This window comes from Natrix helvetica (genome assembly GCF_964273705.1).
Source record: "Natrix helvetica genome assembly, chromosome: 2".
NCBI classification, from domain to species: domain Eukaryota; kingdom Metazoa; phylum Chordata; class Lepidosauria; order Squamata; family Natricidae; genus Natrix; species Natrix helvetica.
In genome coordinates, this window is record NC_138552.1 from 110,833,144 (window position 1) to 110,905,232 (window position 72,089).

The 72,089-nt window shown below is 39.9% G+C and overlaps 2 protein-coding genes across 2 annotated transcripts; one reads left to right on the forward strand and one right to left on the reverse strand.

Moving 5' to 3' along the window:
• Window positions 1-9,077: 9,077 nt before the first annotated feature.
• MAN1A2 (mannosidase alpha class 1A member 2) lies at window positions 9,078-51,931 on the forward strand. The gene is made up of 13 exons (XM_081940230.1): window positions 9,078-9,981; window positions 20,640-20,895; window positions 22,570-22,666; window positions 33,411-33,529; window positions 34,203-34,283; window positions 37,848-37,942; window positions 38,236-38,359; window positions 38,637-38,730; window positions 41,053-41,168; window positions 45,209-45,428; window positions 48,457-48,629; window positions 50,181-50,296; window positions 51,313-51,931. The coding sequence occupies exons 1-13, from the start codon at window positions 9,671-9,673 to the stop codon at window positions 51,443-51,445; spliced, it is 1,935 nt and encodes a 644-aa protein (XP_081796356.1). The 5' UTR covers window positions 9,078-9,670; the 3' UTR covers window positions 51,446-51,931.
• LOC309385725 (signal peptide peptidase-like 2B) lies at window positions 26,362-28,197 on the reverse strand (the record flags this gene model as incomplete). The annotated part of the gene is made up of 1 exon (XM_081940431.1): window positions 26,362-28,197. One exon carries the CDS (start codon window positions 28,195-28,197, stop codon window positions 26,362-26,364), a length of 1,836 nt encoding a protein of 611 aa, XP_081796557.1.
• Window positions 51,932-72,089: the final 20,158 nt, after the last annotated feature.

Here is a 72,089-nt window from a genome sequence, read left to right on the forward strand (position 1 = left end):
ATTCTGCAGCACTGGTTTGAAGGCACATGAGTTGGGCTAGGATACCATGCAAGCTTAAAATGTGTGGCTTAGTTTCTAATGCGAATCCGTTCCAGTGTGGTTAGCCTGTGGATGAGTGTCTTGACACAAACCTCAAACAATTGATTTAATCCTGTGTAAATCAAAGCCAAGAGGACCACAAACATCACTGCTGAAGCGCATGTTCTCCATTACCGTACTTGACCCAAAAACAGGTTCAGGGGTCTTCCCCAGGGGAAGGAACAAAGCATTCCTCCTCCTTACCAGATTGCCAGATTGTCCCTCCTGCACTTTCGCTGTGCTCCACTCCACCATGCGCGCACCATTGCTGAGGCAGGTGGGAGGGAGAAAGGCGTGAGGGGGGCTCCTTCCCTCAGCGGTTCATTTTCTTACCTTTAGGCAGCTACACTGATTTTGGCGGTGCCATTTGGAGCTCCTTTCATGGAGGTAGGGTTTATAAAGCAGGTAGGGAGCAGGAAGGGCTATTGCGAGCTATTGGAAAGGCACGGCTCCGTGCCTTTTGATCTTTCTTGGGCGCAGAGAAAAGTGACCCAGTGAAGAGATCGAGCCTGCTGCTGAACGTGGAAGCTGAGACAGTTCTTTTCCACCCAGCCGCTGGCAGCAGGGTGCCGAAAAGTCCTCTGGTTGCTGCCGCCATCTTCGCGCATGCACACCTTTCTTCTCACCAGCTGGAGGACATTTCAGCACTCTGTGGCCAGCAGCTGGGTGGAAAAGAAGCCTTTCAGCTGCCTCTTTGAGAGCCAGAGGATCGGAGGCTTCTTTTGCACCCAGCTGCTGGCCGCAGGGCACCGAAAAGTCCTCCAGCCGGTGAGAAGAAAACTGTGCATGTGCAAAGATGGCAACAGCCACTTTCGGTGTCCTGCGGCCAGCGGCTGGGTGTAAAAAAAGCATCCGATCCTCCAGCACTCAAAGAGGCGGCTGAGAGGGTTCTTTGCCAGACAGTCGCTTCCCAGCTCTGGTCAGCTTGCTGTCCAACAGATGCGTCAGCTGGGCGAGCGAGCAGCGACCAGGGGACTAGTTCAGGGGCATGGCCAGCCTGCTGTCCCTACCGATTTGGCAACCCAGGCCCAATTACCACTACCAGTTCGCCCGAACCGGTGCAAACCGGTAGGCACCCACCTCTGAACCAGACAGATCCCAATCTCTGCGTGTCAGCAATCATATTATTGATGAAATGTGCTAAATCATATCCACGGTCAGTTTTAGTTCAAAGAAGAAGAAAAATACTAATTCAAAACTGGAACAGCTAGAGACAACTTCAATCTATTTTGGCTGTCGGTGGAAGATGGTGGCAGAGAGGTAGCATTGAAAAGGATTTATTAGGGCACATTATTGTTGGCTAAGGGTACTTGAGGATAGAAGTCTTGCTTTGGGGAGGATGTGTATGTAAGGTTGAAAACTCAAAAATAGAAGTAAGCTGGCAAATCAGTAATAAAAGCCCAATTCAACATTCATTACTTTCAGGACGCTGCATTAAAAAATCCCGGGGCAGTTACATCTTAAGGTAGATATAAATTATGATAGTGAAAATCATGTATTTGATTCTGCATTTGACAATAAAGCACTATGGAAATAACTGTAATGCTCTCCAATGATTTAATGTCAGTAAATTTAATTCCTTCCTATGCTAAACATTAATATGATCAATGTGGGCATTCTTTTTTTTTTTTGCCTGCAATAGCCATGTCGGTGAGGATAAATGATTCATTCTGCATTAAAAAAGAATCAGGGCTGTTGTGTAATGGGTAGGTTAGGATTTAAATTTGCTCAGCTATAAAGCTCAATGAATGACCTTGGGGCATCCACTTTACCTCAGCTTCTTATTGACTGAGGGCTGATGTGAAGATAAGCAAGATGGGGGGAAAGGGTGTAAAAGAATAAACAAGAACACTTTAAAGCCATGGGTGTTAATAGTGCTCCTACTATCAAGTCAACATCTCCCTCTGCTGACTTTTAGAAGTCTTCAACAGCTATGATTTATTAACCCCCCTCCCCTTATTCAGAATGCTTTATTTCATTTTGGAACATTCACCTTACAAGGTCATATCAGTTACACTCTGTCATAAAATTAAGGCCAGCATTCTAAACAGATGTATAAGTGAGCACACTTTATTAACTAAAAAAGGACTTACTGGTATGTCCGAATAAACATGTTTCTAAGTGAGCTGAAATGAATTTGGTGATGAAGTTCACAGAATGACACTGGACCATTCATTTTCTTTCAGCATTTTAGGGATAATGTGAGGATAAACTGAAAGAATCCGATGGGTTTCTCTAGAAGCTTTCCTTGAAGATGAAATAGGCTATAAAAATGTAGTGGTAAAGATAGTGGGCACATTTATTTTTGCCCCTCAGTTATGATTCTTTTTTTCATGATCATTGAAACTGAACATGTTCTGATGATTTTTCCAGGGTTTTTATGTGGTGTTTATATAATCAAAATGTGAATATAACAGCATGAGAGGCAACAGCTGATTTCTTGACTTGCAACTTTTCATCTTGGTACTTTCAGTAGTTTATTGCAATGATTATATTTTTTATGGGTTAAAACTGTTTGTGGGGGCAAGCTTTAGTAATTTAGAAAGGAATATCAGTCAGAAATGGCTGAGTAACTGAGCTCTTGAATTTCATTGACAAGCTCACCTGCTCAATGTTTATTTTTAAAAACTCACTCTTGATTTTTAAAAACTGAGGTTAATTGTTCAATTCTGCTGAAGTTAATTCAGTCTTGTTATCCTATGCATCAAATATGCTCAGTTCAGTAGCTCAGTTTCAATGTAATGTCAGCAGCTGAGAGCTAGCAGAAACTGACATCTGAGACAAGTACAATAATTTCAAGGGCTGACAGAATTATATTATCTGACTGACTGCTGGTAAAAAGAGAAAAGAATAGGAAAATAAGAAGATATGCTGACGTTTAGTGCTGGCTCACTCCAAAGCCAGCATAACTAATATTTGGCACTCATCTATCTAGTTAACAGCAGAAGGCAATGGCAAATTGATTTCATATGGTTGCCAAGAAAACAAAATGTTTACACTACATCCATGTAAGGTCTGCACTGAATTCAACTCAAGGGCAACATTACTTTTTGGCCACCTAATTAATTTGTGTTTTGTTTTTTTAGCAGCATTACAAACTGGAATCAATAATATCCGATTAGTGAAAGGACATCAGAAGTGAGCCCAGACAGTGGTGGGTGGAGCTATCATGCTTCTTAAACATAGCAAGTGCTGTGGTAACATAGAGAGGAAGCAGTGCACAACTGATTACGTGGCATTGGCAGCATGCTGTCTTCTGGAGCCTGAGAACTGACTCACCAAATTCTTTCCCTGAATGCATAAAGGGCTAGACTTGCAGGGGACTAATCCAATTTCTTCCTCAATGCAGGAATTGCGAAGATGTCATAATAACATCGCTGACAGATGGTTGTCAAAATCCTGATAAAACACTTCCTAGGAAATACATACCACTAAGCAGTTTATATTTGTATAACATTTTTCCTAATATTTACTCAGCATTTGCCTTATACTGTCTATCTGTCCCTGCTAAGGCAAAAGAATCTGCTGTTACATTCTCTCTCTAATCTTCTCTTCTCTAGGCTAAGCAAAGCTTCATCCCCTGAACTGTTCCACTCAGTCTGTTCCTCCTTGATATTCTGTTCACTCATCTCTGAATCTGTTCCATTTTTCAGCATCCTTCTTAAATTGTACTATCCAGACCTTGACACAATATCTCAAATACAGCTCAACTACAAGAGAAAATGAAAAAAAAACTTACTTCATCTGTTTGTAACATATGCATTTACTAGTGCAACAACCTAAAATTGCATTACTGTAGCTTGTTACTGATAATTCTGAATGTTCTCAGAATAGTTGACTTCTCTCTATGATTCAATATCTAAATATTTTGATGAAATATTTTAATGATTAACATACATATATTGCTCTTCACCCAAGTGCCTATAAAATAAATCTTGACAGCTATCCAGAACAAACACAAACCCCCTAAACACATCCTGGACCTGACCAGCCACTACCTAACCAACACATACTTCATCCATAATGGACAAAGATACAAACAGATAGAAGGAGCACCCATGGGATTACCCCTCTCACCCGTCATCTCAAACGTATACATGGAACATTTTGAAACTAACGCCTTAGATAAATCTGAACACAAACCCAAACTCTGGCTTAGATATGTTGATAACACTTTCGTGATTTGGCCACACAGGAAAAAAAACTGGACAACTTCCTCACACATCTCAACAGCCTACACCCCAAAATACAATTCACTATGGAAATAGAAGCTAACAACCAACTTCCCTTTCTGGATGTAGTAATCTACAAAAAACCCAATGGCTCCCTAGGACACACCATCTACCGGAAAAAAACACACAACAACCGCTACTTAAACGCACAATCCCATCACCACCCTGCACAGATCAACTCTGTAGCCAAGACCCTCATCTCCAGAACCAAACCCCTAGCCGACAAAGACCACCTGAAAACTGAATTACACACACTCACAAACGTATCAATCTCCAACAGATTCCAAAGAAAAACAATTACCAACCTAATCCAAAGGGAGACTCCCCCCAAAAACCGAGACACAGAACAGGGCAACGGCATCGCCCTCCTCCCTTACATCAAAGGCATCACAGATAAAATCAGCAAAATTCTCCACAAACACAATATCAAGACAGCCTTCAACACTAACCAAAAAATAGAACACAAGAATGCAGTAAGAAAAAAAGAAAAAAACTTCCTCCCTTTTCCAGCACCTTAAAGCTACAGGACATGAAATTAATTTTGAAGGAACCAGGTTAATCTCCAAAACTGAACACTTCAACAAGAGAATAATTATGGAAGCTATCGAAATAGAGAAACACCCCCACAACATGAATGAACGTGACAATACTCCCGCCTACCAGACATCTGGAAACCAGCCCTAGTCAACAAACAAGCCCCATCTACCACCCAGGCTGTTACAACACAAAACAACAACGGACACACAGCCAGCACCAATTAGCACCAATCTACCAATTGTGGTACAGCCACGCATCCAATCAATCCACTTGCTGAAATGGGGCCAGCACTCCACCCCTCCCCAAGGTTTAGAGGGACGGCAGCTCCGATCACGCTTTAAGCCCAAAAACACCAGCCTGAAGTTGGCGAGTGAGACCTCACCGAAATGTCGCCAAGACAATCTCAATCTTACACGGGAAAAGACCCAAATACAACAAGACCAGCATACCTACACCCGTGAAAATCTGCTATATATATTTGCCCAGTGTACCAGCTTTGAAGATAATTTTGAATCTTTTTTCTTGCATGATGTTAGCTGCCTGGTAGCACCTATGTGACTGAGCATGAAAAATAAAGAAAGGTCAGACGTAATTAGAACCTGGATGGAAAATAAGAGGCTTACTGGAAAATAATCCAGAAGAAAACAGTGGCAAATTATTTATATATTGTTACCAAGATCATTCCATGGATATGTCCATCAAATCACTAGGAGTCAAGCTCATCTCAAGGGAGTTTTTACCTTTTCCTACCACTCTTCTGATACAAAGTTGAACATGCAACAATTGAAAGAAGCTGTGTTTGACAGGGTAGCATGGAGAACACTTACTTCTAAAGTTGGTCACAACTAAATGGTTAAAAATAAACAAATAAACCTCTCTTCTGTATCACAAGTAGATTAGATAATCAAATCCTGTGTATTTTATTTAGTGCAGGGGTGTCCAAACTTGGGAACTTTAAGACTTGTGGACTTCAACTCCCAGAATTCCCCAGCCAGCCATGTTGTACCATGCTGGCTTGTACCATGCTGGCTGGGGAATTCTGGGAGTTGAAGTCCACAAGTCTTAAAGTTCCCAAGTTTGGACACCCCTGATTTAGTGTAAAGATGTTCCCCATGCATTATTTTCTGAAGCCCAGGTATATTTTGAAGAGTTCTTAGACAACAAACATGAGATAAAACATTAAAATTTTATAGAATGTGTCCTATATCATCTCTGAAAAGTATTCTGTTGGTCTTGAACAATAGAAATGCGATATTAATTTGAATTTCTATCAGAAAATATCTTTCTATAAAATTACAATAGCAAAACTTAAATGTTGAAGTTCTCAGACTGTCAGTTTAAGTCTAGTATTCATCCATATATAAATCACTGGAATTTATTAAATTGTACAGAGACACTGAATTTAAAGTGCTAAAAAAAGGCTTTCAAGGAAATTCAAAATTTTAAAAGTAAGAACTTCTGTCTTCACCATCTTTTGTTTTCCTCTGTGTTATAGATAGGTTGGATGGAGGGAGGAAATCTGTTGCCTACATGTGTCTCGGTAAATCTTGGTTTAATTCTTAATTCCTATTTATCACCAAAGTTTCAATTATTTTAATAAGCACTCTCAGAATAAATTTGGAGCTACTGATATTATCTATTCCCATGACTAGGGACTACTTTCATCAAGATTTTAGGGTTTTTTTGCTCCTTCTTCCAATACTTGATAATTTATGACAGCAATATGCTAGAGAACATTTACTAAAAAGGAACCAACTTCAAGTCAAAATCTTTTGCCATATATGCAGTGATTTTGGGATAAGCCTCCTGAATTAAATCATGAACTGACATAGCTCATACATTCATATCTTAGAAGCATATTTCTAAAGAGGAGACATCGCAATATCATAACATAACAGAGCTGGAAGGGACCTTGGAGGTCTTCTAGTCCAATCCCATGCTCAAGTAGGATCCTAAACCATTTCAGACAAATGGTTATCTACTCTCTTCTTAAAAACTTCTAGCAATGAAGCACCCACTTCCAGAGGCAAGCTGTTCCACTTTCTTGTAACATTATACATTACAGTATGTTCCACGGGTCCTTGTAAATTGTACCATTGCATTTCAGTATTAGGAAACACATTGCCCATGCAATGTGTGTTAATTTGAATGATTTGTGAATGATTGTTGAGTAACACCTGGATAATTGCAACTCATTCAACCAGCATTAGAAAAAAATTATTCTGGGAAGTCTTAGAACTCAAAATTCCTTGCATATTATAGGAGGGGAAAGAATTATGTCATGAGAAGCAATTTACCTCTTATGTCTATATAAATAAATATTTCTACATAGACTAGCTATTATTAGTAAGATCTCTATTCAAGTGACAGTGCCTTGAATTCAACAAAGTGTTAGATCAAATGGTACAATGTTTTTCAAAGAACATACAAGAACAACAAGGAAATAATTGTTGTGGATCTTGAGGGGGAATTTTCTCCAAAGCAAGATGCAATAAAATCTAAAGCTTACTTTGAGATATATACTTAGTTCCACATTAAAAGTGCTTATTTGGCACAAGTGGAGATTAGGAACTGGGAACTCCTTAGACATTCAGTTATTTTTTAACGGAAAGGTCTTATTTCTGTCTTGAAGTTTGAATGAAACTGTAGTAAATACAGTATTGTCTATTTTGTAATCTTGATTTTGAATCACTCCATAGTAAGAAATAAGATGGGGTGAAGTAAACCTTATAAGTTTAGTACACATCTGAGTTTACATTGGAGAGCCTATTTTTAAAAGCCCTTCATGTTGATATGAAAATGGCCTTTTTACCAATGAACAGAGAATGTGCGTAGGTTTCTTTACTGGCAGTTAGATATGCTTTCTGGAGCAAAATAGCCAAGATTAGCCAATAAGAGTTCACTCTGTTTTTTTCCAGATTAAATCTTTTTCAGTTTTTGTTCTATCTTGGATAAATTCCAAAATAAAAAATAGCTAGTACTACAAATTGAGACATCAATACCAACCATTATTTTAATGTTCCATAATATGAGGGGCTGAATAGTTCTACAGCACCATAAAGTGCTGATATTGTGGGCTTGATTCCAAGTTGAAAACAGTAGGCTGAAACTGGTTTGGATTTTCAGCGAAAACTCCTTCCTACAGAACACACCTCAAATTGCAATAAACATTTTACAGCCTTAATCCAGAATGCAGCGGTTGCCACGGAATTTTCACATGCCTCTGATCTGCATGTAGTCATGTTGCTGGTGCGGGCAAATGTCTAAAAAAGCTACATTATATCCCTGGGTTTATCTGTTGCAGTGCTTCCTAAACATTTCCCTTCATTACTCATAACCGTTTATCCAAAAGTACTTACCGTATTGAAATATCCCTATTGTGACTGAGTAATGGTTTGTATGTTCTTACCCAAATGGGGAGGGAAGGGGGGGAACACCTTTATTCAATTTTGAATAATTTACCAAGGTTTGGAAAACGTTGATATATTACTTTTGCTTATAAATGCTCATTCTCTTGCACGAGGAAAAAAAAAAACTAAAATAGGGGGAAAAAGTGGGGAAAAAGTTTTACAAAACAACTGTAATGGAGAAATGGCTATGTAGGCATCTCAAGCTCTGGACTTGAAACGTTGGAAACGGTAGACTTGCTCATGCAGTTATGAGCAAACTCCTCACGCTGAGTACTACTTTTACTAGATAAAGTAGAAAAATGTGGGTTGGAAGCATCACCACCAGGTGGATTCGTAATTGGCTGACCAACCACACTCAAAGTGTAGTCCTCAATGGAATTGCATCTACAGGGAGGGAAGTATGCAGTGGAGTACCCCAAGGCTCTGTATTAGGCCCAGTACTCTTCAACATCTTCATCAATGATTTGGATGAGGCAATAAATGGAGAACTCATCAAATTTGCAGATGACACCAGGGTTTCCTGCCTAGGCAGGGGGTTGGACTAGAAGACCTCCAAGGTCCCTTCCAACTCTGCTATTGTATTTTATTGAGTCTTAGAACAGGATGAGACGTTTTCAATATATCGTTCAATGAAAGAGAGAATATTTTAGTGTGCAAGCGTCCCGGCAGAGCTTCGGCTAGGACGGTCTCCTTCGGCCGCTAAGGACGGCAGCTCCGCCTTTCGCGTGAGGAGGGCGCGCGAGAGCGAGAGAACCCGCCGCCGCGTTCTACATTGCAACTCCACGGACGTGGGCGTGAGCGAGGAAGCATCTTCCGTTTTCCGGTCGCGCGCAGCCGCAAAGGCGGGTTGACTCTCGCGCAGGATGCCAGAGCGAGTCGTCGCCCGGCCGAGGGTTTAAGCCGCGGCGTGGAAGGTCTTGTCTGCCGCCGTTGCCTGGCGGGTGGGAGGAGGCTCCGGAGCTCGTGCCGAATTCGGGACGCGGCTACTCCCCGCCGCGACACCGGCTGACCCGGCAGCCGTGTCTTGCCGGGCAGAAGGGCATGAGACGGAATCGGTCCCTGGGCCAGTTGGGCAGGCGGCGGCGGTGATTGAATGAGTCTCTTCCCCTCCCACCGCCGCCACCTCCGCGCCGCTCTGGGCCTCCCTGAAGCCCCAGTTCCTAGCCAGTGTCTCCATTCGCTGCCGCCCGCGCCGCCTCTGCTGGCTCCGAATGAGCGCGGCCGGGCCGGATCGATCCCAGGCCTCTGGGATTTGGGGGTCTGCCGGCCTGGCGGGAGCCGCTGCGATGCCGGCTTCCCCGCGTGGCTCCGGGCTGCCTTGTTGAGGACCGGTAGCCGCTCCCGGGTGTGAGCCAGCAGTGTCGTCTTCCCTGCTGCTGCTGCTGCTGCCGCCCCTCCCGCCTTCTCGGCGCGATGACGACCCCGACTCTGCTGCCTCTTTCTGGGCGCCGGATCCCGCCTCGCAACTTGGGTCCGTCCTCCTCCTTCCCCCATCACAGGGCTACCTTGAGACTGTCCGAGAAGTTCATCCTGCTGCTGATTCTCAGTGCCTTCATCACGCTGTGTTTTGGGGCGTTCTTCTTTTTGCCGGACTCCTCGAAACACAAACGGTTCGACTTGGGCTTGGAAGACGTCTTGATTCCTCACGTGGATACCAGCGACGGTGGGAAAAACCCGGGTGGCTTCTTGTTCCACGGGCAGGGCCACGACCAGCATAGACACAGGTAACCCTGTTGCCTTCAGTTCGTGGGATGCCATATGTTTCTGGGAAATAGCAGTGCCTGTCTGTATTGAAATGCAGTGTTTTCCTGAAGATTGTGGTATGCTGATGGGTTTCTGATTTGGCCAGAAGGGTTGCCTAGGGTTGTCCAGAAGAAGCACCCCCGCTATGTGTTGTCATAGACTTGATGTTTGAAATATTGCAGTTTTATCCCATTTTCTCTAGCAGTGACTCTTCTCTTTCAAGGTAAGTAACATATGTGGCATTTTACAAACTGAACACTGCCATTCAAGGACTGCAATACAGGAAAAATCCACAAAAGAGAAGACAAATGCCTTTTTTCTGGAACATGTCTGAGGTCCAGGAGTATAAAAGCTTTAGATAGCGGTACAGTAGTCTGTTGTCCCTGCTAATTTGATATGTGGTGATAAAGTATTAGCGAAATTGTGTTGCAGGGTTGGGTTCCTGCCAGTTCTAACCTCTTCTATAGAAGAATTTCCACAAATCTACAGTGCCATTAGCTCCCTACCCCGCCTGTCCGCACATCATCAAGATGAAGAGCAAGAGGAGGAATTCTGGGAGTTGAAGTCCACAAGTCTTAAAGCTGTCAAGTTGAACACCCCTGGGTTTTTCTTTTCTAAAGGGTTAGGGGTGCAAGGGTCTTGTAACTTGACAGCTTTAAGACTTGCGTGCTTCAAATGCCAGAGTTTCGGAGCCAACATTTTGTTTGCTAAGCAAGAGCATTATTAAGTGAGTTTCACCACATTTTACAAGTTGACCACATCCACCCAGTCACATGGCCAGCAAGCCACTCCCACCTGGTTACATGGCCGGCAAGCCACTCCCACAAAGCAGGCCACACCTACAGAAGAGGTTCTAAATTTTTTTGAAACCCACTACTGTATATCTGGAATGTAGTCAGTTTCACAAAGAGTTGAGTCAGTTCTAAAATAAGTAATAAAGATATCAACAGATATGTTGGCAGTATGTAAATATTTAACCTGCCTTTCATATAAATTCAAAACCAGTTATAAGCAGACTTGTAACATTAAGAATCGTAGCAAATGGAATCTGGAAGTTTTTAAATGCCCAAAGTTTTTAAATGCAATAGGATGAAAAACTGACAAAAACTAAAAAGCAATATTATCAATGAGATAATAAACTCTGAATTTTGTTTATATATAATTTATCGGTTTTTCTTTTTAAAGATATATGAAATAGTAAAAACAATTAATTTCAAGAAAAAAGTAAGATACCAGACCTAATTGGGATATTATTGAATTTATACAGTTCAGTTACTTACTTAATTATATAATTATAACAAAATTTAAAAGAATCACACTCAGTTTTATTTAACATTAAAGTCCAATGACTTTAAATTAGAGACTGACTTTACAAATCTAACTTTAGATAATAAAGAGTATTATTATGTATTAAGTATTACATGTAAAGTACCCAAACTCTCAAAAAGTGAATGTACTTTTTGTAGTTGCTTCCTCCTCTTGTCAAAGAGCTCAAGGAGGCATATGTACCATTCCCTCCTCAGTTTTTTTCAACAGCAACCTCTCTATGGAGGAATTTGGGCTTATAGAAAATGATTGGCCCAAAATAAGCTTCTGAAGCCGAGGATGAATTTGAATCTGGCCCAAGCCCAAAACATATACCGTTATATTACATTGACTCTATTGGAACCTTAATACTAGAAGAACTGGTGGAGATGCTCAGCAAGACAGATGATGGGCAGTAATTCACTTTCTCTGCCTTTCTCCACTTATTCTGCTCTGAAAAGATGAGGAGTCACTTCCGGTTTGCTTGGAGGGTGGTTTTAAGCGTTCCGAAGGCTTCAGGGAAGCCTCCCCAGGCTCCTATAAAGCCTCTGGAGCCTGGGGAGGGCGAAAAAAGCATGTAAAAATGGGGGGGGGGGTTCGCGCGTTGTGCACGCATGTGCACTGGGGGGGTTGCACGTTGCATTATGGGTGCGGCACGCCTGCACACGACCCCCCTGCGCTCCCCCCACTTGTGGCACGCGAGCCAAAAAAGGTTCGCCATCGGTGTCCTATTTGATTGTTCCTTAGGCAGCATTTCTTCCAAGGCTTTCCTATGTACCATTACATTAGGTCACTCTTGGTTTGTCAGTTGTGTTGCCCTTTTAAATTTTAAAATTGTAGCAAGTTAGTTCCTTTTGTAGATCTAGTGAAACATCCTTTTTCTAAGTCAGTCTCTTGGCCTGTCAATTGTAAATCCACTTTTGGTACCATCTCTACATTGTCAGATATACTATGTTCTTCACTAACATCTTTTGAATATAATCTGTCCATAGAAACAAACCTACTGACATTGTTGGTATTGTAGTTACTATGTTCAGATCTGTTCTTCAAAAGACTCCTTCAGTATTTTTGTTGTTACAATGTTTTCCATCTTGCAGCCTTTCTCTATCTAACATCTATCTTTGTCCTCTCTAGTGTCCACTTTTTAAAATCATTAAATTATTTGTTTCTTTTAAAAACCAAAACAGGATCCATTTCCCATGAGAAGTTGGTTGCATTTTATAATTAATTCCAAAATCTGGACCCTTAATCCATTTATAATTTTCTAAGATCAAAATCTCATATGGTTTTTTGCTACTTATTCTTTAAATTCTGAAGCTTATGGTTACAAATTTCTTTCATTCAGCACTGAAGACAGACTTGCTTCAGTTTTAAAATAACCATTCCAAAGTTTTCTAATGGCTTACAAGTAGTTAATGGTGTTTTTCGAAAGTGAGTAGAAAATGAGGTTTGCACTTTTAAAAGTCTCTGGCCGTTGCAAGCAAGATGGCTAATTCTATTGTCTCCTGGTGCTGAAACTCATGGAAAACCATTGTCCTACAGTCTCCTCTTAGACAGCAGTGATCTGGAGCACATGGGGGACATCTCCCATCCCTCCTTTATCTAGAGAGGTTTCAAGGGACTAGTTTACTGACTAGTTCCTTGATCTTTGCCAAGGTTGTCAGATCTGTTTTCGCTGAGCTCAGTCTAATATTCAGGCAAACATTTTGTATGCACAATTCAGTTCTTATGCTCCTTATTTGCTCTTCTTTGTGTATGTCTCTGATTACCTTCCAAGGGAATAATGTTTATTGGAATTGATTGCCAGGTATTGGCTTATGTTAGCAATTGACATTCTTTTTGTACTGCAGACATCCTACTTTCAAAACACTTTTCCTGACCATTGAGAGTTATGCAGGGGGTGGCGGCGGCACATTTTCTCTAAAACTATTTAATTTATGATTTAGACAAAACAAACCTCACAAAAATAAAACTGGAGGTGAATTCTGAATATTAATTTTCACATTATTGTTCTCTGCTATATCCATAAAATGTACATGTAAAATTATGTACATATGTAATAATGTGTAAAATGTATATAATTTAATTATTTTAGTTTTTCTCTAAGAAATTTTATTAAATATATTTTAAATAGGCATCTTTAAATATTATGTGAGCTTTCATAAAATCATTTTTCAATCTGGATTATGAAAAATGTTTTCATACTATCTGGAAAACTACACTGAAATTTTAAGTAATTTTTTACAGGCAGTCAGGCTAAACATAAACCTTAGGCTACAAATATTCTCTTCTATTGGAGAAAGGATTAAGTAAGAATGATAACTTTTGGCTGGTCTACGACTGCAATAAATAAAATCAACTTGAATGATAACTTCTTATAAGTGATTTAAGAAATCCCAGTGTAATTTTATAAAATAATTTTCTGCTTAGTCTGAGTACAAACCTATAACAAATCTTTAAAAAAAGACTCTTGGGTCATGTGAATTGTAGGTATACATAGCAAGGGGAACAGGAGCCCAACTTATTTCACAGAGTTGTTTCTTATAGAGGAGGCAGCATTATATATACCTTCTTGAACTCCTAAAGTGAAAAGTGAGTAACAAATCAAATATTACAAAGATGTTATGTCATCACTCAAATACCATAATTTATATACTTGGATTGTATGGAATGCAAATATATAATGGCAAGTTAGATGATGTCATGGATATGCTGTTATTTTGGCTTCTTTGTGGTTTACTGCTGATGCCACTTTCTCAAATACAATATTTAGTTTTAATTAAAGTCAAATGTAATCTTACAAAAAAACTAAACTGCTATCTGAAGTAGGAACCTCAGCTGAAAAGGAGACTTATCTGGCATATATAAGATTTCTCACTACATCTTTTGCCTTCATGTTTAAGCTGGTCATTTGGAATATATGAAAGACACTTTTCTCTAGTTAAGTTGAATCGATATCAACTTTCTCCACACTTAATTTTAAGGACGCTCCACTTAATGGCCTAGATAAGATAGGCAGTATTGTATTAAAATTTAAAAGCTTCTCTGGGCTTAGGCAATATGTTTTGATTACTTGCCAGGGCAGAAGAAATCTGCTGCTTTAATTACCTTTGCAGTCTGATTTGTTGAAACCTGAAACTGTGACGTTGTTTTCTCATCTTGTTTTTTTCTTCAATCTGATAACCATGTTCAGCTATATTAGGAAATTATGGTTAATAATTAAGAATATATTTGATTGCTGAACCTAAAAAAGTTGCAAAAGATTCTCTTGAGTCCAGAGTACTGGAACAAGATGTACGTATATTTCAGCTTAATAAACCAAGATACATTATGTCTAAGTTGATTCCTTTAGAACTTCTACAGTTACAGTACTTTTTGATGAATGAGTAAATTATAATGAGTTCATGTGCCACCCACTGAAGATAGATGAGTATGAACCTGCATTTTTAGTTAATGAAGATTATATACTTCCAAGCTTAACTTGATTGCCCTCTGAGGATAAAAGCAATATTTGGCTTGCAGAAAAGTAGCGTTCCTTCCTATTCATAATATTAAATTAATGTACCTAAGTTCTAGAGGTTTGCATTGTTTTACAAGAAAATTACATGAAGTAATGTAAAGAGCAGTATATGCTGTATTAAAACTGCACCCCTTGAAAACCATTGGGCAATACCTCTGATACCATGCAAATGCAAGCACCATTCTGCTATTCATTAAAGCAGTTTTATTTTTTCAGGCTTCTGTTAGAATCTGAAAAAAAAATGCAATGCTGTTTTAAGAATAGCATTATCTGTAATGACTGAATTACTTAATGTATTACTCTTTCAAGTTTATTTGGAAGCCTGAAAAAAGTGGGGTTGCAGTGTTTTAATGTAGAGAGATATTATAGTCCTGTGATGGTGAACCTATGGCACGCACGCTACAGGTGGCACGTGGAGCCATTTCTGAGGATACACGGGGCATTGCCCTGTCAGATTTTCGGCCATTTTTCATCCTTCGGAGGCTTCCCTGAAAAACCGCCCAATCCACAAACCAGAAGTTTGCGTGTTAGATTGTTTTTCACCCTCCGGAGACTTCAGGAAGCCTCCTGAAGCCTCTGGAGGGAGAAAATGTTACAAATTATAAAGTAAAATTGTGCAGCATTGAGGGAAGGATGTATTTCTGTGGGAAAATAAGTAATTAATCCAAATTCCCTGATAATTTCATTATTACAGAGTTTATATTTAGGGAGGCACACGTACTAAAAGTGGAATGATATTTTATTGAATAGCAGACAGGGTCCGCTTGTGCTCACTTAAAATTTGAAGCACTTCTGAATCATATTTTAAATGAACACAACCCTACTATGTTTTAGAGCAGCTATGGCGAACCTTTTTTGGTTTGCATGCCATAAGTGGGGAGAGCGCAGGGGGGTCGTGTGCAGGTGTGCCGCACCCATAATGCAATGCGCGACCCCCCCCCAGTGTGCATGCGCATACTACAGGCGCAACCCACCCCATTTTTGCATGCTTTTTTCACCCTCTCCAGGCTCCAGAGGCTTTATAGGAGCATGGGGAGGGCGAAAACAGTCTCCCCTGGCCCCCTGGAAGCCCTCTGGAGGCTTCAGGGACCTTCAGGAGGCTTCCCTGAAGCCTCCGAAGCAGTCAAAACGACCCTCCTAGCAAACTTCCGATTTGCTCGGAGGGTCATTTTTTGTGCTCCGGAGGTTTCAGGGAAGCTTATGAAGCCTCCGGAGGGCCTCGGGGGGGGGGGGGGGCTCTTTTCGCCCTCCCCAGGCTCCTATAAAGCCTCTGGAGCCTGGGGAGGGCGAAAAATGGCTTTAAAAAAGGGTGAACTCAGTTGGCCAGTGCACGCATGCGCGCTGGCCAGCTGACAGGGCAGCACCTAGCGTACCCTGACAAATGGCTCCCTGTGCCACCTGTGGCACGTGTGCCATAGGTTCGCCACCACTGCTTTAGAATAATTGATACCATCAAATATACTTTATAGATTCTAGAAGTAAAAGAAAACACATCCTTCCTTAGCTTACTGTATTTCTAGATAGACTGGTTTGGTTGTCCTTAGTTATCTAGTTTATATTAAAATTGCTTTGATGGTGTACTGACTGCTAAGAACACAGGTGTTTTGTTTTTTCATCATAGAAAAGATTTTGCAGTGGTGTTTGTTTAAACAAAGAGTGCAGTGGCTATAGTGTTGTTTTCATTTTCAAAAAGGGAAATAAATGGAATCTAAACTACTGGCAGGTTGGTAATAAGGACAGAACAGTTGCAAAGGGTATAGCTTGATTTAGTTCAGTGTTAACTGCCAATTTATTGAAAATAATTATCTGCTATTAAGCTACTCTTAAGATGGCTTTTCACATTAAAAAATACAGGTAGTCTTTGATTTAGGATTGGAATTGGGACTGGAATTTATATTGCTGAGGAATGAAGTTGTAAACTGAGACATTCCATGACTGTATCACTTGGCAATGGCACTTTTGGTGGCTGTTGTAACGCAAATTGTACCTGTTATTACCTAAGGACCAACTCCCCAACCCAAGTCTTTCCAGACTTAGTCCTTCCCAGCTCTAAGCCTCTGTAAGGTAAGGGACAGCCTTCAATCCCCCTATATCCCCCGCTCCAAATCTGTGCCCTGTTGGCTGGTCTGTATCCTGCCTTGCAGAACAGCAAGCAGACCCAGAGCTGTATGGCGCTGGTGTAGCTTGCTATACCCCAGAAATTTGCAGCTGTCTCATCCCAGTCGTAGTGCAGTTGCCCTCACCTCCCTGCACTCCAAGGTCACTGCCACCCTTTGCTCCATCTTCCTCCAGCTCACCTTGCTGTCTTTCTGCTCTTGCTCCTGACAAGATGTGCATGGTTTAGCCTAGCCCTTTGCAGCAAGAAGCCCCTTTGCATGAAGCCATCAAAAGCAAGCCCCTGGCTTTGTAGCTGGTTTGTTTGTTTGCTATGTGGCCCACTGGTAGTTCCACTCTATCAGCCTTAACTACTGCCCTTTTCTTTACTACTATAAGGTTATAGTTCTCTAGCCTGAATGACATCCCAGTGTCCTTACTGTAGATGTGTGCCAAGTGGCTGAGCGTGTCAATCATTCATTAACTCTTAGCATACATCTTGTATGCATCCATGTAGAGGAGGTGGTTGACGATAGTTCCATGCTTGAAATTGTCTCTGTAACCAGTCCTCATGATTATCTGATTGAGAGGGAGTCATTCTTATGCAGAATAGCAGAAAGGATAATATATCACCTTGATATATGCCACACTTGATGGTCACTTGTGTGAATTGTCTTGAGTTGATTTCCAGTGTTGACTTCCACAGTTCCAATGAATTCTTGATGAAGTTCTTTGTATAGTGCTAGACCTTCACAGATCCATGAATTGTAGGCTTTCCTGTAGTCAGTCCAGGCTAGGCTCACATTAGCCTGTCTAAACTTAGTTCTGGGCAACTGCTCTGTCTATGAGCAACTGGTGTTTTGAGCTTCTGGTGTTGTTTCCAATATCTTTCTGAGCTGTACTCATATACTGCCCTAAGTCCTCCTTTAGATTGGTGGCTATGATTCCTGATAGGACTTTTCATGTTTTTGGAAGGAAAGTTATTGGCTGGTAGTTGGCTGATGCTGTCCCCTTACCTTTCATGATCAGCACTGTCCATCCTTGTGTTCTCCAGTCTGGGTGGGAGCATACTGCTAGCTGCTGGTTCATCTGTGCTGCTGGGCTTTTGTGTACAGTTATGAATTTCTTAGCCAATACATATGGACCATGTCCAGGCCAGGCACTATCCAGCTCTTTACGTTCTTGATCCACTGTTAGATGTCTGCTATTATGATAATGACGACTGGTTCCTGTTCTGAGAAATTCTACCAGCTGAGTAACTTCTCTCTGAATAACTTTGATCTTAGTTTCCAACTCATTTTCCATTTGGGGTGTGCACTGCTGTTCCTCTTGAACATGTAGCAAACATCTCCAGAATTATAGTGGCTGTAGTGTATACCACCAGTTCCTTGGTTTGAGTTGTATTAGGGATTGTTGTGAGGGCACTATTAGTATCTTCTAGCTTGATGGTGTTTCTCCACTAAATGTTGGTAATTGATCTCAAGAGTGTAGCTAGTTTATTTATGATTTTATGTCTCATAGCAGTTACTGTGTTCTGTAATGCAGGGTGTGGCAGTGATATTCCAGCTTCAGAAGTTGGCTGAACATCCAATTTTTCTTCCAGTTCTTCTTGAGTCCAATATGTAATGTGTAGTTGATCTATTTCAAGTGTAATAGTAGCTTCCTCTTCACTATGTGGATGCAGGTCTTCTGTTTATCCATAGCTCCTTCGTATGTTTCACCTCTCATTAGCTCTGCTGTTGTAATAGCATTCTATCAATTCACGGTTTTCTTGTCCTATCTTGTTGGTTCGTTCCAGTAGTCACTTATTGTTAGATTGTCCTGCTTCTCCAACTTCTGAAATATGAAAATTTATATTAAAGGCATAATGAAGAAGCTCAGGGTTCATTTTATTTAAGATAAGAGTTGTTAGCATATACTGCCTCAGCATCCATGGTGACTGAAATGGTGGTGTTAGGGAGATTGTCAGTAGAGTTCAGAATTCTTAGGAAGTCTATGGTGTCTTGTATACCGCTGGGACTGCTGATACATTCTTACAGAGGAATTATTGAGTCTGTTATTTGTACTTTCATAACTCTCTGGTACAGGACAGGTATAGACTCCAATGGATAGTTAAAGCTGCAGAAAGAACAACTAAAACCATCTGCCTTCTATAAAAGACCTATACATTGTGCAGGTCAGAAGGAGGGTTGAGAAGATATCTGTAGATCTCTTAGATCCTGGAGATAAATCATTTCAACTCATTTCCTCAGAACAGTGCTATAGAGCAGGAGTGTCAAACACAATTTCCTTGAGGGCCGCATCAGGGTTGTGTTGGACCTTGGGAGGCTGGGATGGGTATGGCCTGCATGATGTCACTCATGTTGGGAGTACCTGTGGTGGCTTGAGTGCACTGCCAGTGAAAATGGGCTCCCGAGCTCCATTTTTGGCTGCGACGGTCTCCTGCAACCCTCTGCCAATGAAAACGAAGCTTGGGAGGGCTGCCTGTGGCCCTTGTGAGCTCCATTTTCAGCTGTGACAGCCTCCTACAAACCTCTGCTAGTAAAAATAGAACTTGGGAGGGCTGCACATAGCCCCCCACCCCACCCCAAGCTCCGTTTTTGCTGGCTGAGGCACTGCGGGCTGGTCCTTTGCTATAGAGCATTTTATGCCAAAATAATTAAACACAGGGACAATTTTTCTCATACCATCACTCTGTTGAACACCTACTTCTTTCGGTGCTGCCTAATGTCTATGTATATTAACCCATGTAGTTGGGTGTAGTACTTCTTGTCATTATCTTTTTTTACTTCCCCTTTTATCATTACTACAACTATTACTATTACTACTGCTACTGATAATCACACAGTCAGTCAGATCAGACTGGCAGATGTTTTTGTCTACCTATTGAGCCCTTACCAAGGACCTGGGAAAGGCAGATCTGGGTGTTTGATGGTGTTACAGATATCATCGCAGGATGGAAGCTGTTCCCATTAAAGCTGCCTTTTGCAATTGACTGTGAGTTTGTCAATGCCAATGGTGGTCAAATTGTGCTCCAGTTGTTTTGGGATTGTACCCAAGATACCTATTACTATTGGTACTACCCTTGCTTGATTTTGTCACAGTCATTCTATTTCTATTTGTAGGTCTTTGTATTTTGTTATCTTCTCCAGTTCTTTCTCTTCTCTTCTGCTGTCTCCAGGGATTGCCACATCCATTATCCAGACCTTTTTTTAAACTGATTTCTGACAAATAGCAAAAACAAGAGAACAATGATGCTGACATGGGAACCAGATCCTACATCAAACTCATATTTTTTACTTTGCCTTCATATGTACATCAAATCACATGCACTAAACATAAGACTAGACATTCCTTCAAGTGTTTTTATCTAATATGATGCATGACAGGATATAGGGTAGTTTGCACAATCTATTGCTAATTATTAAAATGAAATGAAATTCTTGACTATGTAAAAAAAATGTTTAATTATTCAAGATTTTTTTTACTGGAAACTCTTTGTTATACTTTCTTTGATATAATTTCTTTAAATCCTCCAATACCAGTAGATTAATAATTACCTAGCAAGTTATCTTCATTTATGCTTAGGATACTTAATAGATTCTTGGATAATAACAGACTAAATTCAGAATTTAATAATGTGTTTTGTTCACAGCAGTTTTCAAAAACAAAATTTGAATTACCTTTAAAAATTAGTCTTATTATTGTTTTTATATTTAGGGAAGAAGAAGAACGTTTGAGAAATAAAATTCGTGCAGATCATGAAAAAGCACTAGAGGAAGCAAAAGAGAAACTGAAGAAGTCAAGAGATGAGATCCAAGCAGAAATTCAGACAGAGAAAAACAACATTGTAAAAAGTTTGAAAAGCAAAAGTAGCAACCCTCTGCCACCAGTCCCCGTGCCAAATCTTGTAGGAATAAACAGTGGAGATCCAGTGGATCCAGATATACGAGAAAAAAGAGATAAAATTAAAGAGGTAATGAGTTATGCTAATGGTTGTTACCTCCTTATCTTTATTGATGTGAAAAGCATGGATTTTGGATTTTTTACTATCTAAATGCTACCAGTTTTGCAATTTAATTATTTAATTAATTAATATAGCCTCTACTTAGTACATGACTCAACAATGAGCATGCAACTCAGGATGTTTACAATGATTGTAAATATGTTTTTTGTGGGGGATGGTTTCAAGTTAGTCTTGACTCCTGGTAACTGCCTGAACAGGTTCTCTGCAGTTTATTGGCAGCATTGTTTGGCAGTAGTTTGTATAGATTATCTTATGTAAGTTAAATGTAATCATGCCCACACCTAAGGTAAATTTTAATAAGATAGCTACCAAAATTTTTCTTATAATTGTCACAAAAAATATTGCCCAGTCGTTGTGCACTTCGAGGTGATGCGAATTGTAATCCAGGGCTCCTGAAGAATATTCTGAAGAAATGTAGGGAAAAGATCATGAATACAGATAGTCCTCAAGATACGACTGATCACTTAATGGCAGTTTGAAATTATGATAGATGCCCCCACCCCAACTACATACTAGCCAATTTCAAAGTTATGGTCTCTGTAGCATCTCTATAGTTATTTGCCTTTACGACCAATAGCAGGGATGTTGCCATACCACCACCCCCGCCTCTTTCTCACACTGCCTCTCTCCCTCCATGCTGCCCTCCCACCAGAATCTCACAGAAATTGGCCCTGATCCCCACACCCATTACCCATACCAAACTCTGTGAATATCTCTGGAACTAATGTTGCAGAAGAAGGGCAGGCCATGCATCCCTAGGCCACATGGCGGTGACCTGGAAATGACTGACCATTTCCCCCATACTTGCTTGTGGGCGGGAATAAAATGGTGAGCACAAGACGAGTCCTTCGGGAGAGGGTGCGGCTAAGAAATAAATATTTATTATTATTATTATTACAAACAACCCCATTTTGCTCCCTTAACAAGGTTGCAAAGTGCTGCAGAAAGCTCTGCAGTACTGTGCAAGCCACATTGTCAGCAAAATAGAATATTTTTTTCCTGCAGCCACATAGGGTGATTCCAGAAGCGGCAGCAATACTAGAATATAATTTGACCACTGGAAATATTTGTGATCGCTTCTGCAACTGAGAGACAAAACAACCCATACTGCTTTGTAAATAGGGTGATGCTATGAATGCACACACACACACACACACACACACACACACACACACACACGTATTAAATATACACTGTAATCATTATAATATATTGATAATGATGAATACCATGTTCCTGTTCAGTAGGGAGCATCTCCATTTATTACCTAGGAGTTCTTCCATGCAAAGAATCTGGATTAGATTTAAACAGTTAAAATGTGAAACACATTACCATTTTCAGACTTTTAAGCTCTATTTTGGGGTTTATTTTATTGAATTAATTTATTAGCTACTGCAATCACCAAAGCAACTCTAGGTACAATGCAAAGATAAACAGTTTAAAACAGATGTAAAGATAGGCATCAATGAGAAAATATAAAGTGAAGAGAATCAGTGGATTTCAAGGATTAATAGAAGATCTGTGCGTATAAGGTGGCTGTATAAAAATATTTTTTGTTAAAACATCGACAGGCTATAGCGACATTCTACATGCTAACATTTGTATTTTCTTTCTTTCTTTTAGATGATGAAACATGCCTGGGATAATTATCGGCAGTATGGATGGGGTCATAATGAACTGAAACCTATTGCTAGGAAAGGACATTCCACAAACATATTTGGTAGGTTATTTATATTGAAAATTCTACATTGCCTTCTCTTCTTTATATTATTGTATTATCAGTGATGTATTTTACTATGTGATTGAGCAGCAGAAATTAAGGTAGAACTGTAGAATATATAGAAAGGCACCAAGTGGAATAGAAATAATATTAAGAACCAGTTTGGTCTAGTGGTTAAGGCACCTGGCTAGAAAACAGGAGAGCATGAGTTCAAATTTCACCTTAGCCATGAAAGCCAGCTGGGTGATTTTGGGTCAGTTACTCTCTCTTAAGCCCAATTCACCTCACAGGGTTGTTGTATGCAAGATAATATGATTGATACACAAAAACATTGGATTAATTGGCTTAATACAAGTAGTCCTCGATTTAGAACAGTTCATTTAGTGATGTTCAAAGTTACAATGGCACTGAAAGAAGTGACTTATGACCGTTTTTCACACTTTGCAACTATTGCAGTGTCTCCATGATCATGTGATCAAAATTCAGATGCTTGGCAACTGATTCATATTTATGATGGCTGCAGTGTCCCGGGGCCATGTGGTCACCTCTTGTAACCTTCTGACAAAGCAAAGCCAGATTTGCTTAACAACCGAGTCACTAATTTAACAACTGTGACAAGATAGGTCATAAAATGGGGTAAAATTCATTTAACAGATGTCTCACTTAGCAACAGAAATTTTGGGCTCTATTGTGATCGTAAGTCGAGGACTATCTGTAAAAGATATTAAAATGTCCTTTTATTATAAAATTTATATTAATACACCGAAAATTAGTGGCTGATTTTCTATAACCATTTATATAAATATGTGAATATGACTTTGATTAGTAAAATTCTATTTATGATCGCAGACTAAAACAAATGGTACCATGAGGATGGGGACGTTAACACTAGATGAATTACAGTCATGAAGTAAATCTTATTTACTCTTAAACTGTCTACAGATTAACTAGTTCCTCATGAGTTCTGTATGCAATAATGAAAATTTAGCTACAGTGTTATTTTAGAATCTTTATCCAGGAATAGATATTGAATATAAAATTAATCAGAAGCCCTAACATCATCTTAGGAGCAGTTCAAAGATAGAGGTTTTTTAAATGACCTCTCTGTAACTTATTAAACTCATTAAAATAAATTTTAGAGATAAGAAGGTTGACTCAAGATAAAAGCAGAACTACAACTGAGAACTTTCTACTGGTAAGTTTAAATGATATAACAAAAGTAGCAACCTGACTGCTAATAGTTGCAAATACATCTGCAAAAAGGTAGTTTGCTTTGTGTCTTGATTTACTCATAATATGGATGATTTGCTTTGTGTGATGTCTCATATGCATGATGGCTTCTTCTAGGAAAACCTGGAAGATTAAGAGAAGTGGGATCATTTTTAAAACAATGTCAAAACTTTTTTTCTATAATTTGTCACAAAATGCCTGAAAAAAGGAGACTTTCCAGAGCTACCTTGTTGGCCAGAGTAATAGAAAGAACAGAAATGTTATTCCCAGCAAGTTGACTCAATGATATTTATCAGAGAAAGGTACACTTTGTAACTTAATTTCTGTGAACTATTTATCTTGGCATAGCTGGTAGAATCATCAGACAACTCTCCATAGCCAGCCCTATCTTAATTTTCAGGATTTGATCCACTTTCTTCACTTGAGTGGATTAGGTTTCCACTCAAGTGAAGAAAACAAATCTTCGAAGAATTGTGGGGTGGTTTTTTTAGCATTTTGGTGGCTGAGATGAAAAGATGAACTTTGATTAGAATCTGCACATAATTATTTATGCTCAACCATCAATCTAGATAATTGCAACTTAGTGTGGAACCACTCATGGAAAATATTCAGAAAGTGTTGCTACTCTGTTTCCCCGAAAATCGCTCTTTTTCAAAGTGACCCATTTGCAAGTAGACGAAGCTTCCGGTCTCCGTCATTTTTCTGTCCAGGTGAAAAATGTGTATGGCCTTGGAAGCCCTGTAAGCCATTGTGGTCGTGGGCAAGCAGATAGTAACAGGGATTGGGTGGGCGGCTGAAAAATGAGATCTCCCCCCCAAAATAAGACAGTCTTTTGGTAAAAAAAAAATAAGACCCTGTCTTAATCCCCTGGCTGGGGATTTTAATCAAGCCAGTCTAAAGTCTGCTCTCCCAAAGTTTGTGCAGTATGTGCAGTGTACCACCAGAGTAGCAGAAGACATCAAAGTATAGCCAGCCGAACAAACAGATTTAAAGATAGTTTCTATCCTTGGGCTGTGAGTCTTTTAAATACAACCACAATCACTCCATGCACATGCTAGTTTTTGTTCTTTTTCTTTCTTTTTTTGTTTCTGTTATAATTTTGCACCAGTGAGGTTAAAACAAATTTCGTTGTATTTAAGTACAATGACAATAAAGATTATACTTATACTTATTTTCGGGAAAACACGGTAGTACCTAAATGTGGTAGTTGGATTGGGTTTTGATGCAGGCAGATTTTGTGAATTTTATACTTTGTAAACTACTCTTGAATTAAAAAAATGGCTTTGAGTTTGTTTTTAGGCCCAGTTCATATGTGTTTAAATTAGCTAATTGGTTAAAGGTCAAGATACGTGAAACTTGCTATCACTTTAAATCTTCTTTAGAAGGCTTGAATGCTAAAAGGTTAAATTGATGGAGATACATAGCAAAATTTTATCTATGCCAGCATCTTGGCTTTGGAATCCCCTTTCTAAAAAATTTTAATTGTTTTATGAGTTTGTTCATTGCTTTCAGCTGTTTTGAGTGAAGAGATAATTTCTAAATATTGGAATAAATAGCAGAACAAGCTGTGAAACTGATCAATAACTTAAAAATATTAAAAAAATATTTTCTCAGATGGCTGATGGAAAGGCAGAAATTTTAACTTGTGGCACCAAAAAACTAGACTATGCCAAAAGGATTATAGGATTAAACAAATATTTGGGTTGAAGTCTGAATCATTATGAAGTGTCACCAAAGTTGCCAAGAGAAAGGAGAATACAAGTTCTCCATTTATAAGCATATGCCAATAGTATGAGATTTTGTAACATGTTGGCACTATGTAAAGTTTTATAAGTATTCCTGCAGGAGTGTGGTTGAGCAAAATAAATTCTTTGATAACATTTTTGGTTTTCAGTTTTCATTAAAAATACCCAACAGTGTTCTACAAATGACTGATTGACAGAATTAAATTTAGGATAAAGAGAAAGAGTATTGTATATATTTACAAGCAAGTCCAAATATGCAGTATATTCGAGAATAAGATGAGGGATCCTTGATGTGACTTCTAGAGACAACGCAAAAATTATTAAATATATAACTGAATAATATTAGCTACAATCAATTTTAAATTTAAACATAAGTTAAATGCAGTTTACATTTTGTCTTGGAGTTTGGCCCTGGAATGTCACTTAGAAGCCAAGTGTAATTGTTGTTTCGGTAGGGGGGGGGGAGTGATGCATTCCTAAGCATTATTTTTGTTCCTGATAACTCCAGATAATAAAAGTCAACCCTGTTATTATCCCAGCTATCTGTGTAGCTGGGCCCTTTAGCCATAGATTTCTCTCCAGCTCTGTTTCTTGGTTATGTTAGTGACACTAGTAGTGGCTTCAGTAGATATGTAGTGATTCAGAATTACTGATTTTCACAATAAAAATGACAGTGTAGTGATTTCTGCCCCAAAGGAAGTTTAATGGACTTGCATTTGATCAATCTGAATCATCCAGATTGTTGCAAATGAGAGATGAGAAGTTGTTTTTTCCAACCAGACATTGCTGCTCAGCATCTCCAATCAGCTCTTGGTACACCAGATGTTGATTGAGGAGTGCTGCGTGGCTTAATGTGCAATACATCTTCTTTGTGTCTTTTTTTTGGTCAGATAATTGCCTTGTGAATATGTTGTCACTATTAAGCTCTTCTAGGTGGAATGTGACAGTAATAATATCTTTTTCCTCTTCTAATTCATGAAGCTGTTCCTCTGACTTTTTCAGTGTAATTGCATGCTTGATGACTTTTTGTGAAGAAGGTTGAATAATCTCATTTTCAGATTCAATACCTGTCCAAAACAGAACTATTTCTTTGCGAAAAGCAGCAACAGTCAATGTAGTGATGAGTATACAAGGCACTAAATATAGAAGAGTTGATTGACTTGCCTGTAGGAATGTTGCTACCACAAAAGTCACCAACAGGCCATAGCTGTATGCCAGAATAGAAGCTAGGAAATAGATCCCTGGAGACTCAACTTGAACATCAAATCTGTGGCAGTAGGCTACCAAGAAACCAGGAAGTACAACATCTCCAAGGCCTATAGCAGTAAATGAAGCATTATCCAGAAAGGATGTTGATGGTAATATTGGTACTTTCAACAGAAAAGGGATCTCTTCTGAGTTAGATGACCCAAAAATTGTCATATCTGTAATGTCTTTACCTGTTTTGGTTAGAAAAGGTGTGACTAACAGGCAAAGTATATCATAAAACAAATGAGTGAACAGAAACAAGCTGCAGTTTTTTAAGGTAGGCATGTGAACTGTTTTCAGAAGGTAAATGCCAATTGAAATTACTAAAACATCTTGCAAAACCCAGCTCCACCAATTTTCATTTCGGAAAATAATCCAGGTTGCATTGACAGACAAACACAGCATTGCTAGAAGCAGTGCTCTGATTTCTAGATCTTTATGAAAATATGGAAAATGGACTAAACGTTGCCCAAATGGGAGTTTGTTCACAAATGGAGTCAAACACCAGTATAGGCTAAAAGATGCATAAATACAGAAAATGCCAATCATTGCATGCATCATATAATCATAGAAGCAGTAGAGAGAAAGAAGCATGAAGGTGCCCATTACCATACAGGTACACGTGAAGCAGATATTGGTATCAATTAATATCTCATCAAAATCTTGTGTTTGTCCCTGACTTTTTATATTGTCTTGTTTTTTTTTCTCTGTGCTTCCTGCCCAGTAGCTTCCTATGGTGACTGTGCTCATTGCCATCAAGTAGATTATTCCAGTTTTGTGTAACAAATTTCTAATCAGATTTTTGAAGACTAAATAAAGGATATCCACATCACTGAGCATAAAACCTGGGAGAGTAATCTCTTCACAGTGACCCCAGGTGTATCCAGATCTCAAGCTTTTCATTGGATATGGTGCGTCTCCACCAAGAATTAGAAGCCCCTCTGTACTATTAATCTGATGGAGTCTTGCATTCTGAAAGAGATTGCAATTTCCCTGTCTGATAGATGCAATTCTTGTACTAAATCCACCACCATCATTGTCATCTTCACCAAATAATGAAGGCAAGCAACACATGGCTGAATAGGTGAAGTTCTGAGTAAATGATTGAATGTCAAACCAGTGTTTCTTGTTGTCTTCCTGATATGATTTTATCCATTGTGAAGGGAAAAGGAAACAGTAATCACCTCCCTTTTCTGGCCTGATGTGGAAGACTCCAGGGTTCTGAGCTAACACAGATGGAATAAAAGTAAGAAATAGTCTGATGAACAGCAGTATCATTCTCTTTGAAGTTCTGTCATCTACCTTCATCTTTGGTACGGACAGTAACTGGGCTTTGTTCCTGTCTTCTAGAAGAGGTTGGGCTCTTTTCGGTCTTCAGTAGAAAGCCCAAGTCCCTATGCTTGCTACATGATAAGCTCTTTCCTGATAACTTTATCTCCTCACCATGGCTATAACCACCACTCTTGTTTGTTACATAATAAGACCACTTTTCTTACCATGGATACAGTTACCCACCTTTGTCTGTTGCATTATAGGCTTCATCTTTTTTCATAGATACTTGGCTCTGCCTTTTGTACAGACAAGCTCAATGAGACTATTACATATTAAATAGGGAAGCAGAATTACAAAGTGGCAGTTAATTATCTTGGTGAAGCAACTGTAATGTGAATATTTCAGTTTAGTGTCATCAAAGGCTACCTGATGTGATGTCAAATATTTCTTGTATGATGTCTCAATAATGTTTAAAGACGTGTGAAGGATTATATTAGAGCATATGTTTTTCATGACTTCAAAACCATGCGGTACATAATAAGATTGATGAGTTTCACAATGAATTTTCTTCATAATTGGTAAACAATTTACTGTTGAGATAACTGCTGGTGAGCAAATATTTTTTCGTGGCTATCTGGCCATTCTCCCATCTGAATAAGTCCAATTGCACATAAAAACTGCCTTTAAGGTTAGATTGGAAACACGTAGCCTGTATAGTCTTTTGATTCAGAAAAGGCCTCAAGGAGACCCACAATAAAAACTTAGGAATGGTGCTTACAGCAGTACCCCCCCTTGCCATTGGTTAGAGATTTTTTGTTTGTCATTGTCATAATGTTTGTTACATAGCTAAGATGTAAATATTATATCGTTAACAATAAATGTTACCATAAATTTTGATTGTACTAAAGTGTATTATGCAACTGGTTGCATGGGGACATGGAAATAGCTATGAAAAGAAAGCTACTTGAAGTCTTCAATATTTTTTAGATTTTTCATTTATGTGCGCATAAATACACACAGACACACAGGCAAATATCTAGGCATCATGAATGTATTATTCATTAAATTAATGTATGTAAAGAGGGAAGACTTCCATATTTATATTTGGACTATTTCAGGGTTAGCTTTTCTGTACCAGAGGTGAAGAACGGTATGGGCTCTATATAGATTCCAGCATCCCAAGGTTATTTTTTAAAACTCTGAACACATTTTTAGACATCCATTTTATGTTTCCAAGGCCTTGAACCTTTTCTGTAAATTTGGATTAATTTTGCATTTTGAATTTAAGTCCCCAAAACCTAAAATTTTAAATTTCCCTACTGCCAATAATCTGTTGTGATGACATTTTCAGTTTTCCAGTGTTCAGAAGCCAAAAATACTTCATTGAGAAAGGGCTGTCTTAGCCATAAGTAATTAGTTTAAATATAATTTCAACAATATTTAAGCTTAATTATATTTAAATTTAGCATGTTTTATATTTTTACAGAAAAAGATACATCTGGTAATAACTCAAGTTTTGTGGGGATTGCATTCACTCGTTCATGACTGGTGGGCAGTGTTGATAATGCATTTAGAGTAGAAAATATGACAAACTGTAGTTGGAAGATCAACATTAAAGAAACTGCATTACTTAATATTGAAATGGAAAATATATACTGTACCTATATTCCATCAAGTAAGAAATCCAAATTTGAAGACTTGGAGTAATGCGACTGTAAATTTTAAAAAAGTCAAACACTTAAATTTTGAATATCTGAAAACAAATTAAATAAATGAGGTAAATGTTTAAGGTAGGTGTTTTTTTTAACAGCCTGAGATCCAGCCTCAAGTTTGATAAATTATCAGGATTTTTCCAGTGCTGGGTTGGAGCAAATCCTGAGGGTTATGGTATTTCTTTCTACGAGTTCTATATAACTTTAAATTCTCTTTCCAGGTTTCCCATTCTCTAGTTCTGATGAATGTTCTAGAATGTTGATTATGTATGTAGTTTAGAATATTACTTCCTGTTACTTCTTCAAATTGTTTTCAGTTAATCAGGCCTAAAGAAAGCTTTTGGTTCCACAAAGGTTTTAGGATTGTTTCAGCTGGTAAGCAATTGAAACAGACGTTTGTTTTTGATATTCTAAAACAGTGGGTCTCAATCTTCCTAATGCCGCGACCTTTTAATACAGTTCCTCATGTTGTGGTGACCTCCAATCATAAAATTATTTTATGTTTTCTGTATTTTTTCAAAAATATGTGTTTTCCAAAGGTCTTAGGCGACCCCTGTGAAAGGGTTGTTCGACCCCCAGAGGGGTCCCGACCCACAGGTTGAGAACCGCTGTTCTAAAAGTTCTTCAAGATTTACACATCATTTTTTATCATTATAGAAACAATGATGCTCATAATTGAGTCCTTCAATTTAAACCCCTCTATCAACGACATTGCTCAAATGACATCGTACTACCATTGACAGTTGCATTTTCAGCTTGCAATATTGAATGTGAGATAAGATCCTGTGCATGAAGTACTTGAGTAATAACAGAAGAGGCGGGTGTAATAATTGAGGCATCAGATTAGAAACTGGGAGACTGAGTTCTAGTCCTGCCTTAGATACAAAACCAGCTGGGTGCTTTGGGCCAGTCCCTCTCTTTCTCAGCTCAGGGAAGAAGGCAATTACCAAGCACTTCTGTCAAACCTTGCTAGGAAAACTACAGGGATTAATCCAGAGAGTCACCACGATTTAACACTAATTTGAAGTAACTAAATACACATACATACATACTTATTTATTTGAACACGGTATGAGGCATAATCTGGTTGTTTACCTTGTGAACACTCTAGTTTCACTAATGCCTGAATGGATTTTAGATTGCAGAACTCGAATTATCATAACAAGACCACAAATGTCATTACATTTCCTTCTTCCAGGTAGTGATACACTATATTGCCAAAAGTATTCGCTCACCCATCCAAATAATCAGAATCAGGTGTTCCAATTACTTCCATGGCCACAGGTGTATAAAATCAAGTACCTAGGCCAGCGATGGCGAACCTTTTTTGGCTCGCGTGCCATAAGTGGGAGGAGCGCAGGGGGGTCGTGTGCGGGCATGCCGCACCCATAATGCAATGCGCTCCCCCCCATTTTTACATGCTTTTTTGCCCTCCCCAGGCTCCAGAGGCTTTATAGGAGCCTGGGGAGGGTGAAAACAGCCTTCCCCGCCCTCCGGAGGCATCAGGGAAGCCTCTGGACAGTCCCTGAAGCCTTTGGCAAGCTCAAAACGACCCTCTGAGCAAACCGGAAGTCACTTCCGGTTTGCTCGGAGGATCGTTTTGAGCGCTCCGAAGGCTTCAGGGACCATCTGGAGGCTTCCCTGACGCCTTCGGAGCGTTCAAAATGACCCTCCGAGCAAACCGGAGGGTTGTTTTAAGCATTCCTAAGGCTTCAGGGAAGCTTCCGGATGGTCCCGGAAGACTTCAGAGTGCTCATAACAATCCTCCCAGCAAACAGGAAGTGACTTCCGGTTTGCTTGGAGGGTCGTTTTGAGTGCTTCGAAGGCGTCAGGGAAGCTTATGAAGCCTCCGGAGGGCCTCTGGGGGGGGGGAGGCTGTTTTCGCCCTCCCCAGGCTCCTATAAAGCCTCTGGAGCCTGGGGAGGGCGAAAAATGGCTTTAAAAAAGGGTGAACTCAGCTGGCCAGTGCCTCGCGTGCCCTGACAAATGGCTCCGCGTGCCACAGGTTCGCCATCACTGACCTAGGCATTTAGACTTGTGAAAGAATGGGTCGCTCTCAGGAGTTCAGTGAATTCCAGCGTGGAACTGTGATAGGATGCCACCTGTGCAACAAATCCAGTCATGAAATTTCCTTGCTCCTAAATATTCCACAGTCAACTGTCAGCTGTATTATAAGAACGTGGAAATGTTTGGGAACAACAACAACCTAGCCACGAAGTGGTAGGCCACGTAAACTCACCCAACATCAGTGTGTGACCTCACAAATGCGCTTCTGGAAGAATGGTAAAAAATTCCCATAAACACACTGCTAAACTTTGTGGACAGCCTTCCCAGAAGAGCTGAAGCTGTTATAGCTGCAAAGGGTGGACAGACGTCATACTGAAACCTATGGATTAGGAATGGGATGTCACTTACCATAAATTCATAAGCGAGGAAAGGCAGGTGAGCGAATACTTTTGGCAATATAGTGTATCTTTGAGAGTTTTTCAATTTGTCCCTAATTGCTGTCCAAAGTAGTAGTATTACATGTCACTACTCATATTGCTAGCTTTTGGCCATAACAATTTTTTAAACAACTTGAATTGAATTTGAAAACTGCCCAAGCATTTCTGATCAGCATTATGCAGCCCATCACACCCATTAACTTTTCTATCAGGAAATGCTATAGAAGTCATAGAAGGTACGGGCAGTCTTCACTTAATGAACCTAACTGGGATTGAAATTTCTATGATTAAGTGAAGCGATTGCTAAGCAAAACTTCATATAATTGTACTGCTTAGCAATGGCAGTTCATTACTACCAGTTGCAATCATTAGGCCAGGACTGTGTCATGATCAGGCCATATTTTTCTTACCTTGCCCACCTCCACTTATCCTCCCCCTCCCTATCTCTGCTCTTTTGGCTACCTTTCACTCTGCAGTCCCAATTGAGCTTCACCATCTTCTTCTTTATACTTTTGATGCACACATGGCTTGACTCCATGGCAAGGCTCATGCAGCCAGCAACTGCCACATGGAGGACCAGGCCAAGTTTTCCTGTCAGCACCAGGAGGAAGAAGTTTTCTTTTTACAACCCTGTAATCCCTTGATTCAGGATACAAATATGTTGTAATGTTCAATGCTGTTGCAACATTGTTGCTAAGTGAATGGTTGTTAAGTGAGGAATACCTTTAGTAATTATTTGGTAAAAGTAGTTTGGGCTACCATATCTGGCCTAAAAAAAATCTGGACTTAACTGGTTGTAGCAGATGATGGTCAGAAACAATTCTTTGTTCTGAGGTAAACATCCAGACTTTTGTAATCCAGAATTGCTAGCCTCAAGGCCAGCCCCATATTGTAAATGTTGGTGAATGATTATTTTCATAAAAGTGCTCTTTTAACTATTTCTGTATTCTTAGTCTAATCTTTATTTGATTTCTATATAAGGACATTAAATATATTTATGAAGCATTGTTTCAATTGGTAAGTGGGTAATGGCCCTGGAAAGGATATCTGTAAATGATATATTTATCATGGAAATACTGGATTTTGATTATAGGCAATTCCCAGCTGGGAGCAAGCATAGTAGATGCATTGGATACCCTCTATATAATGGGCCTTCATGATGAATTCAGAGAAGGACAGGAATGGATTGAGAATCATCTTGATTTTAGCGTGGTAAGAAAATGTATCTTGGAATAATATTGTTCAGAGAAATTTAAATTTTCATTCTACTAGTGTTTTAAATGATTTGTGATAACGGACATGAAAGCTTTGTAAAACTTCAAAAGCACACTTTTTATTGCAATCTTTTAAGAGAGAATGAATGTTCCTGTTGATTTACAAGCACTTATTTGTGTTGTGCTAGTAGTTTTTTCTTTTGCACTCATTTTTTATGACACCTGCTTTTGAAATGTCCATTGATACTTTGCATAATTAGGTATCACTGTTTTAGTCTCATCAAGTATTAAAAATACAATTTTAGTTAGCTTGTACTAAAGTTTTGTCTCGGCGACTTTCATATTTTTCTGTTTAAAAAAAAAAGAAATCACATAAGAGTTTTCTTAATCTTCAGTCTTTATATTTGATCCATTTAAGAGTTATATTAAAAGTTTTCAAATTGTTTTAATTAATCCCAATGTATCCTTGTATCCAAACTCAAGGTGATTAAATTTCAGTGTTACTAGTAGCAACAATGGCTTACTATCCCAAAGAACTGCTATAAAGAGTAATTGTAATTGGTCTGCAGAAATCCTCTATTTAATTGCTTTAAAGATGCACATGAAATGTAAATGCAGTGTATTAGTATTTAGTTTATACCTAAAGAATCTACCTTCTTATCTATTTCAAGAACTCAGAGGTATCTGTCTTTGAAGTCAACATTCGTTTCATTGGTGGCTTGCTTGCAGCTTATTACCTCTCAGGACAGGAGGTAAGGGAGTCACTGTACATTTGTGTAAAAGTTTGAAGCTTGTTCTTAAATTTTTAAGGAACCAATTGCTTGTTTTCATCCCATTTCACAAGCTGTTTGGTAGGTAACCAGAACTGATGACGTCTGAGCCTCAATTTATGTCTAAATGAAAGAAAACTCTTGATATTGGTCCCAGAAAGTAGTATCCTGAGAAAGTTTAATTTATTTTCCATAGCTAAAGGAAAGTCCTTTGGTTCCCTAATAAACTTATTGATTTTTCCTTTGGATATAGTACTAAGAAAAATAATTATGAATTAGCTTATCTATTATGATAGTTGCAGAATTTATTTTTTTACATAAAATTTGATTTACATATTTATGGTTGGAGAAAGTGAATTAGATTCAGGTATATACAGAGAATCAGTACTAATATGATATAGTCATATATAAATCCTAATTATTCATCTTATTCCTAATATGAGAAGAACTATTGTGATGAAATATTAATCAGTCAATGTTTAGTAATACTTCTTTTTATTTTTAAGTCCCAAATTTCAGTTTATTTTTTATTATGTAATACATTTTATATTGTACTTTAGCTTAAAAGAACTCTTAAAGCAGCTCCAAATAGAAGCATAGGGCAGCCTTTGCCTCTTTATAAACTTCAAGACTTTTAAGAAACGGGACGGGAGAAGTAAAGGGCAATCTCCAGCATTATTTTTTTAAAGTCATACAATTGACTAATGACAAAACAGTTTGATTTTTTAAAAAAAGCTGAAGATTGCTAAAAAAAATGAGCGTTTGAGTTTCTGAAAGACTGATTAAGGCAAATAATCTTTTAGGGACGAAAACGGCTATATGAAAAAAAAATGCTTGCCTAATGCAGAACAGTGGATAATTACATCATAGTAAAATTGGAAGGTGTAGTATAGAACACTCAGGGTTCTCGGAGGTAAATTTTTCACTGTTACTCACACAACTATTCATATTCATTTCATTTTTGAAAATTAAGAATCATTCTATACCTTTTTGGGTTATTTTCAGACAGTTTTTACCATTGACATTTGGATGATCTCTTAAAAAAACGTGGTTTGGGGACTAAAATGCAGCAGACTGCCAACTTCTGCACTTGGGAACTTAGAGGAATTTGGTTATTATATTAGAGGTCCTTGTAATGATTTCCAGATACTTTTGTTTTTTGTTTAAAAGAAAAATGTTGTTATGAGGCTGTGCATTTATATGAAGAAGATAGTACTAACGCCAATATTTTGTATCTCCTCTGAGCTTTTCATTAACTGATTCAGCATTCACTTCATTTCTTCTGAATGATCACCTAGTATTTATGAACAGCCCAGTTTTTGTAGTTACCTGAGATCTATTCTGGAGCTTTAATGGCATATATTATACTCTCACCGGGAAGACTTTGAAACCTTTTCTTTAACACTTCTACATTGTATTGATCTTTTTGGTTACTTTTTAGCTGGATCTTGGTTTCCTTTTAAAGGTGAGCTCCTCTTTTTTTAGGCCGCAGATAAGTGGAAAGTGTATATCCCTCATTGGATAAAAAGGAAAACTAACCAACCAACACACAAACCCAATTTACTTTGTCTTCTGTGCCACAAGAGAAATACTTGTCCATCAATATAGGCTAGTTCCAATTTTGCCTTAATAATAATGTTAAGCAATAATTTTAAGAACATCTTAACTGCTGTAGCCTTCAATTGCAGGAAGAATTATATAGCATTTATAGAGAGAAAGTAGAGAACCTCCTAAGTTTTTTGTCTCCAGTTTGTTAATGCAGTTATTTTTCAATATACAATGTACTGAGAAAATTATCCAAAAGATCTTTGCCATCCATTATAGAAGATAAAGTTGAAATAAATCCAGACAAGATGTAGAGATCACTGATAAGTTTGTTGTGATAAAAAAATGGCTAGCATATACTAAGTATGCAAAAATAAAAAGTAGAGGCCATAGCCAAAAGCCAACATGGGTTTGTCAAAAACAGATCATGTCAGACTAATCTTATTGCATTCTTTGACAAAGTGACAAAATTAGTGGACCAGAGGAATGCAGTCAATATAGTTTACTTGGACTTCAGTAAGGCATTTGATAAGGTAGATCATAACATACTACTAGATAAAATAGAAGAATGTGGGTTGGACAGCATCACCACCAGATGGATTCGTAACTGGCTGACCAACCATGCTCAACGTGTAGTCCTCAATGGAACTGCATCTACATGGAGGGAGGTATGCAGTGGAGTACCCCAAGGCTCTGTTTTGGCCAGTACTCTTCAACATCTTCATCAATGATTTGGATGAGGGAATGGGGGACTCATCAAATTTGCAGATGACACCAAGCTGGCAGGAATAGCCAACACTCCAGAAGATAGGCTAAAGATACAGAAAGATCTTGACAAACTTGAATATTGGGCACTATCTAATAAAATGAAATTCAATGGTGAAAAGAGTAAGGTTCTACATTTAGGCAACAAAAACGAAATGCACAGGTACAGTATAGGTGGTACCTTGCTCAACAGTAGTAAGTGTGAAAGGGATCTTGGAGTCTTAGTGGACAACCATTTAAATATGAGCCAGCAGTGTGCAGCAGCTGCCAAAAAAGCCAACACAGTTCTAGGCTGCATAAACAGAGGGATAGAATCAAGATCACGTGAAGGGTTAATACCACTTTATAATGCTTTGGTAAGGCCACACTTGGAATACTGCATTCAGTTTTGGTCACCACGATGTAGAAAAGATGTGGAGACTCTAGAAAGAGGGCAGAGAAGAGCAACAAAGATGATTAGGGGACCGGAAGTTAAAACATATGAAGAACGGTTGCAGGAACTGGGTATGTCTAGTTTAATGAAAAGAAGGACTAGGGGAGACATGATAGCAGTTTTCCAATATCTCAGGGGTTGCCACAAAGAAGAGGGAATCAAACTATTCTCCAAGGCACCTGAGGGTGGAACAAGAAGCAATGGGTGGAAAGTAATCAAGGAGAGAAGCAACTTAGAACTGAGGAGAAACTTCCTGACAGTTAGAACAATTAATCAGTGGAACAGCTTGCCTCCAGAAGTTGTGAATGCCCCAACACTGGAAGTCTTTAAGAAGATGTTGGATAGCCATTTGTCTGAAACGGTATAGGGTTTCCTGCCTAGGCAGGGGGTTGGACTAGAAGACCTCCAAGGTCCCTTCCAACTCTGCTATTGTATTGTATTGAGGCTGTTATGTTATTTTTATTCTACTGCGCTGAAAAGAGTTGGAAGGGAATGCTTCTGCCTTCCTTTTTCCCCTTCACCCACATTTCTCTTTCTCCCTCCTCCACTTTCCTACTATTTTTATTTTTACTTTATTTTACATTTTGATCAATTTAATAAAATTGTTTTTCAAAAAGTACAGATCACTGAAACCTATTCCTTCCTACTGGCATAGTGGTGGAAAAAAATGCTGTGGAAGAATATTTATGTGGATGTGTGTCAGGTGGGATACTTAGAAGGGGGCTTCCTTCTGAGTAGATGTGTTTAGGTTTGGAATGTAAACAGCAGACTATGGTTCAACTGTCTTTCTCCATCTGTTTCAGCTATTCAAAATAAAAGCAGTGCAATTAGCAGGAAAGCTCATCCCGGCCTTCAATACACCCACAGGGATTCCTTGGGCAATGGTGAATTTGAAAAGGTATGAGTATGGACCGAGAAACCTGGCACAGTGAAGAATAATGTAAAACTTCTGATTAGCTTTTCTTACTGTTGTTGAAGATCAGCTAAGCAGTTTAAAGAATTTCTATATTGTGCTGTTTTGGATTTATTTGACAGCTCCCAATTGTACTTACTATATGTTAAGGACATAAACTTAAAGTGTACTGCAATTTTGCTTTTATTTGTTAAGTGTCAGTTTTCTTTCCTTGCTTTTTTTTGTTTTGTTTCTTGTAAATACATTTTCTTAGCCTTTTCCTATCATTTTCTGATTAGCGGTGTAGGTCGCAATTGGGGGTGGGCTTCCGCCGGCAGCAGCATCCTCTCAGAGTTCGGTACACTTCACATGGAATTTGTACACCTCAGCTATCTGACTGGCAATCCCGTCTACTATGAAAAGGTTTGCGTTGTGCTTCTTTCTGATATACCCATACAGTTCAAGACTTGTGAAAATATAGATAAGATGGAAAAATGCATGTGGATGTGGATGTACCACATACTTACATCTTTTCTCAATATTTCTTTAAATGTAATTTTAAGACAGGTTATTAGTTCAACTATAACATTCCTAATTATTTAAAATACATTAAGGAGTCAATTGATAAAAAAAATCTGATTTTTAAAAAATCAAAGGAATGTTGAGAAGAAACCATGGTTACCTTTTGTTTCTCATTAAGGTTATGCATATTCGTAAACTGCTTCAGAAAATGGACCGTCCTAATGGACTTTATCCAAACTACTTGAATCCAAGAACTGGGCGCTGGGGGCAGCGTAAGTATTTCTTTCCTATAAATTGCAAACTGAATTTATTTCGTGTATGAATATACATATATATTTATCCATAAATTCACTTGAAACGTCTTCCAAAACTCAATTTTATGTCATGATTTCAGTTATTGAGTAATCTTTATGGTTGTAGGCTCCACGGTCAACATTATGCATGGACTAATTTCTTACTTCATGGCTATGATAATTATAATTTGACCTGTATATCTGAACTGGGCATCCTGTGAATACTTGAAATCATAATTTATTTCAAAAAAGAATGAGCATTCTTGTTGAAATTATGATTTTTAGGGTTGTGTAGCTGCAGCAGAGATTATTCTGCAAAAGCCAAGTGATCCTGAAAAAGGATTGCTCCTGTTTTGATCATTAGAATTTAGCTAATTGTTGAAGTGTTGTTATCCCTATCTTTTTCGGTTAGACATTGCAGCACCAAAGTGTGGTTTAATTTTGTTGTCTTTTTAAAAACCCAGCCTGTTCATCCATCACAATGTCTTCAGATTCAAGCCAAGCAATTAGTTTCTTCTGATTAGCAAATATTTTGCAGATCTGATTTAGTAAACAGGTTAGGCAGTAGTTAGCTGGATCATCTATTTAAGGGGGCTAAAGGGAGATAAATTGATATTAAAAGATTTAGGCTGAGTATCCAGAGGAATTTCTTGCCAGTAAGAACCATAGAGTGAAGTGGTATCTCTAGAAAATGGCGTTCCCACTGGATGTTTTCAAATGGACTTTGAATGGTGACTTGTTAGGGACAGTTTAGAACAGGGGTGTCCAAATTTTTGCAAGGAGGGCCAGATTTAGTGAGATGAAAATGTGTGGTGCCGACCATTCAGCCTGACATTCTTTGAACCATTAACATTAATGTGTGAAGAAGGAAAAAACATCAGCCAGCGGGGATGTGTGACAGGCTGAGCTGACGGGGAGAAGAGGCTGCGGACCGCTCAAAATTTGAAAACGGGCTGCAATCAGCCCCCAGACTGGACTTTGGACATGCCTAGTTTAGAAGATTTCTGTTCTGAACAGGGGTTTGGACTGAATGAGCATGCGATCACTTTCATCTCAATTTTATAATTGTATTGTTCCAACAAGACTCACCAAGCAAAGCAATACTTTTTATAATGTTTATGGGAAATGATGGTAGAAACAAAATGCTTGTGGAAATACTGTACAATAATGCTGTGGGGATGAAATGTATGTGCCTATTAGACCAGATTTTATATGCACATGCATTTTCTTGTAATCCTATGACATACATTTTAAGGATTTGAGATTAAAAAATATGTTATTAAGAAATAAATACCATTGTCCTACATTGATGATTGAGGACACAGTACTGCAAACATTCAATTTCCAGTAAACCTATTTTCCATTGTTGGATGCTCTGTAAATGTTTTATTTCATTTTCGTTGACCAGATACTGGTCAATGACCATTCAGATACTAGTGGAGCACATCTTTTTACTAATGTAGTTTTGTAACAACTTTCGATTTCCAACTGATAGCCAGCATGCGGTAGTGATTAACAGAACTAGAAAAAACTTAGATTCACATCCATGGAATCTTCCTGAGTGACTTTCAACTTGTTGCTCTAGCTCAGACGGTGCTTAGTTAGCTCCAAGGAAGGCACCTTCAACTCAAATCAGCTAGTTGATTATTTGACTTAAGAATTTGCTCAGAATGGTGGGTTATTAAAAGTTATTATCTATGTGAGTTGAATTTTATACAGTTACACAATCCTGACTATGTAGTTTCTGTTCATTTTATTGAAAACCTGGGAAATCTTATAACACTTAGGCAAATACATTCCAGGTAAATCTATATATTACTAAAACTCTTCTGCCTGTAACCCTTAATTTGGGGGGAAACAATGCATCAGTGGGTAAAACCTTTTGAACTAAAATACCTCAAATGGGCTAACCTACAGAATGAATCCAAAGTACATTTTTGTGACAAAATACAAATCCTTAATTGTGGCCAACTTCTGATGTTTGACTGTGCCATATGGTTCAACATAAGCTATTTCAAAGCACATATAGCTCTCTGAATTTTAAAGAAATTTTCAAATATATTAGAAGATCTGCTTACCAGGAACCTGGTAAGGTAATATCAATGACCCAGGTATAAGAGTTTGTCTAGCTATAACATAAGGAGAGCATCATTCCTTACTTTGCTAGATGAAATGTGAAAATATTTCTAAAACATTAGCTTTTTGAATCTAGGCTTATGGATTTTGTAGTTGCAAATCACAGTAATCTTTCATATTCACAGTTTTATATTTATACATGCTCCCTGTCTCTTTCTCTTGCAGATCACACATCCATGGGTGGTTTGGGAGACAGTTTTTATGAATACTTGTTGAAAGCTTGGTTGATGTCAGATAAAATGGACACAGAAGCAAGGAAAATGTATGATGATGCTATTGAGGTGATTATAATGCATTAATTCCCCCTTTCCTCAAGCTGGTTGTATTTTTTTAAGAATCAGAATGAAAACATAAATGCATCCTTAACTCATCCTGTTCTCTTACTTGAAAATGTTGTTTGGGGATTGAATACACCATGAGCAGAAGAACTAAATATAAATAAAGAAGTACTGGTAATTTATAACCACAATTGAATCCTAAAATTTCTGTTGCAAAGTGAGACAGTTGTTAAGTGAGTTTTACCCCGTCCGGAGTTTTGTGGTTGATGTGATTGTTAGTACTATGTCAACTGCATAATATTTCACATTTTATTTCTCTTCTCAAATTTTATTCCAGTTATCTATTTATCAGATTTTATAATAAACCTTCTGAGCAAAAGGGGGGAATAGATATCTTTGCCTTGTGTTTTTGCTAATTGAAAAGTTTATAAACAGCAATCCATTCACTGCTGTTTGCCTTTTATATGTACTTTTCATCCAAGTTTTTAATTCTTCTCTGGAATTCATTTAGTTTAAGACATTTAATTTTTAAAAAATCATTCCAAATTATCAAAGGCTTTTTCCACATTATAAATACTGATATTATTTTTCTTAATTTTGATAAATTATAGTACACTTGTGATAAATTTGTTATCGTTCCCATTTTGAAATGTAATCTGTATGTATAATTTATCAAATGTACTTCCTCATACGTTCAGCTAGTGGAGTAGTTACTGAATTTTCAGTAGTTAAAAAAATGGTCTATATTACTGAGATTTCTTCTGATCAGTCCCTTCTTTGTGTATTAATGTTAAATACATTTCTTCCCGAGTCTTTGGAATTGTTTTTGTTATTTGAATTTCATTCATTGCCTTTAGCAGTAGTTCTGCTAGTTCTTTTAATTATTTACCATACAGAGCTTTATTAATTTTAATTTTCTTTATTGTTTTGTCTTGAGTTGTTAGTCATTTGCTTAAAATTTCTTATTAAGTAAATTTTTTAGATCTGAATTCTCTCTCTCTCCCCCTCCATTTCTCTCTCTCCCTCTTCTAAATGACTTTTGTTCCTAAAATTTGCAAGTTCTGCTGTTATTTCTGACCATATGTATTAGTTTATTATATTTATTGCTGTTATCCTCCTTTTTACTTTTTCTTTCCTAATTTGATATGCTTCCCTGGTTTACTTTTATTTTCAAAATAATTTTGTTTGGTACACTTTGTCTTCTTTTGGAGTTCTTCTGTTTCCACTAAATCTAAATGATGTTTCGATTTATTGAATTCTTCCAATGTTTATTGATCTTGTTTGGTTTTATGAAACTGCTCAGATTTATTTCTTTTGTCTTTTAATGGTGGCTTTAATCTACTATGTTCTTTTTTCTGGTATGAAGCAAGCCTTATTTAGATTCTTCTTATATAAGCTTTAGTTGACTCCCATATAGTTGTCTCTGTCATCCTTACAATCATATTTATTTAATTAAGAAAATTCTTTTTTGTAATATACTTTCTTGAAGTAATAACATTTTTATCCTCTAATAAGTATTTTTTTCTCCTTGAAAGCGAGGTATGAAAATCAGAATGATCTGTGTATATCACTGAGCAAATTTATTTTTCTTTATTGATAGTGGGTGTGAGAACTTTAGCTGATATACCTCCTTAATCATTAACTGTTTTCTCTGTCAGTTTTAACTCTTAATCAAAAACCTTTCTGCAGTTCTTGAACTCCAAGATTATGTGATTACTTCTTCCCATGGTTCTCACTCCATTTACCTGTTCAACCAGCTCGCTGTTCTCTTTTAAGATCAGCTCCAGAGAGCCATTTTTTTCCCCATCTTCTGCGCTTTGGAACAAGCAGGCAATAAGATCACTGAGTAATCTTTGAGGCCTTACTGTCTTGGCTATCCATCCACCAGATGTGCAAGCAATGAAAGATTCCCATCATTACTGTAGCTCTTATCCCTGAAAGTTTTTCAATGTGGTTCCAGAGGCATTATCTAGATCTTCTACCTGGCTTCATAGTCTATAATTTACTTCTACAATAAAAGCTTTATTGCTTTCCCTTCTTTGTAGTTTTACCTGAACATTCTTACCTGGACTCATGCGAAAATTCCTGGAACCCAGTGCATGTGTGCATATACATCACATATAATACAAAAGAATGGAGAGAATAACTACAAGCTGCTCCTTTGCCTGATCTTTCCCCACAGCTATTGTGATCTCATTGCTTTTGATGTGTATAAGACCAAACAGTTTACTTTCTTGAAATCTCTTCCTCTGCTGTCTCTGTGCTCTGGGTCTAATGGAGGAACTTTGCTTAGGCAAATGAGAGATTGCCTGCCGAAATCACTTGCTCGCTGACTTTCTTTTACCTTCTGAAAGTCTTTTAGTTCTGTTCACTATTCTCACATGAGTCCATTCTGAGAACTCCACATCTTCCATAATTAAGAACAATGAGTTTGTACCTCCTTTACTTTATCTTCCAAGAAGGCCGTTGGCCTTCATTTGCACACATATCCCTGTAATCTTTAGGGAGAAAATGAAGATATGATAGTTCCCCATCCAAATTAAAAGAGCAGTTTGGATGATTTCCATGTTGCTGAGGTGAACGTGTTAGAAGAAAATCTGCTCTGTTCCGTGGCCATGTAAAAGAGCACAGGATGCCTATGTGAAGTGGAGGCAGTTTATTTGATAGCAAAGTAAATGTATAAATCAGCTGACGAAAGTGGCCAGAAGATCAGAACACAGAGAGTAGTAGTTTTTATAGTAATAATGACTGATTGTGCATTAGATGTGCAAACGGAGGTGTTCATGATGTAGGGATGCCCAGAGAGCAAAGTCTCTTGCCCATGTGGGTGTGGAATTTTATGAGGGGTGTGACATTGGAGTTTTAGGTTAGAGGTCTGATCCCTGAGGATATGTTGTAATAAAATATTTCTTTTATCTTGAGGGGATTTTGTTTCATGATTATTTTGCCAATGATTTTTCTGAAGGGGCATGCTTAATCAATTGCAGCCCAAGTGTCAATGTTGGTGGAAAAGTTTAAGTGGCTACATTGTATCTTTATTTTGAGGTTGCTGGCGGATCAGGAGTGATTTGAGATTGAAGTCTAGCTTGGCTAGCAGAGGTATCATGGAGGTTTTTACCTTCCAACAAACAGTAAACAAACCCACAAAATTTATGTCTGCCCACGATCTTTTCAGTTAATGAAGTCAAGGGGAGGTACTTTTTGTCTTTGCTTCTTTGTGTAAATCAAAATCTCTTGTTTGTTTTCTCTTCTCACTTACTCAAGGGACCTAATAACAGAAAAATGTCGCAATGTTTATTTTATGGAATGTTTAGTCATATCCAGGGAAGAAAAGACAGTTTGATAGTAATTTGTGCTTTTATTAACAATGTGAGAAAGTCAGGAGTCTTGCTAAATTGATACAAAACACATGCCTTTGCAGAAATTTGAGGAAAAATGGAAACAACCAGATTTCTCTTTGGCCATTGACTAAAGTGCTATAATACAACTGAGATTCACTTTAATTGCATAAGAATCCACTAATGGTACAAAAGTTTGTCTTTGGCAAAACAAAGATTCAGAGAACTAGGGAAATTAGGCCAAGGTATGAACTGCCTGATCTAAGTGAATTATTCAGTCTGTTGCCATTTCTTAGTTATTAGTGACTTAGAGAAAAGTTGTGTCCAAAATATTTCCAATTGACCTTAAACACACAGTGCCCACAAGCTTGCTTCAAAAAATGTCACTAATAGAAAAAGTGAAGCAAGGAATGGAGGAATGAGGGTAACATTTCCTAAGTAGTGGTCATCACTTTTCCATGTGGAAAGTATAAAAGGAGCTCAGTGCCTAACTCTTCTGTGAAAGTGTTTTACATTTTCTTTTTCTTTCCCCACGTCTCTTTCAATGGAGCGGAGGGGGGGGGGGGGGCGGAATAGAGCAACTATACAGTTCTTGTTCTGTTCTATAATTTAATGAGATCTGGTGTCTTGGAGGAGGAATATTAAGAGAGAATGAAAAGATGTTTTGACCTGTCATGGTAATTAAACTTATGTATTCCACTGCAGGCCATAGAGAAGCATCTGATCAGAAAGTCTAATGGGGGCCTAACTTTTATTGGGGAATGGAAAAATGGACACCTTGAGAGAAAGATGGGCCATCTCACATGCTTTGCTGGGGGCATGTTTGCCCTTGGAGCTGATGGTTCCCGAGATGAGAAGGCTGGACATTACCTACAACTTGGAGCAGAAATTGCACATACATGCCATGAATCCTATGACAGGACAAGTAGGTATCCTTGCCTATCTTAGGTTTTAAATGTGTTTTCCTGAGACTTGCCTTTGCAATTGCTATAAGGTACTATTGAATTCTGTGAAGAGGAGGTTTCAGCTCCTAAATCAGGTATTTTTGTTTAAATAAAGAATATGTTGCTGGATATATTGAATATAATTCTCATCCTGCACAACCCATCATAAAACCCGGCACCATTTCTCTTTTCAGTTAACTGTGAGAACACTAACAGATGCTGTGAGTTTAGCCAGCAATAATTTCATGTAACAGGGGAAGCCAGAACAGTAGGAAATTTCTTCCTGTTAATTTCAGATCATTTCCCTAGGTCAGTGATGACGAACCTTTTTTGGCTCACATGCCAAAAGAGGAGGGAGCACAGGGGGGTAGTGTGCAGGTGTGCCACACCCATAATGCAATGCACGACCCCCCCCAGCGCGCATGTGCGCATGACAGGTGCTCCAGCCCATTTTTTTTGCATGCTTTTTTTACCCTTCCCAGGCTCCGGAGGCTTTAGAGGAGTCCGGAAAGGGTGAAAACAGCCTCCCCCCCCAGGCCCTCTGTCGGCTTCAGGAGGTTCCCTGAAGCCTCTGGAGTGCAAAAAAACGGCCCTATGGGCAAACCGGAAGTTCAGGAACGGACTTCTGGTTTGCTCGTAGGGCCGGTTTTAGTCCTCCGGAGCCTTCAGAGACCTTCAGGAGGCTTCCCTGAAGGCTCCGGAGGACGAAAAAGGACCCTACGAGCAAACCGGAAGTCACTTCCGGTTTGCGGTTTAAGCCCTCTGGAGCCTTCAAGGGCCTTCCGGAAGCTCCGGAGGATGAAAAAGGACCCTACGATTAAACCGGAAGTCCGTTCCCGAACTTCTGGTTTGCCCATGTAGGCTGGTTTTTTGCACTCCGGAAACTTCAGGGAAGCTCCTGAAGCCTCCGGAAGGCCTCTGGGGGAGCGGGGGCTGTTTTCACCCTCCCCAGGCTCCTGTAAAGCCTCTGGGGCCTGGGGAGGGTGAAAAATGGCCTCAATAAAAGGCTAAACTCAGCTGGCCAATGCGCACGTGTGCGCTGGCCAGCTGACAGGACAACGCCTCGTGTGTCCTGACAAATGGCTCCATGTGCCATCTGTGGCATGCATGCCATAGGTTCACCATCCCGGCCCGAGGTCATGCTGCCTCTTCTTCCATTCACTGAACTCCTCTTCTGCCTGTTTCTCGCAGCCTCACACAGGAAGAAAATAGAGTGTAAATCTTAGTAATCTATATGCTTACTGCAATAGCCCAACATATAGGCTTTGCAATGAAGTAACATTTTATACAGCTTAGTAGCAAACTCAAACTCTGTGACCAACTAATCTCTTAATAAACACTAGAGACATCATCAACTTCCCTTTTTTGGAGGGTGTGTGTTTTGCAAGATAGGCTTTCTGAAGGTAAAATAAGATAAATTTGCTGACAATGTTTTTATTTGCATTGGCATACCTACAATCTATATATGACTTATATTTTTCAAAAAATATTTTGACATAAATTTAACAAATTTATTTGCACAAAAATCTTACATAAATGTATGTAGATGAAATTTAATTATCCATAAAAGACTTATAGAACTTTTCTGCTCCATCTGAAAATAAAATGGATTTGTCAGGTTAGGTAAAAGTAAAAAATATGTAAGGTGTATCTTACATCTTGCATCAAAAATGCATGATGGAGTTGCATTACTGTTTCGTGTAGGTGTTCTGTTTCCTATAGAAGCTATTTGGGTAAGCAGAAAAGCCTATAGTACAAAAGGAACAGGAAAATTTTGTTGGAAGAAAGTTCTGGGTTCAAATCCACACTGGGTCATTTTAAAGAACACACAGGGCAAGAAGTTGCATAGACCAGAGGCAGTATAATTGACAGTATAATATGCAGTATAGTAATCAGAAGGTATGCTGAAAGTAGTGATATTTATAATGGGCTTTGATCGTAAAGTGTATAGTTGAATTAAATGAGTTGGTTTTGCCTGTGGAATGGATGGGTTGTGTGTGTGACCAAGGTGGCACATAGCTATTTTTGTCCAACAGGTTCACTGTGACTGACTTGTCTGTCTCTGTCAGTAAAACTAAATGATAGTTTTAACTATCATTAAAACAACAGGCCCCCAGGATGTGTTGTTAAATCCACAATTTCACCGGGAGCAAAAGCCTGACTTTAGGATGAGATAGTAGACATTGCCCCAAAAATATGATAGTAAGCAATAGTAAGGATCTACCTAGCTTCCTGGCCTTTGCCCTCATTCCCTACCCCCCCTAGCTCTTTCAAAGATAAAAGGACTGTTGCTAGCTTTGGTACTGTGACATCTCCTTGTGGGAGTTGAATCATGAAATTGCCAGGAAAATATGCTAATGAAGAGAGACAATGGAACCTGTATTTCACTTCCCAAGATTTCAAAAAGGAGAAGTTGCAGTATCTTCTTTAGCAGTTAAATTCTGTGCAGAGAAGGTGAGAAAAAATGAGGTTGGCCTCTCCAAACCAGACTGCTAAGGTAAGATTTTGCTTTTTTAGGAGAGAAGAGGGGGATATTTAGGGCTCCACTCAGTGGGCCCAAATTTCAGAGTTTGAAAGGAGTTTCATATAGTGAAACTGATATATTTTGGGAATAACTGATGTGCTGCTCACTGCTCCATAAAAGTTATGTAGACGTAATAGCTTTTTTTACATAGTGCCAAATTTTTTCAAGGTTGTGGCCAGAAAATAGACAATATATAAATATAAAACAGCAGTGAGTTCTGTGTTCACTTATTGTTCCCTAAGATATGAATCTTAGAGTATGTTAAATGCTTCTTAAATATTCTACAAACATACATATGCTTAAAATTGTGAAATGAATTTAGATTTCTATCAAGCTGTTACAGACCTGTTTAGATTCATAAGAACCATCATAACTATTTCTGGGACCATTAAAACATATATTAATATTTCTTTTAGAATAGAATTGTTGAACTTAGAAGTTATATAAGAAGTTGCTGCATTAATTTTCTTCATTTTCCTTTGCAGCTTTAAAACTGGGGCCTGAAGCTTTCAAATTTGATGGAGGTTTAGAGGCAGTAGCAGTGCGGCAAAATGAAAAATACTACATATTAAGACCGGAGGTGATTGAGACGTACTGGTATATGTGGCGATTCACACATGATCCTAAGTACAGACAGTGGGGCTGGGAGGCAGCACAGGTAATTATTAACTAGCCTTCTATAAAAACCTTTCAGAGTTTACCTGCCAACCTTCATATTGTGCATAGTAAGAAATTGAAACTGTGATGCTCATCCCCCCCCCCCCTGATGGTTCCTTCTTTGCTTGTGGAGACTTAAGGAAAAATGGCTTTAAAAAAATCTGATGACAGAGAATATTGGGGGAAAAGACTTCAATTTCCAGTTTCTAATATTGCCTACAGAATATTTTTATCTTACATTTAGATTTTTAAAAAATATTTAAACTTTGCCTTACAATAATGCATTCAGTCATAAAATAAGCATTGAAATGAAAATCTAATTAAAAATTAGATTTTTTTTTCCATGGAGGCTCGTTCACGATGTAACTTAGCAGCTGCACCACAAGAAAAGAGTGCTTCAAATCTTTTCCAAGAAGGACAGCCAGGATCAAATTTTCCTCACAATCAGAAGTAGTGTGCCAAATAGAGGCTGCTTTGTAGAAAAAGTGTTTGCATGTATTTTGAAACTTTCTAGAAAGGAATATTGAGATAACCTCAGTGCATTCTAACAGAGCATGCTGGCTGGGAAATTCTGGGATTTGAAATCCACATGTCTTCAAGTTACCATGGTTGAGAAACATTGTAATAGAGGGACTTTGGACCTCTCCTTATTATTGAAGGAGCTTCTCTGTTTATAAAAGGGCTGTTTTAAATTCCAGTTAATCTTCAGTCTAATAATTTTGGAAGAGAAATGCTTCAAGACATTTTGAAAAATACAAAATAACCAGGGAAGGAAGCAGGGCACAACACCTGGATTTTCCCCCAATTACAACCTCTTTTATAATAGCTCTGCTCTGGGCCCCACCAATGAAAGAGGGAGGAGACTGGGAATGAAAGCGTAGTCAACATTCTAGGGCATGCATTGGGGGATTTTTTTTCTTGGATTATTTTTCTCATACTTAGATTTGGCTATTTTAAGATTTTTCTCATCTTCATACTTCTCCCTACATACCAAATTTAATCTCAGTTGTGTTTCAGAGAGTTATTCTGTTGCTGGACAAATAGTAAAAATTATTTTATTTAATTTATTTCTAGAGTTATTAGTTGTCTCATGTAAAGATTCAATCATACAAATCTGAAATACAAAAATAGCCCTGTACAAACTTTGAAACTTGTGTTTAGGGTGTTATTGCTTTACAAACACAGGTAGCTTATGAATTTTGTTTGCTTAAGTGATACAATAGTAAAACAAGTCATCACGTGACAGAACCCAATTTTATGACCATATTTCCATATTTACTACCAACATTAAGTGAATGAACATTAAGCATGGTTGTTGAATGTATCACAAGATTGTTAAGCAAATCTGGCTCCCCCAATTGGCTGCTTTTAGCTGCAAAGATTACAAATTGTGATCACATGATTACAAGATATTTCAACCATTGTAAATTATACTATTACCCTCCTTTCATTTCTAAGTATATAATATCTATATTATTTGAATCTGTGTCAACTACATCGAATTTTGAATTGCTGGCTAATAAAACATTCATTCTGTTTGTTCCACTTAAAGGCCATTGATAAGTACTGCCGAGTGAGTGGTGGATTTTCCGGGGTCAAGGATGTCTACTCCTCAGCTCCTACATATGATGATGTACAGCAAAGCTTCTTTCTTGCTGAAACTCTAAAGTAAGTAGATTTGTTTCAGCAATCTTGGAAATTGAGGTTCTTAGAAGAAATATTCAGCAGTTACACATTAACATAAATATTATAGAAAATAGAATATTTTATATTTTATAAAATACATAATAAGCACATGGCTGCATTAAATGGCTATAAACTGTTGGATATTATCACTGCTGGAGATTTTATCCCACCAGGTTGCCAGTGCATATGTCTACAGTCTCCTTTTTATTTTTTACTTTTTCTTCCCAAATAAAAGGAATTATAATCTATTCTGCAACACTTCCACAAGGATGCCCTTTATCCTCTGTAATTTATGTGGCTCTCTCTCATATTATCACACATTGAAATTGCCTAGATGAATATAGTGAATACACAGATATTGCAATTGTGCCCCAAGGGGGTGAAGGGAAAATTGTGCAAGTGTGCAGAATTTAGAAATTCTTGACACGTTATTTGAATTTTAGTATGTTGCAGAACAGGAGAATTGAAGAAAAAGCTTGGCTCCACCAACAAAGAGTTTGCAAACTGTGACAAGAATGGGATCTCATTGACAGATTGTAGATGTTCATTATAAATGAAGAGCCTTTTTGGTAGTGTGGATCGTGATTGTTTAGAACTTAGTGTACTATTAAATCTTCATCAGTAGCAATTAGTGCAAAATTTAGTACATGAGTGATAAGGCATCTTATTCAAAGGGAAAATGAATGTCTGTATTTTAATTATAATACTTGTATCTAAATAGACGATATGCATTATTTTATACTCTGTAGTTAGTGGGGTTTGAATAGTCAACAGTGGAATGTGTCCTGATGCCATCAACAGAATTTTCTTGATTTGCCCCCCTGCACATACTGTATGTCTCTTCCTCTCAGATGGCTGATAGAGGGAGATAGTGAAGGCAAATAGAAAATAGCCCTGTTGCACAAGCAGACCTCTGGTCATGCAGTGTTCGATGTAGTCTCAATGGTATCTTTTGTGTATCTTGTATAGTGACAGATCTTGTTTCTCTTACTTTGTAGGTATTTATATCTGCTCTTCTCCAGTGATGATCTCTTACCTTTGGATCACTGGGTTTTTAACACAGAAGCTCACCCCCTGCCAGTTTTACATCTAGCCAATACAACACTTTCAGGAAACAATGCATATCGATAAAAACTATTCCAGGGAAAGGACAGAACAATCTACATTAGCTGTGTTTTGTTTACATGGACCACTTCAGATTTAAGGCTTGAGAAAAGACTTATGTGTGTTTAAATAAGACCTTCAGAATGATGAGAGAAGTACTGCACTCTTCCGCATGTAGATAATTCAAAAATTCCATTTTATATGACCAAAACAATTTGTGCAGTATATGGCAGGAAAAGACCTTGTATATTTGCAACAGAAAAAGTGGCACATGATTTTGAAGGATTGAAAGGCTGAATTAATATCCCAGCCACAGGAACAGCTGCAACTATTGAGATTGACCGCTGTAGTAAACATTGTCCTACCCAAATAATGTGGATTCCTGATAGTTTGTCATTTGCTTCCCCCCCTCCCCCCAACTTGGTGGCATGAGCAAAGCAATGCAAGGCAACAAAAGTGCACTAATAGCACCCAGATTTCAAGTTCTTTGACTGCTATTTTGAAATTTCTAAACATCTTCATCAGTCTGTTCAGACTGGCAACCATTCCCAGTGCCTCTGAGACCCTTGCCTCTTTTTATTATCAATAATGCTGTGGATCGACCATTTGTTGTTGTTGTTCATGAGTAAATGGATTAGGAAAAGGATCAGCAACTTCTTTCAATCTGTCACTTTAGGATATGGAAATCTTCATTCAGTGCAGAGTTGTTTTTTGCATACATCATAACAAAATTGCCCAGTGATGTTTATCATTTGACCAAGATTTCTTTCAACTAAGTTGCAATAACTAACATTGATCTATGAATCTTGGAGTTTCACAAGGATCTCACTCTTTTTATTTGTACAGTATTCAAAAAGTGTAGAATAATCCTGTAAAGAGACATTCTTTACCAATTTTAATTCCTGTGATTAAGACTCACCTGGGTATAATGGTGCTTCTTTAGGGATTTTTTGTAAAAGCTGGAGTTGGCAGAGGAGTTTTTCAGCCTTCACACCTATCTCTCTTTGAAAATCTGAAATCTGGTTGTTTGATCTTCAAGTATCTGGAAACAATATCACGCAAGACAACACAGAACACATCAAAATGAATTTGAAAGTAAAATTTATTTTGCAATACATTTTTGTCACTACTACGGTAGATATCACAGACAACACTTCGGGATAAAAATAGCTTTTTCAAAACTTAAAAATGGATCTTTCAACGAGCTCCCCACTTCTGTTAAAGAAAAAGACTTGAGCATAATTTTTTTTCTGGCAGGATATATAAAATATGTGAATATTATTTATGTATATTGGAATCAAAATTCCTGATGAATACAGATAACACATCTTTATTATTATTGTTGTTGGTATGATTCCTTTTTAAAAATAATGAAATTTAAAAGGCTGGTTGGAGTAGTTTTTGTTGACCAAATTCTCCTATTGGCATTTTGCCATATCTTTAAGGATATAACAATTCAAATATTGAGAAAGATAATTTAATGCATGTTACATATTGCAGCCCCAATGAAAAGATTGATGGTTTCAGTGAGCACTGCTTACTGCAAGAGTGGTGCAGGTGAGTCTGGGAAACTGCCCAGCCCAAATTGTGAAATCCATATTCTACATGGTTCGGGCGCACCTAGTTGTAGGGATTAATTTAAAACAGTATTGGAGTATGTGTGGGTCAATTGCAATGAACATGAAGTTGAATTCCAGATATCGGGGCACTGAAATTCACCTGTCTTGTGTTCTGGCATTCATTTTACTGTTCTCCATAGTTATCGTTCACAAGTTCATATCCAGGCTCTTCCCTCCTCTTCCTCTTTTCAAAATCAGTATTCTAAAATAAGTTTTTAAACCAAGCTCACATGCAGTTTGAAAGGGTTGTAGGATTTGAAATAAATTTTAGTACTACTGAGTCTTGAATTGAATTGTAAGATGGAAACTGATGTTATTTATATTTATCCATATAAGACCATAGTATTTTTAATGAAATCTGAGACAAATTTATACATGATATCAAAAATACTTATCTGCTGAAAAATAATATGCCCATTAGTGACTAAAAGTTCTCAACTCTCATGGAATGAAATTTGCTTGAAATTAAATGAAAATGTTCCAACTATATTCTATGAATGGAAATTATGGATAAAACATAATAAGATTGGATAATTGTGTTTGAAATATTACATTACTATTTTTTATTTCCTTTAAATACAAACTAAACATTTCTTTTTCCACTTTAGATAGAACTATATGCTGTAAGTAGTGCAATATTGTCTTAAACATTACACAGAGTTCTTAAACCTCGTTTCATAATAGCACAATTAACAGACCCAATATTATTCTGATGATCAGTCAGTCTTTCCAAGTTTTACTTCCAAAGTTGTTTTTATAGACCACCCTGCATTTATCGTACCAGTTTTCATGTTGCTTCCTTTCTCCTTCCCTTGCTGGTTACTAATGGGCAAGAATGCAGTGATTTTAAAACATGCAATTAAAATATGAATGTTATATTTCTGGGTTATTGCAGGAGAATGATAATTTTAAATTTATTACATTTCTACATTCTGTGTTAAGATTTTACACCTTTTTCTGAAGTGTTTTAAATCTAAAAAGGCTTAGAAACTAATAAGCAAGACTGCAAGATATTATGGTTCTTGATAACAAAAAATAATAACCACAATGTTATTCAAGAAGCAGACACATTTTTTCTCTTTTTTTTAAAGAAATTGCCTGAAGAAAAGACAGGAAGCTAAAAAATGGATATTGTTCATAGTCTGCCTTCATTGGCAGGAAAGGTCACAAATTCCTAGTTCAATCTGCATCCTTGGAGACAAATTGTTCTTTAATTATATGTAAATAGCCATCTTCCGCAAGCATTATGGATTATTCTTTCCAACCCAAACAAATGTGTGACAGAAATTGTGTGAAGGGTCTTGGGCTTCCCTTAACAGAATAACTCTCCCAAAACAGAACAGAACAATGACTCCAAACACTGAACAGAACGGACGCAAATTTGCTGTTGGGGGAAAATAGAAACATTGATTAAAAATGGGCAAATCTGGTTGGGCTGGGAAGAGAAATTCAAGGGAAAAAATCCCCATTTTTGAAGAGGCAGTTGGCTAGTTGTTTGAAATGTAGTTAACTCCTCCATTCTAAGACCCATCTTCCCCTTTCCAGTGAGGCAGAGTTTCAAGGTTAGAAAGAATTCTAGAAGCCATGGTCTGCATGCTTTCCCTACCTTGGTTAATTCTAGGAGCCTGGTATATCCATCCCTTGTTCAATCAGGTTTGTTGATTTGATTTCAAGATATATACAGTATAATTAAGCCATTGTCAGAAAGGAATCCTGGAAAGATAATTTGAACACTTCAAGGTGTCTTTTTGCTTAGATCAGGGGTGTCAAACTTGGGTCGTCACGGCAGCATCATGTGATGTATCGAGACTTTTTCCCCTTTGCTAAATTGGGCAGGGGCGGGGCCAGCATGTGGGCCATAAGTTTGACACCCCTGGCTTTTAGATAACTAATCATTGTGTTCAGGTGCAAACACTGTGCAAGGAAGAGGAAAAAAGATCCAAACTGAAAACTAACTAAGCATTCATCCACAACATCCAAAATTAAAAGTTCTCCAAATTGTCAGTGTCGTGGATATCACCATCCTTTTTGGCAAACCCAAAAAGACTTGTACATCTACTCAGGATTGGCATTGCTGGCCATTCCCAAGACCCACAGTTATTCAGGGAATCCTCTGACAAGTTCCAGAACAAGGGGCTCTGCTGCAGTCCCTGGTTGCTTTGCTCAATTCTACTGTCCTCTCCACCTGACAGGGCAATGGCTGAAGAAAAATGGGCCATTGTGGATTGGGTCTAAAAGAGAGCGTAAGTGAATGGGCAGAAGCAGTAGTAAAGAAGTGGCAACTCCATGGCAGGGGCTGGTACCTAGGGGCTCACCAGGTAGACATACATTTGTTTGTTTATGCTTAGTTATGACATGTGTTTCTCCATTCCATGAGCAGAGCAGACAACGAGAAAAGAAAACTGAGCTTATGACATAATGAAGTACTGTATAAGCAGAATGTGGGTTGGCTGCAAGAGAAAATTGCTATTTTCAGCAGCATTCCAACATCTGTCACAATATATATTCCCTCAGAAGATGACTACTTGTCTAAATAAACTTGAAGAATCTGGAGGTGATAGAGATTAACGGTACAGGTATAACGGTATAAATTTATTGAATTTATAATTCAATAAAAAGAAGAGTTCAAAGTGATTAGGAATGTGGTTAATGGCCCTTCAATGTACTTATCATTTTAAGGCTATGTTCTGAAAATCAGAAGTGGGATGACATCTCAATTTCTAAGAATTATTTTAAAAATTGGCATTTATTTAAAAATACTTTTGTTCCATTGTAGAAAAAAGATTAAAATTAACTTACTATTTTCTATAATTGCTAGGAAGTTGAGCTTTGTTCTGGTTACTCTATTGCCATCTGGTGTTTTTTTAAAAATCAGAATTATGGAGAAATTATGGTTACTCTAAACCAGCTTTGTTCTGGTTACTCTATTGCCATCTGGTGTTTTTTTAAAAATCAGAATTATGGAGAAATACTCCATAATCATTATTTTCTTCTTTTGCTGTGTTCAGAATACTAAAAAACCAGGAGGAGAGAGATCACATGTTGTATGTCTGCAAATATCCCAAAATAAATGTATATGCCATGGAGAAAGGTTGAATAATTCAACCTCATTGATACTTTTTTTTCCTTTAATGTAATTTGAGTTACTGACCCACTTAGGCCTATTTTTTCACCTAAATGTGAAGCATAATACACTGCCATAAATTTAATTTTATATTCTGATCTGTTTCAAAGTAAATATAATGCTATTTGATACTAGAGTTATATGTATTCACAGTTGGCTGAATGACTGCACTGAAGAGTGCTTATTGGCTTCATTTCAGCTTAGAGGAAGTATTAAGTAGGATGCCAACGGCGTCTGTGCTGGGCCTCCACAGTTCAACATTTTGATGAATAACATTGATCAGGAAATTGATTGGCTACTTACTCAGTTTGCAAGTAGCAGTAAGCTGGGTGAGGTCAATAATATTTTAGATGAAAGAAGATTCCACAAATTAAATGAACAGGATGGAATTTAATAAGCAGAAGTACAAAGTTCTGCATCAAGATAGGACAAATGTAAGGCTCAAATATAGGATGGAGGAAACTTGGAAGGGTCAATAGAGAGTATAAAAGGAATTTAGGCGATCATAAATTAAACATGAGCCAGATGTGCCATTCAGTTGTGAACAAGGCTGATGCCATCCTCACATGCAGTAACAGAAATGGAGAGTTCAGGTCACCAGCCATAATTGTTCCTCGATACTCAGCCCTGGTCAGGTCTCATTCAGAGAACTGGCCCAATATTGAGACTCCATGTTTTGTTTTGTTTTTACTAAATAGAGTTTGTATTGTTCATGGCTACCACTGCATTGACTCTGGCTATGGTGGACTCATTTCTCACAACAGTTTCAGAAATTAGAAGTCAAGAAATTAAAGAAATTAATTAATCAATAGGTTATATTTGTCAATTAATAAGGTAAAAATATAAAATTATTAGCAACAGTTAACAGTTGAGGCCATATATAAAATGAGAATAATATACTTGAAATAATTTACGGTGTATTGATATATTTGCTGCAGTCTAATTTCTCTAAATTGTTAAAAGTATAGGATGTAATTTTTTTGTTTTCCAGGGCGCTGCTCTGGAGAGTCCAAAGAAGGGTTAAACACAGCCAATCTGCCCAGAACTGAATTGAAACTTTAAGCCATGCCTCTGGTGCCGACTCTCCCCAGATTTTTTCAATTCAGCTAGCCCAGTAGACGCGCTTTAAGATTTTCTCCAGTTCTAAGATTGATTCCTTGGACTCTCCAGAGGAAGAATAATTTTTTTTAAACAGTATATTTAAGGATTTTTAGAGCAGGCTGGTGAGTTTAAATTTAAGTTTGTTTTTTTCTTCCCTTTTTAATTGGGTTTTTCTCACCCTTTCAGCTCTCCTGGAGTCCGGGGCTTTGCTCTGGCTCCTAGAAGCCACAGGCAGCTGTTGGGGGAAGCGCTTGGGTCGGAGTGCCGACGCCAGCGCTGTTGGGGCACCCCTACTGGGGGCCGATTCCCACTGGAAGCCCTCCGTTGCAATTTGTGCTTCTAGCAAGTCAAATTGCTGCGTGGGCTTCCAGGGCAGCCATTTTGGCTTCTTCCCTCTTTAAAATTGGCGCGCAAAGCTCCGGTGAGTTCCGGCCGCCATTTTGGATTGCGCAATCTTCCGGCTTTACTTTTAAAAGTTTTTTGCCGCAGCTGCCTGGTGCCTGGCTCTTTGCAGGAGCCGCGTGGAGTCAGACTTGCCCGGTGTGACCGGCGACCTGGGCCCCAATCCAAGCAAGTGATAGCGGTGTGGGATCGTGGCCTGCTGGGTCGCCTCCTTTACTCTCCTGCAGGCGCTGGGAGCAAATTCTGCTCGCGCCTAAAAGATTCCAAGCTACTTCAGGCCTTGCAGTTTCTCTGTCTCCTCAGGAGCATCGTGCTGCGGTGGGCTTTCTGGAGGTGGTGAGTGGTGGTTTCCCATCCCCCTACTGCCCCAACCAGTGATTGTTACCATGGCAGATCAGGTCCCTGAGACTTCTGAGGGTGTCTCTTCCAGAGCCCCTGTAAGACAGGCCAGGAAAGCTGCCAGGGAGGCCATTAGAGGGAGTAAGCCTTACTCCAGGCATGGCCCCAAGCAGGGCTCAGGCCTAGACAAAGATGCATTAAGGCGACAGAAGGCCTTAGAAAAACAGTTTTCCAAAGCCCAACAGCAGGCCCAATCTTCCCTTTCGGTGTCTCCTGGGGAGCCCTCCAGGGAAATTCCTCCAGCCCAGGGAGGCCCCATTTCTGATAGTGAAGAGGAAGGGGATTCCTTGGCCATGGCAACTTCTCCAGGCCATTCCATGGCTGATCAGGCTGATCTCTTTGCCTGTCCCTCTGATATGGAGGAGGGACCAGCTTCAATGGGGCCCTTAGCCCCTCAACAGCCGATCCCCGGGCCCACTCAAAGGGTTCGCCCCATTGAGGCCCAAGGGCCTAACCTATCCACTGAAATGCAGGAAATAATTAACAGGGCCATTTCCCAGGGCATTGAGGCAGGCATGCGAAAAGGTGGCAAGCGCACTCGCAAGACCCACCATTTGCAACCCCAGGAGGATTCCAGAGAGATGGCTCCTAGCCTTCCACCCCCGTCCCTGCATTCTTCAGTGGCCTCCGATGAGTCAGACTGGGAGGAAGAAGAGGAATTTCTTCCTAGGCAGGAAGCTGAATTCTCTGGGGATGAGGCAAGCCCCGCCAAAAAGCCGGCCTTTTCAGGCTTATTTAATTTGGATAATTTCAAAACCATTTTAGATAAGGCTAAGATCTCAACTCACATGGGGTCCACCCCCCCCCCCAGCTCAGGTGGTTGTAGACCCTGATGATCTATCTGGGGATCTCTTTGAGGAACCCATTTCGGTCCAGGAAATAGTTCCTGTACCCAAGATGTTCCTCAATTTAGTTCAAGACAGTGGGCGCAGCCAGCTACCATGGCTACCCCCAGCAGCCATGACAAGAAGCTATATACGGTGGATGCCAGCCTGGAGGAGCTGCTCAAGCTCCCTCCTATCGACCCCCCTGTAGCGGCTCTTACCTCCTCTTCTGTGCTCCCTCCTGACCTGTTGGAGGGGCTCAAGGCTGAGGACAAGAGAACCGAAACTGCTTGTCACAAGACCCATCAGGCAGCTGCATGGGCCATTAAGTCCTCCACTTCGGCCTCCTTTTTCTCCAGGGCGGCTCTCCTGTGGCTGAGGCAGTTGTTGAGGAAGATACCTGCCAAGGACGTTAAAGTCAGGCAGGATAGCAATAAAATCATGGCAGCCACAGAGTACACTGCTGATGCCACTCTGAATGCTGCTAAGTTTGCCTCGCGTGCCCTAGCGTCTAATGTTACTTCCAGACGCCTCCTGTGGCTTAGGCACTGGAATGTGGATATGCGCTCCAAATGGAAGCTTGTTACTGCCCCCTTTAAAGGGGACAAGCTGTTTGGTGAGGTCCTTGATCCAGTCCTTGTGGAAAACAAGGACAAAAAGAAAGTGATGCCATCAGTCACCAAAAAGCCTGATCGTAAAGGTCCTGGCTCTTACAGGAGGGAGGCCTTTCGGAACAATGAGCCCTCCACCAGCTCCGCCCCCTATCATCGGGCGTATCCCCAGCAGGGTGAGCGGTCTCAGGACCGTCAGTCCTTTCGAGACAGAGGTCGCCAGCAGCCCTTCTCCAAGCGGCCATTTCGGGGGGGCTCCGGCTCCCGACCCTTTAGGAGGTATAAATGACCATCACAGGTCAGCTCCCATAGGAGGGCGGTTGCAGTTCCACGCCAAATGGGAGCAGACCACGTCGGACCAGTGGGTTCTTCAAACGGTCCGCATGGGTCTCACTTTAGAATTCTGGTCCCCCCCTCCCTGCCACTTCATCCGGTGTCCAGTTCCCTCAGGGTTAGTCAAAAGATCCCTCATGGAACAGGAGATAAGGCACCTCAAGGAGATCAGGGCCATAGAACCTGTCCCAGCAGGCCAGGAAGGAAGAGGGTTTTACTCCATCCTGTTTCTGGTCCCCAAAAACTCAGGAGGGTGGAGGGGGATATTAGATCTAAAGAGGTTCAATCACCACGTGACATATCGCAGGTTCAAGATGCAGTCTCTCCAGTCCATCTTGGGGTGCATCAGGCCAGGCGATATACTAACGTCCATAGACCTCAAAGAGGCCTACCTCCACATCCCTATCCGCAAAGCCCACCGCAAGTTCCTGAGGTTCTCTTACACGGGCCTCCATTACCTCCGGGACCACGGGTTCACCATCAACCTGGAAAAAAGTCATCTCGTTCCCACGACCAGACTGAAGCATCTAGGGGCCGTCATCGACACCACCTCGGGCACGGTATCCCTGTCCCCGGAAAGGGTGGCCAGCCTTCGGGAGATGGTCGTTCAGGTGCAGCAGTCACGTCTAGTCAAGGTGGTTCAGCTCTCACAGCTCCTCGGTAAGATGATCTCGTGCCTGTCAATCGTGCCTTGGGCGAGACTTCACTCCCGTCCCCTTCAGTGGCTCCTGCTTCCATATCAAAGAACAAACGAAAGCAGCTCAACAAGACTGATTCCAGTTCCAGCAGAGGTACGTCGCTCTCTAAGTGGTGGTTGTCTCCGGCCCTGTTAAAGGGGTCGCCATTCAAGGAGCCAGTCAGGCTCACCATCACAACGGATGCCAGCCTGTTCGGTTGGGGGGCCCACTGCCACAACCAGCTCGCACAGGGCAGGTGGTCCCCTTCCGAAGCCGCTCACAGCATCAACTGGCTGGAGCTGAGGGCAGTCAGGCTTGCGCTGAAGCGCTTCCAGAGCACCGTTCAGGGCCACCACGTGCGCATCATGACAGACAATGTCGCCACCAAGGCGCACATCAATCGACGGGGGAACGCGCTCCAGATCCCTGATGAAGGAGGCGGAGCTCTTGGGTCGATGGGCGGAGAGGTATCTCCTTTCTCTTCAGGCGGAGCACATCTCGGGCACGAGCAACACCCAGGCGGACTGGCTGAGCAGATCCACAGTCGACCACTCGGAGTGGCGTCTACATCCGCTGCTGTTCCAGCAACTGTCCCAGAGGTTCGGCCTCCCGCTGGTGGACCTGTTCGCCACCGCGGCCAACGCGCATCTTCCGCGGTTCTTCACAAGGTTCCACGACCCGAGGGCGGAAGGAGTCAACGCGCTGCACGGCCCGTGGCCGAAAGGTCTGCTTTACGCTTTTCCCCCGCTACCTCTTCTTCCCAGAGTCATCAGGAAGATCCTAGCAGAGGAGGTGGAGGTGCTGCTGGTAGCACCGTACTGGCCCAGGAGAACCTGGTTTGCAGACTTGGTGAGTCTTTCGATCACACCACCGTGGCGGATTCCTCCACAGGACATCTCTCTCAGCCAGGGGGCCCTTCAACATCCAGAACCCCAGTGGCTGCAGCTGGCCGTCTGGCACTTGAGAGGGATCTCCTAAGCAGAGGCAAGTTGTCAGACAAGGTGATTGGCACCATCCAAGCGTCACGACAGCAGTCCACGACGCGCATCTACGACGCCACTTGGAAATCCTTCGCCAGCTGGTGCACGGCTCATGGTACGTCTGCGCCCCTTGCTTCGGTTCCTTTCATCCTGGACTTCCTGCAGGAAGGTTTGGACAAGGACCTGGCACCTAACACCCTGAGGCGCCAGGCGGCAGCCCTGTCAACCATCCTCTCAGTTGAGGGCTACGCACCTCTTGGCCGGAATCCGACCATCCGCAGTTTCCTCAGGGGAGCGACCAACCTGAGACCCCCAGTGGTCCACAGATACCCATCTTGGGATCTCAATGTAGTGTGCGGTCCCTCATCGGGCCCCCGTTTGAGCCCATTAAGACGGCCAGTCTCAGACACCTCACATTCAAGACGGTTTTTCTGGTCGCTATCACGTCTGCTCATCGCATATCGGAACTGGCTGCCTGTCAGTCAGAGAGGACTTGTGTCTCATTCGTAACGACAGAGTAATCCTGAGGCTGGACCCTTCCTTCAGTCCGAAGGTCAATTCCGGGTTTCATCGGGCGCAGGAGGTGGTCCTTCCGGATTTTTGTCCGCATCCTCGGCACCCAAGGGAAAAGCACTGGCACATGCTGGATGTGCGCAGGACTATTCGCAGATACATCAAGCGCACGGCCAGTTTTCGGAAATCCGAATCTCTATTCGTCTCCTTTCAACCAGCTTCTCAAGGCAAGAAGGTCTCTTCATCTACCATCGGCGGATGGCTGCGAGCCTGCATTGCGCTTGCCCACGTTTTACAGTCCGTTCCTGTGCCTCGCAATATCACAGCACATTCGACTAGAAGCGCCGCCACCACAGCTGCCTGGTCTACACAGGCACCGATTGAAGAGATCTGCAAGGCGGCCACCTGGACTTCTCTGTCTCCATTTGTCCGAAATTACAAACTGGACAGTTTTGCATCGGCGGAAGGGACCTTTGGGAGGCGTGTTCTTCAGGGCATCCATACCAGCGGAGCGACCCTGATGGCTGAGCCTTCCCGCCCTAGTGACAGTTAGCTTGGGCATGTCCCTTCTTTGGACTCTCCAGAGCAGCGCCCTGGAAAATGACCATTGTCTTACCTGAAGGGTCCTTTTCAGGGCGCTGCAACGGAGAGTCCACCCCGCCCTGGGGTCTATTCTCCGCTTGTGTTTGTGAAGTCACAGTGTTGTTTGTTGTTTCTGTTATTGTTGTTGGACTATTTTTGACTTGTTCCATATTAGACTTCCAGTTGAAGTTTCAGCGCGCAACTGTTCCACGTCTTCATTGAATAAATCTGGGGAGAGTCGGCACCAGAGGCGTGGCTTAAAGTTTCAATTCAGTTCTGGGCAGATTGGCTGTGTTTAACCCTTCTTTGGACTCTCCGTTGCAGCGCCCTGAAAAGGACCCTTCAGGTAAGACAATGGTCATTTTCAGAAAGAAAAAACATGTTAATAGAAACAAGGCCCTATGCCTGTGATGGCGAATCTATGGCATGCGTGCCAGAGGTGACATGCAGAGCCCTCTCTGTGGGCACATGCGCTGTTGCCAGATGATTTAGTACTGGTTCATATAGTCTGATTTACTGGTTCATATGGAGCAGTGGTTCCCAAACTTTTTCAGTCCACCGCCCCCTGGTGCTACAAACTGATCCTCAGTGCCCCCCCCCACCCAATGGTGGAATTCAAATTTTTTTTCTACCGCTTCTGTGGGCGTGGCTTGGTGGGTGTGTCTGGGGGGGTCATGTGACTGGGCTGTTTGCAAGACAGAAGGAAGATAGTAACAGTAAAATTCAAAACTGTAACAATTAATTGCACATTTATTCAAAATCAATTTAAAAACCTTTTTAGTTAATGCAACAAAATTGTTGAACATGATCCAGTGATACCAGGTTTTCAAAGTCTGATAGTCATTTATCAAGAACCTTAGTGACTAGTAACTTAGTAAACTCAGTAAAATTTAGTAACTACAGTACTTCACTGTTCAGTAAATTCTTAATGTGATGGATGGGCTTGATGAAGTGATACCAGTTTCCCAATGTCTGGTTTTAAGTCACTTAGCAGGAGTCTTAAATCACCACGTTCAGTAATCTGGAGTTGATTTCTTTGCTTGGAGAGAAGTTGGATGACAACACTAAAGCCACGTTCCACCAAATATGATGTTGGAAATGCAACAAGGAACTTCTTAACCACTGTCCATAGTGCAGGATAGCGATCAAAAATTTCTTTCTGTAACCAAACTCTTGGTACGATTTCTTAAACTTTGGCTTCAGCTCAATGTCATTTTGCAGCTATATGAGTTGTTCCTCCACTACCCCATCTTCCTCAGTATCTGAAAATGGATTTATCACCCAATCTGGAATTTCCATCAAAAGAAGATCCTGATATTGCTCAGACATCTTTATGCAGCATGTCCAAATGGTCACAAAAACTTGAAGATCATCATCTTGTATCCCACCTTTCTCTTCTAGCTCAGAGAAGCTCGGAAATTGGTATAGCTCGCAACGGCCTATATTGCGCTTGAATAGAGTTAACTTTGAAATAAATGTAGAGATGACAGATTTGGCCTTAATAAGAATTGACCTAATTTCCTTGCAACTGCAAATTCACTTCATTGAACTGTGCAAATAGTTCTGATAAATAAGCAATGTCATGCCTGATCTCTTTGAGTTCACCACTGAGCAAGGCATTCTTATCTGCAAAAAACTCCACAAGAGTGTCAAAAAGATTGTAAAAGCATCTCACACAGTTGCCTTTTGATAGCCAACGAACTTCTGTATGAAGTAGCAAACGATCAAAATCTTCATCATTGAAAAGGTATTGAAAAAGTGACTTATGACCATTTTTGACAGTTATGACCATTGTAGCATCCCCATGGTCGTAACATCACAATTTGGATGCTTGGCAACTGACCCATACTGTATTTATGATGGTTGCAGTGTCCTGAGGTCATATGATCATCTTTTGCAACTTTCTGACAAGGCAAAGTCAATGGAGAAGCCAGATTCACTTAACAACGTTAGTAACAAGTGCAGTGATTCATTTAACAAGTGGCAAGAAAGATAATAAAATAGGGCAAAATTAACAAAAGACATTTTGGGCTCAATTATATTCATAATCTGAGGACTACCTGTAGTCTGCAGCAGGAGGAAAAAGGCTTTTCAGAGAGCAAAAAGACAGCAGAGTTTGGAATGTAGGCAGGAAGAGAGCAGGTTTGTATCTTCCCTAGCAATTTGTGAAATACAGGTGGTCCTTATCTTACAGCTATTAGTTTAGTGACAGTATGAAGTTACAATGGCACTGAAAGAATTGAGTTATGACTGTTTTTCACACTTATAACCGTTGCACCATTCCCATACCCACGTGATGAAAATTCAGACACTTGGCAACTTACTCATATTTATGATGGTTGCAGTGTCCTGGGGTCATGTTGATCACTTTTGTGACCTTCTGACAAGCAAAGTCAATAGGAACGGAGGAAAAATGCCACTTTATAGCTAGTACAACTAAGAGCAATGACAATTTATTTTGGGGGGAAACACAAGGATGTAGTCAGGACATGATGTTAAACTGCACTGTAAGCTACTTTTATTAGGTGTGTCAATGCTTGAGAACCACTTGTCTCAATTCCACAAACTATTCTGAACAAAACGTGCCTCCCTCTTTCAGCAGATCAGCTAGCCAGCTAATGCTATAAAAATTATTACTAATTTAAAACATTTTCTGGAGTATTTCCAGCAGTGGGCAAGATTAAGATGGTTTATTAATCCAGATGATTTTAAAAAGAATCCTATTAACAATACTAATACTATAGAAAAAAACGTGCATCTATGAAGTAGTTGCAAAATCATGCCCTGCCCCAGCATGAAAGGATTACAATCCACAACCTCTTTTGAACGCTGTTCAATCCTTATTTACATAAGAAAGTAGTTCAAGCGGAGTAGACGCTCTTCCTCTTAGAATCACATTCCAAAATTTCAGCTTCCCCTGCAATTTTTTACAGAGGCAGCAGCTCAGTTTCTACACAGCATGACAGTAGGGCCGAGGATCTCCGTGCGCTCATGTTGGGTGGGACAGGACCTTTGGCTCTTGTAAAGCTGTTCACCCACACGACAATTCGTTAAATAACAGTGGGCCACGGAGAAGGAAGGTGGCAAAGCCGGTGAGAAGCAGGGAAGACAACTCCATCGCTACGTTTAGGGGTTCACGCCCCCCCCCCCACAGCTGGAGGATCAGTTTTAACTGCCAGTCTCGCATGTCGAAGAACCCAGCCCTTCCACCCATTGAAGGTGTGCGCGAGACCGAAGCCTTCCCAAAGGCGCAGCGCCACCGGTTCCTGGTGAGGCGAGACTGAGCCACCACCTCCACACAAGCCGCACGGGGAAGGACTCTTGCTTTTGGTCCCATCGCATTCCCTTCCGTGCCTGCATGCTAAGTCTGGAGTACAGTACAGCAGAACACCTCCAACAGTCCTCTGCCACCTCCCTTGCCTCTTAGCACGCCCCTAAGCCGTCCCACTGCCCCCCAGAGGGCGGTACCATCCACTTTGGGAACCACTGATATAGAGCCTGGTTTTTTTCCTGCATGAAATTATTAACGACTGGCAGCTGAATGTGTGACTTGACCATGTTGGAAAGTATATTCATTGTGGCCTTGGGTCTCTGGTAGTTTTCACAGTGCAATTCCCTGAGTGTTGAATGTTCTAATGTGAACAACAATTTATAAGTCAATCCTATATACTTTTGCTTGGAAACAAGTCTACTGCATTTAGGATTACTACCTTTGAGAATTGATGAGCAGCCTTTAATTTTCAGTAGCACCTCCAGATCACAATGAATTTTAATATTTTTTAATTGAGAATTTTAATGAAGAATATTAAAGATTCTGTTTCTGAAAGACTAAGAGCATCATGTCAGTTCAGTTGAGCTTATTCCCAGGTAAGGATGAGTAACCTTGCAAACTGGTAAACATTTTCTTCACCATTTGACTGAAGTAAAATCCTTCTGTCTTTCCTTTTAAAATTGTTTTTTTAAAAAAATATTTACAGTAACAAAAAAAAGGAAGAATGTAGTCAGAATATTTCTTTTTTAAACTTGACTCATCTCCTGAAAGCATAGGTGGTTACATTTTTAACAAAAGCATGATGCTTGTAATATCTGCAGATGAACAATTTCTACCTGTTTACAAGTTTTGTGTTGGATGCAATCCTTTTAAGACAACAAAGACCCCCACATTTTTTAAAATATTGCAATTAAACTCTCTAATATGTACTCAATATAAATATTTTTGAGTATCTTGCCCAGTTGTTTCTCATATTCAAACACAGGACAACACAACAGATAAAAGGCTCCCCTTTTCTCTAGTGCAATTTTTTTTTAATATTGTGTATTGGACATTCAGCAACAATCTATACAACCTGGCTCATTCTTGAGACAAATATAAAGCAGCTATAAAGGAACTATTGTTGGTCAGTTCTGCTGTTTGGTACTGTGTGATCCTGTGTGTGCATTCCCAATGGTTAAATTATCCCAAATTACATAGAAGTGGCACTTCTTTGAGTAACAACACACCACTACCCATTCACAACAGAGATATTTAAATTGACTTAAATTTGCCACATATCTCCCAAAGTATTCCTGTTAAGGAATGATGAAATTACCAGTGTTAATTTGTTAAAATGACATAGACCTTGATCATTCAGCACTAGGGTGCTGAAGGGAGGAATTTACAACCAGCCCTCAATGTGTGATAAGACTTTTTGATAAGTGCTTTTGGACAATGAAGGAAAAGGTTAGCGAAGCTTTGAGTTCAGTGGAGCTCCCTCTCTCCATAAATAAATTTAAAATTGCTACCTTCAGTAGTGGAATTCATAATGAAAGCTATCTGATCAGCCTATTTCTCATCCCCAAATCCCTATTTTTCTTGTGAACTAGTAAAAAGATGCAAGAGTCAGCTTTGTTACCTGGGAAACCTTAGGCTGTTTCTAAGTTGACATTCTATGTGTATAATGTGTAAGGATTTTAAAAAGCATGTACATTAAATTGGTTTTATAAGAATGTGTTTGATATGGCCTTATTTTGTTTGGCAGTAGAGAGGGCACAGGAAATGTAGGAGATGGACTTCATTTAATTAGCGAAGGAATCCACAGTCTCTTCTTCTATTGTTAGATATTTACATAAACCGCTGTAGTCTCCACTCAGGTCCGCCACTAGGGCGGGAACAAGGGGTTGTTCTGATTGGACGGGAGGTCTGCCAGCTCCCCATAAAAGGGGAGCTGCACGACCCTGTATTCAGCTGGATCACTACTACCTAACTAATAAAGAGCTGTTATGTCCCTATCGTCTGGAGTCTGTTCTCTCGTTGCCCGAATCTAACATCTACTAAACCCAGATTCCTCAAAAAGAATGAACAAAGTTCCTTTGACAAGTGTTTTTCTGGCTGCTTTTTGATAATCCCTAAACTAGTCACCACTGTACTCTTATCACAGAAGAGTTAGTATTTCATATGAAAGTCAGCCTTAGCTTTATTCAGCTTTATTCTGGCTTCAATAATCTGGGGGAGAAAAGAAACCCAGAAAAAAAATCTATTTTTTTCTATTTATTTTGTTTAAATGGAGAAGCACTGAAAAAACTATTTTGTGATGTTTTTTCTACTGTACTATAAAATATGGATGGAATATTTTAAAATAAAGACATTCGTAAGAGGTGCAGTGTACAACATTAAATGTTATAAAACTGAATCTTATTCAGTTGCTAATCTTATTCTGTGCATGCCTTTTGTTTTGCAAGCCACAAAATGCCAGTTTAGTCAGCTTTTTACTTTTAAAATCACTTTTCATTTGGCAGTTAATTCAGAGAGTTTATTTGCATAGGAGGATTTAGTAGTCTGTATTACAAAGTCATTTGTAGATGTCTTGGGTAAAAGACTATAATCTTATAAATAATATAATCAAATAAAAACTTGGAATAAGAGCCACTGAACACAACTGGTTTTATTTCTAATTCAGGAAAGAACGAACTGCACTGTTAACTACCACTATTAATAAATCCCTCATACATAGCTCCTCTTCTGAATAAACTTTAAAACTTTATTTTTAGAATATCGGGCTTTTTTTTTAAAGTGAAAAATACGCATTTTGGATAGCTAAGGTGAGGTTTATTTGTACCGCGTTAAATTTTAAGCTCAGTAAGCTTCCCTCGGGTTCGCAGGAGCATTTTCCTTTACGAAAACTCTGTAAAAAAGTGTTTTAAAAAGTAATAAAGAGATTAAAATCCATATTCAAATAAAATCTGAACTGATAGGGGTTAAACTGAGCGCTCAAAATTTATGAGAGAGAACGACAGGCGGCTTGTGGGGAAAAGAGGGAGGAGAACGCGATCTTCCTTTTGTCAGTTCCAACCCAACCCAGTGGCCCTTGGCGTGTCCGGCCACTGCTGCAGCTGAAACAGGCTTCGAAGCCGCTGGCTAAGGAGCTAATAGGCCGGCTAGCACGATCGAAGAGTCTTCAAGAAAATATTGGACAGCCATTTGTCCGGGATACAAGAAATCTGCCTTGGCAGGGGGTTGGACTAGAAAACCTCCAAGGTCCACTTCTGGCCTATAATTCTCTGACCCTGGGACCTGAGAACCAGGCAGGCAACTCGAGAAGCCCGCAGCTCCTCGGATTACTACCGCTGTCGTGAAAGAAAGCGCAGGAGGAAAGGTGGAGGGCGGGCCGCTTCCTTTGTCCCTCCATTGGGCCTGCTGCGGCAGGGCGGAGCCGAGGAGTAAGAGATAGCGGGAGGGTATCCACGCCGCCGGATGGCCTTGGAGCTGTTTGGTCATGCCGGGGAACCGAAGGGAAAAGTCGTGGCGCGACTGCTCCGGAGGACCGAGTCGGGGGCCTCGCGGCGCAATTGGACCCTGGCGGTGGGAGGGTTGGCAAATACGACCTAGCGGGCCAGAGGTGCGCAGAGAGACGAGTGCGCCCGGAGGGAGGAGAAGCACTCCCGTCCAAACGCGCTTTACTTTTCTAGGCGCCTGCTTGCATCAAACCAGCGTGGGCTGGGGAGTTGGGCGATTCAACACAAAAGAGACTTTCGCTTGGCTCTCAAAGACCAACCCACCGAGAGTTTTCAACCTGAGATTTCCTTGGAAAATATCTCCAGGGGAGGGAAGAAAGTGTCAAAGAGGGAAGACAACCGGTGGCACTGGGTGGGAGGGACTATTCCTCTGATCAGGACAATCTCTGATGTTTTATCCCTTGCCCAATAAGGAAAAAATATTTTGTCCGTTCCGACTCACACCAAACCTGAGCTCCAGCTTTCAGAGTATTTTATGTGGGCCTTGCTGCCTCATCTAAAAGAGCAAGGCAAAAATAGTTTGATTATTCTTCCTGTTTTCTTAATATTGGCTTGCACAATTCTGCCAGTTTAGTTATCAACTGGCTTGTTTCTTACAACCTAAGCTTTATGAATCAGAATCCGTTTAATCAGGGGCGGTGACTGTTATCCAGCCTTGGGAGATGTATGGGATGGTAGGCAGAAGAGAGAAATACGAACAGTGCAGTGCAGCCAAAAGAATACCTCTTGCGATCGTTATGTAAATATTAAATATTCAAATGTTCAGATAGTTCAAATATCTAATTCAGTGATCTTCATAGATCACATTTGATGTAACATCAGTGTGTTAGTATGAAGGAAAAATGAGTAATGGCTTTAAAAGCAATTTGATTCAGATTGCGTTCAGCCATATTTTTTCTTTATACGTTTATTGTGTTTGAAAATGGACAGATGACAATCAAAATATATCATTTCCTCAATGTTGTCTCAAGATCATTAAAAAGAATTGATGCTGAAACCCCCAGATTTTTTTATTCAGCCAATCATTGCCCTCCTTAACCATTTAACTTATGTTCCCCACCACAATCACTTCAATAATCAAGCTGATTTTTGCCAAGGTCTTTATTTAAAAAAAACAACAGTTCCCACACTGTAGGTTAATGGGCTGCAAAGCAAATCCCCACACCTAGCTATAATCTTCTTGTTTCTGGGAAAGTAAACAGGGAGGGCCCTCTTTTATTTAGCATTGTTGACTTGAATCTTGATATGTTGACCCAAAGTCATTTCTTTCGCTAGAGTTGAAAAGTCAAGATTAGCTGTTTTAACCCTTATGTTACATCCCACAATAATTCAGATACATTTTCTTAAAGATGGGTTAATGAAAATTATTCCTAGGAAAGAACCAACCTCCTATAAGTTACTTTTGACAGTCATTCAAATAATATGCTTCAGAAAATCAGTGGCAAAAGCTGTAAAAATTAGCAACAGTAAAATATTGAATATTAAAGTGATAAAGATTATATGGAGAAAGAATAGATTGTTATATAAGGCAATATGTTCTAGAATAAAGTCATAATTTTATTTCAAAGAGCTAAGCTAACATAGTATAGTCATTATAATTTGAGTATTGGAGATATTTCTCCATGATCTATCCACACCATATTAACTGGAATTATTTATTCTCCTGTGCGCTGCTTGGAGAGTCCAAGCATAGGTTAACACAGTCTAACTACCCTAGGACTGAGTGAATTTTTTGTTGACCACTCCTCCCTTTGCCTCTGCAATTCAGTTTAAAAACTCAGTCCGCCCATTTGGACTGTGGCTGGGGAGCTCCTCAGTCTTAGAGCAGTTAAACCGGACTCCCCACAGCAAACATAGAAGAAAAACATTTACCAACCAGAATTGACAAAGTTACCAAGTACTCCTTACACGAAGTGCTGCCTGAGAGGTTCTGCTGGACGCCCGTTGCCTGCTGAGTATGAGCAAACAACAGGCGGGGTGAGTTGCTTGTCCGGCGGCTGCCGGCGAGCACGGACAGGTGCGGGCCCCTCCGGCGGTATTTGTCCCTGCCAGCTTCATCTGGATCGCTCTGGATGTCCCATTGAGCTCTCCGGCAACAAAAACGGCCGTTTAATGTGCGGTGGCCATTTTAATGGGCTTTGCATGCTTTTCAATGCAAGCCCGGCTGTTTTGCAAGGGGAAAGCTGCGCGCGCAGAGGCAGCCATTTTAAAGTGCCGGGCGGCATTCTGAGTGTCGGAGCCGCGAGGAGAAGGCAGATCGAGTCCTCGGCAGCAGCAGCGAAGCTGCCGGAGCATGAGCCTTGCCCGGAAAGCCAGCGAGGCCCAAATCGAGACACAGCTCAGTCCTGGGAGGCGGCCATCGAGGGAAAGGAAGGTTCCGCCCTTCAGCATCCTTCCCCTCATTTGCGGATTGCAGGACATTCTTCTGGCCGGCTGGCTCGCGTCCTTGCACCGTTTCACCTCGGTCCTTGACTCACCTGTCTGTCCCTGCTGCGTCCGGCTGGCCAGTAAGGCGGACAAAGGTTTGGGGACACAAGAAGTGCAGGCAGGGCCTTCCTCCAAGCGGAGCAGGCTTGATCCCCCCCAACGGAGGAAAGGGAGGCAAGGCCTCTTCCAGAAGGGCATCCCCTTGGCCTTCGGGGGGCACTGATAAGAGCAAGGAGGGGCCCCACAGACAAAAGACCTCACAGCCCCACAGGAATGATAGGTCTCCCGAGGCATTGCCTGAGCCAACC

What these genes read in the sequence shown, in the direction of transcription:
- MAN1A2 (XM_081940230.1), top strand. Translation starts at nt 9,671, where the DNA reads ATGACGACCCCGACTCTGCTGCCTCTTTCTGGGCGCCGGATCCCGCCT. An exon ending in ATCATCTTGATTTTAGCGTG is followed by an intron (nt 33,530 to 34,202) that starts GTAAGAAAATGT and finishes ATCTATTTCAAG; the next exon opens with AACTCAGAGGTATCTGTCTT. An exon ending in GCAATGGTGAATTTGAAAAG is followed by an intron (nt 37,943 to 38,235) that starts GTATGAGTATGG and finishes TTTTCTGATTAG; the next exon opens with CGGTGTAGGTCGCAATTGGG.